General features: G+C 45.0%; 2 protein-coding genes and 2 pseudogenes across 2 annotated transcripts; all 4 read left to right on the top strand.

The window, feature by feature from the left end:
* Positions 1 to 11,833: 11,833 nt before the first annotated feature.
* On the top strand, positions 11,834 to 12,421 carry LOC136501527 (uncharacterized). Its single transcript, XM_066497052.1, has one exon. It carries the CDS (start codon positions 11,834 to 11,836, stop codon positions 12,419 to 12,421), a length of 588 nt encoding a protein of 195 aa, XP_066353149.1.
* LOC136499381 (uncharacterized) lies at positions 12,422 to 14,100 on the top strand (annotated as a pseudogene).
* Positions 14,101 to 56,453: 42,353 nt separating this feature from the next.
* LOC136501233 (uncharacterized) lies at positions 56,454 to 57,041 on the top strand. The gene has a single exon (XM_066496733.1). The coding sequence runs from the start codon at positions 56,454 to 56,456 to the stop codon at positions 57,039 to 57,041; it is 588 nt and encodes a 195-aa protein (XP_066352830.1).
* On the top strand, positions 57,042 to 58,720 carry LOC136499380 (L10-interacting MYB domain-containing protein-like; annotated as a pseudogene).
* Positions 58,721 to 72,089: the final 13,369 nt, after the last annotated feature.

The raw sequence follows: 72,089 nt of genomic DNA, 5'->3' as shown, positions 1-72,089 counted from the left end.
CGAGAGCTCGATGGACCTCGACAATATGATCTTCTTGATGGGATCAACCTTCATCTTTGGGTCATGGATCTACGAGGCAGGCGATGATGGAAGGCTCCAAAGCCGTCTCCTTGAAGATTCAGACCACCATGAAGACCTTTCTATGTCGGCGACTACGACAGATCAACTCGCCGAAAGATTCGCGCAGCTCGTGATGTCCGATCCAACTCAGATTTCACGGCTTTGCGCATCCGACTCAAACTCAGGCTTTGCATCCGAGATGGAGTCTTACCCGAGGTCTTTTGAGAAACCAGGTTCTTTTCCGGCAGGGTTCCAAAACATGGCCTCGGCCTATCAAAGATTCAACTCAAAAAACATTCAGAGTTCTCTTGAGAGTAGTCCGAGTTCTTTTCCGGTGGGGCTCCAGAGCGCGGCCTCGGCCTATCGAGAATACAACTCGGAGTACACTCAGAGTCCTTTCAAGAAGTCGGGCCCTTTTCCGTTCAGACTCCACAACATGGCAAAATCTTATCAGGCACGGCCTGAAGGATCCCTTGATCCGGTGCTTAGAATGCCACTGAAAGGAGCTCAGGAAGGTCTCATACTAACTATAACATCTCAAGACTGCATCATCCACTGGCCAGGTTTTGTTCCTAAGGATAGCGGTAACCGACTAGTCGGCACGACGACAACAACAATTCTACCCTACCAAGAAGGAGACTCGATCTGCGACCTTGAAGCCTCTACTAAAGTTATCAACAACTCTGATAGTGTGGAAACCGACGCCGATAACAGAATAATTCACACACAAGAAGCATTCATGGTTCGCCGTCCTCGATCACCATTGGTCCCCCCAGAAGCACCCGACATCAGGTCATCAGATGAATTTGAGTCCAACATATCACCCTTTACCCAGGGGCATGATGGCGAGACCGAGAATCAGAAGCAAGCCAGAGAAAGAAGAAACAAATTGAAACAAGGATGCCAACGCCGTGCTAGGCAGTGCAAGGAAGCTTGGATCAGATATGAGTCGGATCTGGACGAGTACAATAGAAGAAAATCAGAACAAGAAGTCAAAGAAAGATGCGCGGCGAATACACCCTACAATAGGATCCGAGAAGCACTAGATGAACTCGGAGCGACCTCACATCCTAGTGAAAAATAGGAACAGCTCTGAGACTTTCTTCAGTCAGCAGCCCTAAGGACGCACGATGGAAGGACCCGCTCAAGACTACCTGCCAGGTCAACATCTCATAGGCAGGAAGATCAAAATCAAAGGAAGTCCACTTTCGAGAGACTTGGACCAAGTGGAAGTCACAACAGAGAAAGTAGAAGGGACCACAGTCAAAACTACCGAGTCGAACAACCAAGAAAGATCAGAAGCAAAGCACCTATTTAGACAGCCCCGTAGAACTACTCTCACCAAAACAACAGTTGGCTAGAAGGAGGTGCTGAATCTGAGTACAGAGAAGCCAGAACGCACGATAGATTTCCCTGTTTTGAAAACCGACTTGCTTCAATACGACTACCTCACAAGTTCAAGCCGTCCAACCACTCTAAATATGATGGCAAGACCAAACCAAGGCAGTGGCTTAGGATTTACTCACAATCGATTGAACTAGCCAGAGGAGACGATGATATCAAGACCTTGTTTTTTCCAATGGCCCTCAAAACCATGCCCCTCCAATGGTTCGACAAATTGAATCCAGGGTCAATCAGAAATTGGGAGGACTTGCAAAGAGTTTTTTGTGAAAATTTCGTGGGTATCATTACGCACCCCATCACCCACGTAAAATTAAAAGGACTCAAGCAGAAAGGGGGCGAAAGTCTCAGAAATTACTATCGACGATTTGGCGAACTACGTGCTCAAGTACATGACATCACCGAACGAGAAGTAATCGAAGCTTTCTCTCACGGAATCATGGCTAGGTGGCAATTTTAGGACTTCTGCAAAGAAAACCTGAGAAATAATGAAGAATTCAGACGCACAGTAGAAAAGATGATTACTGCAGAGGAGAAGACACGAGAAAGGTTCCTGGATAGAAACAACCGAGACAACCCGGACAAGCAAAATCATCGAAACATCAGACATCAGGAAATGAAACGTGGTCCAGACAACACCGTAGTGGTGGCTGACAAATCAAGGAAGTTTTCCAAAACTAGAAGGTATGACGACATTGAAAACATGCATTGCATCTGGCACCCTAAAGGAAATCACACCATCGGAAATTGCTACACCTTCAATGATCGATACACGAGAAAGGATAGTAAGGGAAACACTAAAGAAGACAATCAGAAAAAAGATGAAGACAACCACGAAGACAAGGGATTCCAAAAATCCAGGGGGATAGTAGCAGTGATCTTCGCCGGGGCCCCAGATTCCAGAAGCAAACATCAAGAAAAGCTAGCTCTACGAACTATCATGGCAGCAGAACCGGCTACTCCAAGATATCTCAATTGGTCACAGTATCCAATCCAGTTTTCAAGAGAAGACCAATGGACTAGCGTAGGAAACGCAGGCCATTACCCACTGGTTCTAAATCCAACTATCGCCGGTATGACTGTCACAAAAGTACTAATCGATGGGGGAGCCGGACTCAACATCATTTTTTCAGAAACGCTAAGGAAGATGGGACTACAACTCGCCGGGATGATTACACCAACGAGCACCCCTTTTTATGGCATAGTACCCGGCAAGGCAGCCATGCCACTTGGACAAATCACTCTACCGATTACTTTTGGAACTCCCTCAAACTACCATATAGAGTTCATCAAGTTTGAAGTTGCAGACTTCGATTTATCATATCACACAATCCTTGGGCGCCCAGCACTAGCAAAATTCATGGCGATACCGCATTACCCGTACCTATTGCTTAAGATGCCAGGGCCTAACGGTGTCCTTTCCCTTCGAAGTGATTTGAAGCGCGCTTTTGACTGCGACGTTCCGGCAATCCAAATTGCAGCCAAAGCACAAGCCGCCAAAGGTAGAAAAGAAATAGCCACTATCGCCGCAGAAATGAGCCCAGAAGAACTAGAGATACCAGCTAAAAAGCCCAGCATCCTCGCAACACCAAAAGAAGCCGACGTCAAGCAAATCGACATGGGCACCGGTGATCCATCCAAAACGGCAACCATCAGCGCCCACCTCTCGGCAAAATAGGAACTCGTGCTCACCAACTTTCTTCAGGACAACAAAGATATCTTCGCTTGGAAGCTGGCCGACATGCCAGGTGTCACAAGAGAGTTGGCTGAGCATAGAATCGATATCAACAAAGGCTCCAAGCCTGTGAAGCAATAGCTACGACGATTCTCACCCAACAAGAAGGCAATAATTAAAAAAGAAATCACAAAGCTAATGGCAGCCGGATTCATTAGAGAAATCCTTCATCCAGATTGGCTAGCAAACCCAGTTCTAGTACAAAAAAAGAATATGGACGAGTGGTGCATGTGCGTCGACTACACAGATCTCAATAAACACTGCCCGAAAGATCCATTTGGGCTACCATGCATTGATCAGATAGTTGATTCAACAGCAGGATCTGCCCTATTATCCTTTTCTTGATTGCTATTCAGGATATCACCAGATCGCATTAAAGGAACAAGACCAGAGCAAGACATCTTTCATCACTCCGTTCGGTGCCTACTGCTACAAGACCATGTCATTTGGACTCAAGAATGCTGGTGTCACTTACCAAAGAGATTTCCAAACGTGCCTTGGTGAACAGATCGGCGAAAACATAGAGGCATACGTGGATGACGTAGTAGTAAAAACAAAGAACCTGGACACACTAATTGAAGACTTAAAGCAAACCTTCAAAAACCTAAAAAGGTGGAGGTGGAAATTGAACCCAAACAAGTGTGTATTCGGAGTTCCTTCAGGACAACTACTCGGATTCTTGGTCAGTCATCGTGGAATCGAAGCCAGCGCCAAGCAAATTTCAAGCCATAACAGAGATGGGCCCTCCTCGAAGTGTCAAAGATGTGCAGAAACTAACAGGCTGCATGGCGGCCCTCAATCGTTTCATATCAAGACTCGGCGAAAAAGGGTTACCTTTCTTTAAACTACTAAAGAAGACAGACAAGTTCGAGTGGACAGAAGAAGCCAATGAAGCTTTCAAAAGACTTAAGGCATACCTCACCTCCTCGCCCATTCTCACAACTCCAAAGAAATACGAAGACATGATGCTGTACATTGCGGCAACTTCTACTATGATAAGCACAACGATAGTCGTAGAAAGAGAAGAAGAAGGGCGCATATATAAAGTACAATCCCCGTATACTACATTAGCGAAGTACTGTCAGAATCAAAAATCAGGTACCCACATGTGCAAAAACTACTATACGCCCTCCTGATCACTTCACGCAAGCTTCGCCACTATTTTGAAAGCCACAAGATTACCGTGGTAACAGATTTCCCACTCAGAGACATCCTACACAATAGAGATGCAACAGGGCACATATCTAAGTGGGCAGTTGAACTTGGTGCTCTCAATATCGATTTCACCCCATGGAAGGTAATTAAATCTCAAGCCCTTGCCGATTTTGTTGCCGAGTGGACAGAAATTCAACAACCTATGTCAAATACCATCCTAGAACATTGGAAGATGTACTTTGATGGATCACTCAAGCTAGGCGGAGCCGGTGCAGGCGTTCTCTTCATTTCTCCAGACGGAAAACAACTCAACTATGTCCTTCAGATATTATGGCAAGCTACAAACAATGAAGCAGAATACGAAGCCCTCATCCATGGGCTTTGAGTGGCAATTACCCTAGGAATCAAACGATTACTCATATACGGCGATTCGGCAGTAGTCATCAACCAAGTCAACAAAGATTGGGACTGCACCAAAGAAAACATGGGTGCTTACTGTGCTGAAATACGAAAACTCGAAAAACATTTTCAAGGATTAGAAATTCTACATGTCCTACGCGATTCTAATATTGCAGCAGACGTCCTCGCCAAGCTCGGATCGGACAGGGCGAAGGTCCCACCTGGCGTATTCATAGAGGAGTTATTAGCTCCCTCTATCAAACAACCCGGTGAGATAACCCCTGAACTCCCAGCTAAAGGCACCCAGATTTTGGTAATCACCACCTCATGGACCCAGGTTTTTATTGATTATATCAAAGAGAATAAGTTACCAGCAGATAAAGAGGAGGCTACCCGAGTTGTTCGCAGAAGCAAGAACTACGTCCTAGTAGGGGACAAGCTCTATAGAAGAGCCGCATCATCAGGAGTACTCCTAAAATGTGTCTCATTTGAAAAAGGCAAAGAGATCTTAGATGAAATACACTCAGGTTGCTGTGGAAATCATGTCGCTTCAAGAACACTAGTCGGCAAAGCATTCCGCATTGGATTCTACTGGCCAACCGCTTTGAAAGACGCAGAAGAACTCGTCAGAAAATGCAAAGGTTGTCAAATGTTCGCAAGACAAGCTCATGTACCAGCTCACAATCTCATCTGCATCCCACCCGCTTGGCCTTTCTCCTGCTGGGGGCTGGATCAAGTAGGACCTCTCAAGAAAGCAAAGGGCGGTTTTGAGTACATCTTTGTAGCAATTGACAAGTTCACCAAGTGGATTGAATACAAACCACTCGCAAAATACAGCGCAGCCAAAGCAGTCGAGTTCATCCAAGACATTATGTACCGCTTCGACATGCCCAATCGAATCATCACAGATTTGGGTTCTCCATTCACAACTACAGAATTCCAAAGTTGGGCACATGATTGCGGCTTCGGCATAGATTACGCATCAGTCGCACATCCAGAGGCCAACGGATAGGTAGAAAGGGCTAATGGACTCATACTAGCCGGATTAAAACCAAGATTGTATGAAGAACTAGTGGACTATAGATCCAAATGGATTGAAGAATTACCCAAAGTAGTATGGGAGCTACGAACTCAAATAAGCAGAGCCACCGGATACTCACCTTTCTTCCTAGTTTACGGATTAGAAGCCATACTACCTGCCGACTTGATATGGACGTCACCAAGGATAGAACAATATGACGAAGGAGAAGCAGAACACACCTGAAGATTAGAACTCGACAGTACAGAAGAAGTCAGAGTAAACGCTACCCTTCAATCAGCCAGATACCTCCAAGGTTTAAGACGCCACTACAACAAGAATACCCAGCCTCGATCACTCCAAATCGGAGACCTAGTACTAAGAAGAATACAAAAAACTGACGGACGCCATAAACTACTCAGTCCATGGGAAGGTCCTTTTATTGTCACAAAAGTCACCGGACCAGGCACGTACAAGTTGATAACTGAAGATGGAAAAGAAGACAACAATACATGGCACATCAGCCAACTAAGAAGATTCTACGCATGAAAACAACTCAAGGAAGAATATATATACAAACCACAAGAGATCAATGTTCATGATCAATAAAGATGGTGTTCCTCGACAACATATGTCTTATTATGGCTTTCCCCGAGTTGTTTTCACTAAGCATACCGGCCGAGAGCAAAAGAGCTGAAAAGATATTTGAGCCCGCCGATGAGGGTAGCTAATAAGCTAACACCCGAACCAAAAAGGAAAATGGCCGAAACTATGCCCGAGCATACCGACCATGAACAAAAAAGTTGAAAAGATGCTTGAGCCTGCCGATGAGGGTAGCTGATAAGCCAACACCCGAACCGATCTTAAGATGTTTTTACAACCAGGGAAAGAGCCAGATGCTGGCCACATCTCGAGTTAAGCAAAAAAGCTAAAAAGAAGAAGCTGAAGATACTTGAGATCGCTGGTCCTAAGTCTTTCCAGTACTAACAAGAATAAAAAGTTTGTCAACACAACGATCTACATATATCGAGTTGTTTACACGAGTTCTTTCTGAATAAAAGAACCCGGATATATGCTCGGGGGCTGCAACAGGAGAGGTTTTCAGTTCTTTGAACAACTCAGATTCAAGACCCTCCAACTCTTTGTTCCAAATAGCAAGAGGCTCGGGGGCTACACTCAGTGAGTGCACTTTTTCTTCAAAAAAGCGCACATCACTCAGAAGACTTCTTCAAAACAGGAGTTTTCAAACAACATAAGATTCAAGACCCTCCAACTTTTTGTTCCAAATAGCAAGAGGCTCGGGGGCTACACTCAGTGAGTGCACTTTTTTCTTCGAAAAAGCGCATGTCACCAAGAAGACTTCTTCAAGACAGACCACTTTAAGGCCTCATGACAAAAAGAACCCGGACCGAGCTATATCCAAGTTCTTTTTGATAAAGAACCCGGGTATATGCTCGGGAGCCCTTCGACAAAGAATCAGAGCAATTTCAAGACAAGACCCTCCAGCTCCTTGTTCCAAATAGCAAGAGGCTCGGGGGCTACACCCAGATGGGAGTATTTTTTCTTCAAAAAAAAAGTACACACCACCCAAAGATCTCACGAAGCGCTACACGGTTTCGCTCAAGAAAGCACTCGGACGATGCTTGTTCCTACTCGGCAAGACCTGAAGGAACAAGACGATGCTTCCAGAGCTCAACCATGAAGTGCTCGGGGGCTTGTCGATGCGGGACCCACGGGATACCCCTCAAGGAAGGGAGAAGATCTAGTCTAACTAGGATTCTTTCCATGTAATCTTAGTAGTAGTAGTATTCTGTAATCCTACTAGGAACTCTCATTGTAAACCGACAAGGACGCTTGCCTCCTGACTATATAAAGGAGGGCGGGGTTCCTGGAGAGACACTGGACAATTAATCCAACGCAAAGGCTAACGTCGACTGGACGTAGGGCTATTACTCGATCACGGTCGAGGGCCCGAACCAGGATAAATCGACTGTCTCTTGCGTTTACCGTCGAGTTCCGCATACGCCGAAGCCCGAACAAACTGCCCCGGGTACCCCAATGGCAGGCTATCGGTGGTGAAACATCGACACAAACCTGCTCTTTGCCGAGTGTTTTTTTTGCCGAGTGTTTTTAACGCAGCACTCGGCAAATCACCTATTTGCCGAGTGTCCGAGGAAATACACTCGGCAAACATAAAAACACTCGGCAAATTTGAGGATTCCGGTAGTGAGTGATGGTTTATCGTCTTGGAATACAGCGCGCAGTGAGATCTCCTGCAAGGGAGAGAGCAAATACGATAAATCACATAGGAGTACTACCTAGTAACTTTTTTATACTCCCTTCGTCCTTGATTGATAATCATATTTTAAATAAGAAAAAAAATCAACTCATACAAACTTTAACGAACAGCTGTTACATGGAGTTTAAACCTAGGCGCCGGAGGTGCTACTCAGGACTCAGGAGTCATAACCACTAGGCTATGAACTATTTCGTAATTAGCAAATAACAATATATAGTAAGAGAAACTTACGGTTAAAAACTATTTTATTAGATTTTTAATGATGAAAATACGCTTATTAGTTCAGAAGAGTGAGGATGGATAGGTTAGTACTCCGTACCGCGGGTACGAGCTTAGTGCCATCCTCGGACGGCAAGAGCGGGGTGTACTCGTGAGCGCGCCACTTGCCGACGGTGCCGCTGCCATCGTGGAGCTCCTGCGTCTTCTTAAGACCGATGTAGCCTTGTTGTCCCGGCAGGAGCTGCGACGGCTATGGACGCATCCCTGCCATGCCTTTCTCCTTCCCGCACCCCTGCCGCGTCTTCCTGTCTTTGGAGTCGGGGTTGAATCTGACGATCGAGCATGGTGTCTCCGTTGAGATGATGTCGCCGTGTTCCGGCGGTGGGAATGGGAATCCGCACCACTGCACGCGATGTACCAAGTCGCAGGATTCACCGTACGACATGCTGCATGCAGTACAGCACGAAGTAGGTCAAGTAGGACCCTACCCTAGAGTGGAAATTATGTTTTTGTTTGAGGTCCTGCTCGACGGCGCTCTTGAACGAATAAATCCGCCGCTGGATTTTCTCGCGGTGGTCTCCTCCTCCTCCTCCTACATGGTTGGAGCCCGGCTGAAGCTGTGCAGCTGGAGCACAGCAAGGGACAGCAGCGTCTCCCCGTGGCCATCCCACTGGGACCGGAGCGGCGGCGGCGTTGACTTGGGGCATATAGGCATCTGTACAGCTACTGCAAGGGCGGTCATCTTCGGGAGCCGGAGCCGGAGCCTCCACCAGAGCTTCTCATCGGGCGCCGTCAAACTCAAGGGGTCCACTTCCCAGAGGAGGCGCTAGCTGCTTGACGTCGCTTTTCCATGAATCGAACCGCCGTTGAGCATCCTCGCTCCTCATCCAGGTGCTGGATCTCCGTCGTACCTGCCGTAGCACAACAAGGGGCAGCGTGAGCGTGTCCGCACCCCGCTCCCACATGCACCGGGCCTGCGGCGTCGTTGTCGTTGATGATCCCAGAGAAGTCAATTTGAGGTGATTCTGGAGGGGGCAGCGAAAAATATCCAAAATCACCAAAGGTGCAAACGGAGCCAAGGGTTTCGAGGTCCATGGCTCTATTTGGTGGTATTTGAGCGGCTGTACATGCTGGAGCCTTGGGCAAATCTTGGGTGGAGTGGGGAATCGATGGGGGAAAGGAACAAAGTTCATCTCCATCTCCATCTCCATCTCCATGGGGAGGCATCTTATTGAGGCGTAGATAGCTAGCTTATGTGGATCAGCTGTGGAGGGAGCTTTGAACTACGAATTGTGCTCAAAGCTGGGAAGGGAAGGTTTGCTGTGGTGGAGGTGGAGAGGTAGACACCATGAGGCCGGATCCTCCTCACCTGACTTGGGGGGTGAGGTTCGGCGGGGCTCGCCACCGTAAGGCCTCCTTTGGAGACCCAATCCATGGGGGTTTCCCCGCCTTTTCCCTAGGCCAGGCCCCACGCGGATTTCGGCCACGGGGAGAAGCCCCCTTGCATTTGGAAGCCCATCACCTGGGAGAGGGCGACCCGAGCCCCGTACTTTCCACGGGGTGGCTCGTCCAGCACCCAGGGGTCCGGGCGGCTCTTCCCCGACCCGAGCGAGGGCGACAAAGAGGAAGCACCGCTGCCGCTGTCCTCCCGCCACCGCCACCGCCGTCGTCGCCCCCATCGCCGCCACCACCACCGAGCTCGCCGCCCCGCCCGCCGCCGCCGAGCTCGCACCCCGCCGGCTTCTTCCTTATCTCCGTCGCCGGCCTCGCGACTGCCACCACCACCGTCCGAGCTTAAAGATCTACTCCAGGTTAGCTCCAAGAACCCGTCCAAGTTCCTCACCTAGATCTAATTCGTATTGAAGTGTGCACGATGGATGCACTAGCCAGATCCAAAGCGCAATACCATTTAAATTGCATACTATTTCTGGATCATCGTTTCTACGTGCAATCTGCAGTTAATAACGAGTAGACGAGGCTAGGCTAGCTAGACTCAAAGTGGAGCTGGATCTGAATCTATTAAATTATCCTAGAAAAATCAAGGATCTGCCATTTTTTGCCATAATGTACTGGTTGACCAGTGAATGAATGTTGTTCTATTTATTGCTGTAATACCAAGAGATTTACCTATAGTTAAAATTAGATATTTGCTTGTCATCTTAGTTTGCTTCATCTACAATTCTCAGTTGACAGATTGTTTTCAGGGTGAAGACAAGAAGTGACCCAGCAAGTTCCACTTCCTTGCTTAGCAGCTTAGGTACTTTTGTTTGTCTCTGTTACTGATTCCTCTCCCTTGTTCATTTGAGCTGTGATTCCATGAATTTGCTGCTTTGGTTATATGTTTCAATTTTGGTAATATTTGGACGACATCTGTTAATATTTGTCAACAAAGCAGAGGATCTGGTAATATTTTGATGACATCTGTGAATTATGGTTTAAAGAAAAACATTGGCATAGACCTGCTGCTAGTTGCTAGAAAGCATAATGCACTCATACACCAGTCTTGAGTGTATAAAAAATATATTGTTTAGGATTGTATTTGTATTTTGATGTTGCACAAAGCAAAACAGTTAATTGTTAGATTATGTTTGGTGAGTTGCAAAGGCCTAGTAAGTATTTTTTTAAAGATAAATTGTGACATTCTTTAGTTGCCCAAAATATATCTTGATATCTAGCTAGATAGGTTTCTAAATAGTTGAGTGAGAGCTAAAATAGAAGACTGCATGCAGTTTTCTAATCCTACTAGGAGTATGTAGTAGATGCCGGATCCATCTCAATTAGCTATTTGCTGTGGAAGAGAGATGCATTTCCTGTTACATTTTGGAATTAGCAGTATTCTCTTTTTTTCTGTAAACTTCTGTATCGGAGGTGACAAACAAATATGAAAAATAAATCCTGGTTACTAACTTACTATACTTACTGAGTTGGACTAACCTAGCCAAGACCTTACATATTTGCCCCATTTAATTAACTGGAGTAAGATCAGCCTAGATCCTGAACCTTAGGAGTTGACTGAGTAATAGGTTCTTGCAAATCTCGTTTCGATCTACTTGAAAATTGTATTGCAGTTCAGAGAACTCTTCTGTTATGCTTGGCAGTTCAGGGAACTCTTCTTTTATGTATTGCAGTTCATAGAACTCTTCTTTTATGTTTGGCACATCAGTTATAATTCTTGTTTTAGTTATATTATATCCTATTTAATAATATTATCCCTATATCATAGATAATGGGTTCTTGGGAGGAGGATGTTAGGCAGTTCATGTTTGATATAATTCCAACATTGACTCATAGATTCATCAAGCTTCCAAATCCAAACCAAACACATGCCAAGATTTTATCAAACCCTCGGTTCATGCCGTTCTTCCAGGTTAGTCATATAGGTTGCTTGCCCTTGTATCATTCCAAACACACTATTCCAACAATCTTAAGTTCCTTTTTACGTGCAGAACTGCATTGCGCCATCGATGGGACACATATCCCTATTACTATCAATGAAGATAAGGCCCCTCCTTTTAGAAACAGAAAAGGGACATTGTCCTAGAATGTTATGTTCGCTTGTGACTTTGATCTCAAATTCACTTTCATCTCTTGTGGGTGGGAAGGATCTGCGTCTGATGTAGGAGTCCTATGTTCTGCTCTTACGAAGGGGTTTCATGTACCACCAGGGAAATTCTACCTTGTAGATGGCGGATATGCTAACACTCCATCATTCATAGCACCGTACCGAGGAGTTAGGTACCACCTTGGTGAGTTTAGAAGGCGTGGATCATCGCAGAGAAATGAGTATGCAAACTATAAGGAGTTGTTTAATCATCGTCATGCACAACTTCGGAATCATATTGAAAGGGCATTTGGGGTGTTGAAAAAACGGTTTCCAATTCTGAAAGTGGGAACACACTATCCAATTGAGACTCAGATCAAGATTCCTGCAGTAGCAGCGGTATTTCACAATATAATTAGAGGGCACAATGGGCAAGATAGTTGGCTAGATCAACAACCACAATATATCAATCCAACCACTTTTGTTGATATGCCGGAGGGGGATAACAGTTATCCAAGTGAGATAGAATCGAGTGATGGCAACACATTGCGAGATCAAATCGCGCAAGGCATGTGGGCTGCCTATAATAATTAGATGGTAATTTGGAGCATTGTTCATCATTTTCAGCATTTTACCTTACATTTATATTTCTAGACTTTTAGATTATATTTATCTTTCACCATTTTTAAGCATTGTTAACATCCCAGGGTACAAGGGCTGCATGGAGCTACACGTATGAGAAAGGGTTGGTGGACATAATGAAAGAGCATGTCAATGTCCCAATGTACAAGGCACAAAATGGCTGGACATCAGATGGTTGGAGAAATATCGCTAAACAGTTCAATGAAACCTTCCCTTTAGCTCATTTTAGAATACAACAAATGCAAGAGAAGGATAAGGAGTTGAAAGGAAACTATAGGACAGTTAGAGATGCCAGAAAAGAGAGTGGTGTTGGTTGGAATGAGACATTAAGCATGATAATTGCCGAACCAAAGAAATGGGAAGACCTAATTGAGGTTAGTCACTTTCTGTCTATTATATAGTACTGTGTTTTCACTATTTTAAGAAGCTAACCAAAATGTTGCTTTGTTGCATTTAATAGAAGAATCCCAAAGTCAGTAAGTTCCAAAAGAAGCCACTTCCTCTTTATGAACACCTGGCATCATTGTATGCAGGTAATTTTCCTTTGTTTGCTCAGTTCTGTAACAAGTTGTTTTAGACTGAAGTTTTGGTCCATTTTTAGACTGGTTGTTTCATGAGCTAGTTGCATTGTAAATCTTCTGAGCCAGCCGTATTGTAAATCTTTTCAGCACAATTTTGTCTAAAAGAACAACTATGCTTATTTGGTGGTCTGAGTTCAGGGAACCACAATTTTGTCTATCATGATGGCCTTACCATTTGTTTGCTATGTTTCTTAAATGAACATGTGCCTATGGTCCTGAATAACTTTGATTAATACCTAAGAGTGAATTTCTGGTGTGTATTAATAGGAAGTATAGCCACTGGAGATTTGAATTTTACATCAACCGAGCCTCCTAACATGACGGCACGACCTTCAATTGAAAGAAGTCACTCTGAGCAAAGTACACAGAACACGGCTGCTGGCTTGCTCTGATTCTGTTGGCATCAATTTTGGTATAAATCCTTTTTCTCAAATTGAGAGCCCAGAAGTGCAATCTGTACCATCCTATCTTAATCTAGAGGAGCAAGGAAGTGGTAGTGGAAAAAAACGCAAGCAAAGTCAAGTGGCAGCTAAACTCGGCGAATTCATAGATATTAGAAAGTTCCAGATGGAGAAAAATGAGGAAAAACTAGATGAGAAGAAGAAAAAATAAGATGAATATTCTGTAGAAAAGTGCATTGCTATTGTGGAAAGCATGGAAGACCTAACTAATGTGCAGAAGGCAGATGCTAATGAACTCTTTCAATCTGAGATGAATCGATAAATATTTATGATGACCAAAAATCCAACTGTTCAACTAATTTGGCTAAAGAAAAAAAATTCACAGGTATGTTTGCTTGTCTTAGTTTTCTCCTCTTCTTCTAGCATTACATCATGTTTACTGAACCTGTATACTAAGATTTAACTTGAAAGGAGCTAAGACAGTTTCATAGTTAGAAGATGACCTGGTGTAGTGTTAGAAAATGACTAGGTGTTCCACTTCTACAGAGTTCCAATTTTTTTTGTAAAGAGTCTAAGATCTAAATATGTTTCTGTCTTTGTATGTGTATCCTAAACATTGAGGTATGCTGTTATGGTGCAGGGAAATTAGAGATGGAGTCAGCCAACACCAAAAAAGGAGGACAATACTGGGTCAACATTGTATTCATAGCTCATTTATTTTGATGAACATGTTAATTACGTATTGTGATGGCACATGATGTATCTCCTTAATAAACTTGTTAGTTTGTCTGATGCTCTGTTTGAGTTGGCTTCAGAAGTAATACTATGTTGAAACCTATTTGAGTTGGCTTCAGGAGGACAATACTGCATTGTGCTGATGCTCTCATTATTCAGCCCCGTTCGCTTCGCTGAAAAGCCAAAGCTGAAAGTACTTTTTGCTGATTTGTTGTGAGAGAAAAACATTATTCCTTCGCTGAAACTATACGGCTCGTAAGAGAAGCGAATAGGGCCAAAAACCGAAGAACGTCATGTTGAAACCTATGTTCAGAGCGAAATTTTGTATGGAGTACTGAGTTTTTGGCTACTTATTTAAGTGCTAATGATGCGCCTAGCTCAAACAGTTAGGTGACCCAGCGGCACTCCTCAGGTCCTGGGTTCGACTCCCCGTGGGAGCGAATTTCAGGCTAAGGTTAAAAAATCCCCTCGTCCATCCCCATAACCAAAGCACTGGGGGGCACCGGTCCAATTCTCACTTGGGCGACGGAAAGCCACCGTGTAAGGGTGGGGGCGGGGGTTCGGAGGTTTTCTCGGCCGGATGAGAAGGTCCTTCTTCTTATTTGTAATGCTGCGGGGCAGTCTTAACCCCCGGTCGAGTTTTTTTTTATACAGAGCATGTAATTATTTTCTAAATTAACTGATTTTTATCTTTCTTACGTTCTTTGAATTTTTCATTTTTTCTTGATTTTGGCATTTTTCTATGTGTATTTTTTTAAGTCCATGGCGATGCATTATTAGCCTTCTATCACCAGATAGTAGAAACACACTGTATATCGATGCTTTATCCCCTCTGTCTTTTGGTTGCACAATATAATATCTTCCCTGGGATCAAATAGCAGCAACGTGGTGATCTCCCCTGCCCTGCTTCCAAACAGCACCAGGGGACAGGGTTCACCTCCCCTGGCGTGGAGTGGGATGTGACTAGGGATGAAAATGGTCGGAAATGGTCGAAAAATCTCTCAACCGTTTTCTACTTCTACATTTGAATACGAAAACAAAAACGAAAGCGGTAAAGGCGGACCCGAAAACGAACACGAACTTACGGAATATCAAAAATTTCGAAAACGAACTAATTCGAGCGAAATTATGTCGTACACGGTCGGTATACGAAAAATCAATACGGAATATTGACCCGTAGGACCAAGTGCATAACAATTAACAAGTACATAATAATTAACAAGTCCTACAACTTTCTTAAAAAGTATCTCCATTCGACACGATGTAAGGAAGATATGATTTTTTCAAGGCAACAAGCGCTTGTACGTGATTAATATATCACTAACTTTGTTTAAGTTTTTTGAACATCTTCAAGACATCAAATGAAAAAACTAAGGACTAAAAAGTTATAGATCTCGTCGAGAGCTACAATTTTCATATAAAAATCATCTTCATTCGAGATCGTATGAAAAAGATATAATTTTTCTAAAGTTGGACTTGTAGTGGGCCAAATTTGGTTTAAACCGAATTTCAAAACCGAATTTCGAATTCGGAATATTCCGAATTAAAAGTAGAAAACGGTCGAAAAAATATCTAAACCGTTTTCGTTCCGATTTCGAATTTGGTGGTCCGAATTTCGAACCGAATTCGAATTTATCCGGAAATACGAATTCGATCGGATTAAATATAGAAAACGATGCGGTTCGGTACGCGATATTTCCGTACCGTTTTCATCCTTAGATGTGACTGTCCACAAAAATCCCCCTAGGCGCTGCTGTTCCCTGGGTTGAGCTGCCCCGTGCTCCCAAAGAAGCCTAATTGCGTGCCAACGTCGGCGCCACTGCCACAAGATAAGTTTCTTCTTCTTCTTCTCTTATACAAAATTAAACAGAAATACTCTAAGGGCTCCTTTGGATAGGGCATCCCCGCGGGGATCCCGGACTCATCCGCGGGTGGCGAGAGGCCCGTATCGCTGCTCACCGTCGTGATCCACGGCACCATTTGGAAACCTCGTGGGTCAAAATAAGCCCGTGCCTTTTCCACCCCAACCCCGTCAATCCGCGCGGCTCAGAATAAACGCCTCCGAAGTCGTGTTGTTTCTTCCCGGTCGGTCGTCGCTCCCTCCTCGCTCGCTACTCCCGTCCCGTGTCGCGTCGCCCAGGAAAGCATGGCGGCTAGGGTTTGAGCGCCGCCATCTCCATCCCTTGAGCCAGCCGTCGTCGCCCCATGCCCTCGTCCTGTCGCCGCCGCCGCAACTCTGGATCCTGCTCCGACTTTGATCCGGGCGCACTTCCTGGATCGTTTCTAGTCTCGTCGCGCCGTCGCCGCCGCCATCTCCGTCTGCACCTGCTACGTCCCCGACCAACCGTGTCATGCGTGGTCTCCTAGGCGCAGGTTGGACGCCTCATCCTGATTATCTTTGTGTGTTTCTTCTTAGATCTGCTCGTCTTTAGTCTTCACTTCTTAGAATCAAATCGAATGGATGAACTGGGTCGTGGTTCTTGGGCATGGCTGCTACTTTCAATTGAATCGCATTCTAGCTTTTTCTGCCTCATGAGTTCGAGAAATTAATGCTGCTACCTGTGATCTAGTTTTAGTTTTCGGTTCAGAGAGAAAAATATAAAGTACTAATCACGTACTTATTTTTCAGGTAGAGAAATTCATACTGCTAGCTGTGATCGCTTGAAATTAATACCTCTACCTGTGATCTCGTGTGGCAGAGATCACAGGAAATTATTTTTTTCTCGAGCAGGCTTCACAAGAAATTAATTTGGATCAGTACTTCATTAATACTGTACTGCTAATGGTAATCACGTTTTCTGCCTCACAAGAAATAGTTTCTGATTTGGTACTGCTACCTGAGATCAAGAAATTAGTACTGCTGAAATTAGTATTCAGTAGAGTTGCTACCCGAGAGTAAACACACAAGCTTTAATACTGTAGTACATACCATTGCTCATATGCTCACTCATGTCCCTGTTGTGTAGGTTGTGAGGGATTCGTAAGCTTGTTGCTGCAAGTCAGTTGTTCAGTAGCTCTGATGACAATGGAACTGTAACTTGCCTACTATGTGCTGTAGCTGAGATTTTCAGAGACTTTATGTAGTTTTAATATATAGTTGCTGAATTATAGTTCACTCTTCATGGATTTTAGGGTTCTCATTTTGGTCATGTGGGTAGTGTGCTGACATATGTTTAAGAAAAAAAGTATACTTTGTTTGGTCAGGACTAATCTGAAGCGCAATTTCAGGCTCTGTTTAATTTACTCTTGTCTCGGGATTTCAGTATTTTCTTTGAATATAGAAATTATTGGATTTGTTTACGCTGATCCATCTTGTATTGTTACTGAATCTTAACTGTCCATTGCAGAAAATTCAGTTCGTGACATTTCCATTCACTGTCCAGAAATTATTGGATTTGTTGACGCTGTTCTTTGAATATAGAAGGCACAGGAGCCCTGGTTCTACAGCTCCTATAGGACGCCGTCGTCGAGGCGCGGACAGTGGGGTGTAGGCGGAGGGGCAGACGAAGGGCAGGAAGAGGGAGCCCACGCCGGGGGCAGTCGAGCTGGAGAAGTCGATGGCGGCGGAGGGGACGCAATCTGCTGTGCTCACATGCTCAACGTTCGATCAACATCGGACAGAGGAGGAAAAATGAGCGACGTGGCCCAATGAGGTGCCCCAGCTTGGCTCAGGATTCGAAAGGAAAAGATAGGATTTGAGGAACTTGCCGTCTCAAATTCTACATTTTTCTTATTCCTATCCTTTGCCTATATATCCTATGTCCAAAAGGAGCCCTGAATATGCAGTTGACCTTTTTTATATGATATGACACATAAATGTATACTAGAGAGTATATCCGTGGTAGTGATTTTGAGGATCAGAGCTGCATTTTTGAATTCTTTTTTTTTACTGAGTTCTTAGAATTTTTTTAGTTGGATGGGATTTTAATCCCCGTGGCTCCCAAACGGTCGTCGGGGATTTCCTCCCGGCGGGGGAGAGGGTGGCATGTACAGGTGAGAAAACCCCCTGGGGATTCAAACCCACGTGCATTTATCTCCCTAGCATCCAATAGGGGCATCCCCGCGGGGATCCCGGACTCATCCGCGGGTGGCGAGAGGCCCGTGTCGCTGCTCACCGTCGTGTTCCACGGCACCATTTGGAAACCTCGTGGGTCAAAATAAGCCCGTGCCTTTTCCACCCCAACCCCGTCAATCCGCGCGGCTCAGAATAAACGCCTCCGAAGTCGTGTTGTTTCTTCCCGGTCGGTCGTCGCTCCCTCCTCGCTCGCTACTCCCGTCCCGTGTCGCGTCGCCCAGGAAAGCATGGCGGCTAGGGTTTGAGCGCCGCCATCTCCATCCCTTGAGCCAGCCGTCGTCGCCCCATGCCCTCGTCCTGTCGCCGCCGCCGCAACTCTGGATCCTGCTCCGACTTCCGGGCGGATCCTGCTCCGACTTTGATCCGGGCGCACTTCCTGGATCGTTTCTAGTCTCGTCGCGCCGTCGCCGCCGCCATCTCCGTCTGCACCTGCTACGTCCCCGACCAACCGTGTCGTGCGTGGTCTCCTAGGCGCAGGTTGGACGCCTCGTCCTGATTATCTTTGTGTGTTTCTTCTTAGATCTGCTCGTCTTTAGTCTTCACTTCTTAGAATCAAATCGAATGGATGAACTGGGTCGTGGTTCTTGGGCATGGCTGCTACTTTCAATTGAATCGCATTCTAGCTTTTTCTGCCTCACGAGTTCGAGAAATTAATGCTGCTACCTGTGATCTAGTTTTAGTTTTCGGTTCAGAGAGAAAAATATAAAGTACTAATCACGTACTTATTTTTCAGGTAGAGAAATTCATACTGCTAGCTGTGATCGCTTGAAATTAATACCTCTACCTGTGATCTCGTGTGGCAGAGATCACAGGAAATTATTTTTTTCTCGAGCAGGCTTCACAAGAAATTAATTTGGATCAGTACTTCATTAATACTGTACTGCTAATGGTAATCACGTTTTCTGCCTCACAAGAAATAGTTTCTGATTTGGTACTGCTACCTGAGATCAAGAAATTAGTACTGCTGAAATTAGTATTCAGTCGAGTTGCTACCCGAGAGTAAACACACAAGCTTTAATACTGTAGTACATACCATTGCTCATATGCTCACTCATGTCCCTGTTGTGTAGGTTGTGAGGGATTCGTAAGCTTGTTGCTGCAAGTCAGTTGTTCAGTAGCTCTGATGACAATGGAACTGTAACTTGCCTACTATGTGCTGTAGCTGAGATTTTCAGAGACTTTATGTAGTTTTAATATATAGTTGCTGAATTATAGTTCACTCTTCATGGATTTTAGGGTTCTCATTTTGGTCATGTGGGTAGTGTGCTGACATATGTTTAAGAAAAAAAGTATACTTTGTTTGGTCAGGACTAATCTGAAGCGCAATTTCAGGCTCTGTTTAATTTACTCTTGTCTCGGGATTTCAGTATTTTCTTTGAATATAGAAATTATTGGATTTGTTTACGCTGATCCATCTTGTATTGTTACTGAATCTTAACTGTCCATTGCAGAAAATTCAGTTCGTGACATTTCCATTCACTGTCCAGAAATTATTGGATTTGTTGACGCTGTTCTTTGAATATAGAAGGCACAGGAGCCCTGGTTCTACAGCTCCTATAGGACGCCGTCGTCGAGGCGCGGACAGTGGGGTGTAGGCGGAGGGGCAGACGAAGGGCAGGAAGAGGGAGCCCACGCCGGGGGCAGTCGAGCTGGAGAAGTCGACGGCGGCGGAGGGGACGCAATCTGCTGTGCTCACATGCTCAACGTTCGATCAACATCGGACAGAGGAGGAAAAATGAGCGACGTGGCCCAATGAGGTGCCCCAGCTTGGCTCAGGATTCGAAAGGAAAAGATAGGATTTGAGGAACTTGCCGTCTCAAATTCTACATTTTTCCTATTCCTATCCTTTGCCTATATATCCTATGTCCCAAAGGAGCCCTGAATATGCAGTTGACCTTTTTTATATGATATGACACATAAATGTATACTAGAGAGTATATCCGTGGTAGTGATTTTGAGGATCAGAGCTTCATTTTTGAATTCTTTGTTTTTTACTGAGTTCTTAGATTTTTTTTAGTTGGATGGGATTTTATTCCCCGTGGCTCCCAAACGGTCGTCGGGGATTTCCTCCCGGCGGGGGAGAGGGTGGCATGTACAGGGGAGAAAACCCCCTGGGGATTCAAACCCACGTGCATTTATCTCCCTAGCATCCAATAGGGGCATCCCCGCGGGGATCCCGGACTCATCCGCGGGTGGCGAGAGGCCCGTGTCGCTGCTCACCGTCGTGATCCACGACACCATTTGGAAACCTTGTGGGTCAAAATAAGCCCGTGCCTTTTCCACCCCAACCCCGTCAATCCGCGCGGCTCAGAATAAACGCCTCCGAAGTCGTGTTGTTTCTTCCCGGTCGGTCGTCGCTCCCTCCTCGCTCGCTACTCCCGTCCCATGTCGCGTCGCCCAGGAAAGCATGGCGGCTAGGGTTTGAGCGCCGCCATCTCCATCCCTTGAGCCAGCCGTCGTCGCCCCATGCCCTCGTCCTGTCGCCGCCGCCGCAACTTTGGATCCTGCTCCGACTTCCGGGCGGATCCTGCTCCGACTTTGATCCGGGCGCACTTCCTGGATCGTTTCTAGTCTCGTCGCGCCGTCGCCGCCGCCATCTCCGTCTGCACCTGCTACGTCCCCGATCAACCGTGTCGTGCGTGGTCTCCTAGGCGCAGGTTGGACGCCTCATCCTGATTATCTTTGTGTGTTTCTTCTTAGATCTGCTCGTCTTTAGTCTTCACTTCTTAGAATCAAATCGAATGGATGAACTGGGTCGTGGTTCTTGGGCATGGCTGCTACTTTCAATTGAATCGCATTCTAGCTTTTTCTGCCTCACGAGTTCGAGAAATTAATGCTGCTACCTGTGATCTAGTTTTAGTTTTCGGTTCAGAGAGAAAAATATAAAGTACTAATCACGTACTTATTTTTCAGGTAGAGAAATTCATACTGCTAGCTGTGATCGCTTGAAATTAATACCTCTACCTGTGATCTCGTGTGGCAGAGATCACAGGAAATTATTTTTTTCTCGAGCAGGCTTCACAAGAAATTAATTTGGATCAGTACTTCATTAATACTGTACTGCTAATGGTAATCACGTTTTCTGCCTCACAAGAAATAGTTTCTGATTTGGTACTGCTACCTGAGATCAAGAAATTAGTACTGCTGAAATTAGTATTCAGTCGAGTTGCTACCCGAGAGTAAACACACAAGCTTTAATACTGTAGTACATACCATTGCTCATATGCTCACTCATGTCCCTGTTGTGTAGGTTGTGAGGGATTCGTAAGCTTGTTGCTGCAAGTCAGTTGTTCAGTAGCTCTGATGACAATGGAACTGTAACTTGCCTACTATGTGCTGTAGCTGAGATTTTCAGAGACTTTATGTAGTTTTAATATATAGTTGCTGAATTATAGTTCACTCTTCATGGATTTTAGGGTTCTCATTTTGGTCATGTGGGTAGTGTGCTGACATATGTTTAAGAAAAAAAGTATACTTTGTTTGGTCAGGACTAATCTGAAGCGCAATTTCAGGCTCTGTTTAATTTACTCTTGTCTCGGGATTTCAGTATTTTCTTTGAATATAGAAATTATTGGATTTGTTTACGCTGATCCATCTTGTATTGTTACTGAATCTTAACTGTCCATTGCAGAAAATTCAGTTCGTGACATTTCCATTCACTGTCCAGAAATTATTGGATTTGTTGACGCTGTTCTTTGAATATAGAAGGCACAGGAGCCCTGGTTCTACAGCTCCTATAGGACGCCGTCGTCGAGGCGCGGACAGTGGGGTGTAGGCGGAGGGGCAGACGAAGGGCAGGAAGAGGGAGCCCACGCCGGGGGCAGTCGAGCTGGAGAAGTCGACGGCGGCGGAGGGGACGCAATCTGCTGTGCTCACATGCTCAACGTTCGATCAACATCGGACAGAGGAGGAAAAATGAGCGACGTGGCCCAATGAGGTGCCCCAGCTTGGCTCAGGATTCGAAAGGAAAAGATAGGATTTGAGGAACTTGCCGTCTCAAATTCTACATTTTTCCTATTCCTATCCTTTGCCTATATATCCTATGTCCAAAAGGAGCCCTGAATATGCAGTTGACCTTTTTTATATGATATGACTCATAAATGTATACTAGAGAGTATATCCGTGGTAGTGATTTTGAGGATCAGAGCTGCATTTTTTAATTCTTTTTTTTTACTGAGTTCTTAGAATTTTTTTAGTTGGATGGGATTTTAATCCCCGTGGCTCCCAAACGGTCATCGGGGATTTCCTCCCGGCGGGGGAGAGGGTGGCATGTACAGGTGAGAAAACCCCCTGGGGATTCAAACCCACGTGCATTTATCTCCCTAGCATCCAATAGGGGCATCCCCGCGGGGATCCCGGACTCATCCGCGGGTGGCGAGAGGCCCGTGTCGCTGCTCACCGTCGTGATCCACGACACCATTTGGAAACCTCGTGGGTCAAAATAAGCCCGTGCCTTTTCCACCCCAACCTCGTCAATCCGCGCGGCTCAGAATAAACGCCTCCGAAGTCGTGTTGTTTCTTCCCGGTCGGTCGTCGCTCCCTCCTCGCTCGCTACTCCCGTCCCGTGTCGCGTCGCCCAGGAAAGCATGGCGGCTAGGGTTTGAGCGCCGCCATCTCCATCCCTTGAGCCAGCCGTCGTCGCCCCATGCCCTCGTCCTGTCGCCGCCGCCGCAACTCTGGATCCTGCTCCGACTTCCGGGCGGATCCTGCTCCGACTTTGATCCGGGCGCACTTCCTGGATCGTTTCTAGTCTCGTCGCGCCGTCGCCGCCGCCATCTCCGTCTGCACCTGCTACGTCCCCGACCAACCGTGTCGTGCGTGGTCTCCTAGGCGCAGGTTGGACGCCTCATCCTGATTATCTTTGTGTGTTTCTTCTTAGATCTGCTCGTCTTTAGTCTTCACTTCTTAGAATCAAATCGAATGGATGAACTGGGTCGTGGTTCTTGGGCATGGCTGCTACTTTCAATTGAATCGCATTCTAGCTTTTTCTGCCTCACGAGTTCGAGAAATTAATGCTGCTACCTGTGATCTAGTTTTAGTTTTCGGGTCAGAGAGAAAAATATAAAGTACTAATCACGTACTTATTTTTCAGGTAGAGAAATTCATACTGCTAGCTGTGATCGCTTGAAATTAATACCTCTACCTGTGATCTCGTGTGGCAGAGATCACAGGAAATTATTTTTTTCTCGAGCAGGCTTCACAAGAAATTAATTTGGATCAGTACTTCATTAATACTGTACTGCTAATGGTAATCACGTTTTCTGCCTCACAAGAAATAGTTTCTGATTTGGTACTGCTACCTGAGATCAAGAAATTAGTACTGCTGAAATTAGTATTCAGTCGAGTTGCTACCCGAGAGTAAACACACAAGCTTTAATACTGTAGTACATACCATTGCTCATATGCTCACTCATGTCCCTGTTGTGTAGGTTGTGAGGGATTCGTAAGCTTGTTGCTGCAAGTCAGTTGTTCAGTAGCTCTGATGACAATGGAACTGTAACTTGCCTACTATGTGCTGTAGCTTAGATTTTCAGAGACTTTATGTAGTTTTAATATATAGTTGCTGAATTATAGTTCACTCTTCATGGATTTTAGGGTTCTCATTTTGGTCATGTGGGTAGTGTGCTGACATATGTTTAAGAAAAAAAGTATACTTTGTTTGGTCAGGACTAATCTGAAGCGCAATTTCAGGCTCTGTTTAATTTACTCTTGTCTCGGGATTTCAGTATTTTCTTTGAATATAGAAATTATTGGATTTGTTTACGCTGATCCATCTTGTATTGTTACTGAATCTTAACTGTCCATTGCAGAAAATTCAGTTCGTGACATTTCCATTCACTGTCCAGAAATTATTGGATTTGTTGACGCTGTTCTTTGAATATAGAAGGCACAGGAGCCCTGGTTCTACAGCTCCTATAGGACGCCGTCGTCGAGGCGCGGACAGTGGGGTGTAGGCGGAGGGGCAGACGAAGGGCAGGAAGAGGGAGCCCACGCCGGGGGCAGTCGAGCTGGAGAAGTCGACGGCGGCGGAGGGGACGCAATCTGCTGTGCTCACATGCTCAACGTTCGATCAACATCGGACAGAGGAGGAAAAATGAGCGACGTGGCCCAATGAGGTGCCCCAGCTTGGCTCAGGATTCGAAAGGAAAAGATAGGATTTGAGGAACTTGCCGTCTCAAATTCTACATTTTTCCTATTCCTATCCTTTGCCTATATATCCTATGTCCCAAAGGAGCCCTGAATATGCAGTTGACCTTTTTTATATGATATGACACATAAATGTATACTAGAGAGTATATCCGTGGTAGTGATTTTGAGGATCAGAGCTTCATTTTTGAATTCTTTGTTTTTTACTGAGTTCTTAGATTTTTTTTAGTTGGATGGGATTTTATTCCCCGTGGCTCCCAAACGGTCGTCGGGGATTTCCTCCCGGCGGGGGAGAGGGTGGCATGTACAGGGGAGAAAACCCCCTGGGGATTCAAACCCACGTGCATTTATCTCCCTAGCATCCAATAGGGGCATCCCCGCGGGGATCCCGGACTCATCCGCGGGTGGCGAGAGGCCCGTGTCGCTGCTCACCGTCGTGATCCACGACACCATTTGGAAACCTTGTGGGTCAAAATAAGCCCGTGCCTTTTCCACCCCAACCCCGTCAATCCGCGCGGCTCAGAATAAACGCCTCCGAAGTCGTGTTGTTTCTTCCCGGTCGGTCGTCGCTCCCTCCTCGCTCGCTACTCCCGTCCCATGTCGCGTCGCCCAGGAAAGCATGGCGGCTAGGGTTTGAGCGCCGCCATCTCCATCCCTTGAGCCAGCCGTCGTCGCCCCATGCCCTCGTCCTGTCGCCGCCGCCGCAACTTTGGATCCTGCTCCGACTTCCGGGCGGATCCTGCTCCGACTTTGATCCGGGCGCACTTCCTGGATCGTTTCTAGTCTCGTCGCGCCGTCGCCGCCGCCATCTCCGTCTGCACCTGCTACGTCCCCGATCAACCGTGTCGTGCGTGGTCTCCTAGGCGCAGGTTGGACGCCTCATCCTGATTATCTTTGTGTGTTTCTTCTTAGATCTGCTCGTCTTTAGTCTTCACTTCTTAGAATCAAATCGAATGGATGAACTGGGTCGTGGTTCTTGGGCATGGCTGCTACTTTCAATTGAATCGCATTCTAGCTTTTTCTGCCTCACGAGTTCGAGAAATTAATGCTGCTACCTGTGATCTAGTTTTAGTTTTCGGTTCAGAGAGAAAAATATAAAGTACTAAACACGTACTTATTTTTCAGGTAGAGAAATTCATACTGCTAGCTGTGATCGCTTGAAATTAATACCTCTACCTGTGATCTCGTGTGGCAGAGATCACAGGAAATTATTTTTTTCTCGAGCAGGCTTCACAAGAAATTAATTTGGATCAGTACTTCATTAATACTGTACTGCTAATGGTAATCACGTTTTCTGCCTCACAAGAAATAGTTTCTGATTTGGTACTGCTACCTGAGATCAAGAAATTAGTACTGCTGAAATTAGTATTCAGTCGAGTTGCTACCCGAGAGTAAACACACAAGCTTTAATACTGTAGTACATACCATTGCTCATATGCTCACTCATGTCCCTGTTGTGTAGGTTGTGAGGGATTCGTAAGCTTGTTGCTGCAAGTCAGTTGTTCAGTAGCTCTGATGACAATGGAACTGTAACTTGCCTACTATGTGCTGTAGCTTAGATTTTCAGAGACTTTATGTAGTTTTAATATATAGTTGCTGAATTATAGTTCACTCTTCATGGATTTTAGGGTTCTCATTTTGGTCATGTGGGTAGTGTGCTGACATATGTTTAAGAAAAAAAGTATACTTTGTATGGTCAGGACTAATCTGAAGCGCAATTTCAGGCTCTGTTTAATTTACTCTTGTCTCGGGATTTCAGTATTTTCTTTGAATATAGAAATTATTGGATTTGTTTACGCTGATCCATCTTGTATTGTTACTGAATCTTAACTGTCCATTGCAGAAAATTCAGTTCGTGACATTTCCATTCACTGTCCAGAAATTATTGGATTTGTTGACGCTGTTCTTTGAATATAGAAGGCACAGGAGCCCTGGTTCTACAGCTCCTATAGGACGCCGTCGTCGAGGCGCGGACAGTGGGGTGTAGGCGGAGGGGCAGACGAAGGGCAGGAAGAGGGAGCCCACGCCGGGGGCAGTCGAGCTGGAGAAGTCGATGGCGGCGGAGGGGACGCAATCTGCTGTGCTCACATGCTCAACGTTCGATCAACATCGGACAGAGGAGGAAAAATGAGCGACGTGGCCCAATGAGGTGCCCCAGCTTGGCTCAGGATTCGAAAGGAAAAGATAGGATTTGAGGAACTTGCCGTCTCAAATTCTACATTTTTCCTATTCCTATCCTTTGCCTATATATCCTATGTCCCAAAGGAGCCCTGAATATGCAGTTGACCTTTTTTATATGATATGACACATAAATGTATACTAGAGAGTATATCCGTGGTAGTGATTTTGAGGATCAGAGCTTCATTTTTGAATTCTTTGTTTTTTACTGAGTTCTTAGATTTTTTTTAGTTGGATGGGATTTTATTCCCCGTGGCTCCCAAACGGTCGTCGGGGATTTCCTCCCGGCGGGGGAGAGGGTGGCATGTACAGGGGAGAAAACCCCCTGGGGATTCAAACCCACGTGCATTTATCTCCCTAGCATCCAATAGGGGCATCCCCGCGGGGATCCCGGACTCATCCGCGGGTGGCGAGAGGCCCGTGTCGCTGCTCACCGTCGTGATCCACGACACCATTTGGAAACCTTGTGGGTCAAAATAAGCCCGTGCCTTTTCCACCCCAACCCCGTCAATCCGCGCGGCTCAGAATAAACGCCTCCGAAGTCGTGTTGTTTCTTCCCGGTCGGTCGTCGCTCCCTCCTCGCTCGCTACTCCCGTCCCATGTCGCGTCGCCCAGGAAAGCATGGCGGCTAGGGTTTGAGCGCCGCCATCTCCATCCCTTGAGCCAGCCGTCGTCGCCCCATGCCCTCGTCCTGTCGCCGCCGCCGCAACTTTGGATCCTGCTCCGACTTCCGGGCGGATCCTGCTCCGACTTTGATCCGGGCGCACTTCCTGGATCGTTTCTAGTCTCGTCGCGCCGTCGCCGCCGCCATCTCCGTCTGCACCTGCTACGTCCCCGATCAACCGTGTCGTGCGTGGTCTCCTAGGCGCAGGTTGGACGCCTCATCCTGATTATCTTTGTGTGTTTCTTCTTAGATCTGCTCGTCTTTAGTCTTCACTTCTTAGAATCAAATCGAATGGATGAACTGGGTCGTGGTTCTTGGGCATGGCTGCTACTTTCAATTGAATCGCATTCTAGCTTTTTCTGCCTCACGAGTTCGAGAAATTAATGCTGCTACCTGTGATCTAGTTTTAGTTTTCGGTTCAGAGAGAAAAATATAAAGTACTAAACACGTACTTATTTTTCAGGTAGAGAAATTCATACTGCTAGCTGTGATCGCTTGAAATTAATACCTCTACCTGTGATCTCGTGTGGCAGAGATCACAGGAAATTATTTTTTTCTCGAGCAGGCTTCACAAGAAATTAATTTGGATCAGTACTTCATTAATACTGTACTGCTAATGGTAATCACGTTTTCTGCCTCACAAGAAATAGTTTCTGATTTGGTACTGCTACCTGAGATCAAGAAATTAGTACTGCTGAAATTAGTATTCAGTCGAGTTGCTACCCGAGAGTAAACACACAAGCTTTAATACTGTAGTACATACCATTGCTCATATGCTCACTCATGTCCCTGTTGTGTAGGTTGTGAGGGATTCGTAAGCTTGTTGCTGCAAGTCAGTTGTTCAGTAGCTCTGATGACAATGGAACTGTAACTTGCCTACTATGTGCTGTAGCTTAGATTTTCAGAGACTTTATGTAGTTTTAATATATAGTTGCTGAATTATAGTTCACTCTTCATGGATTTTAGGGTTCTCATTTTGGTCATGTGGGTAGTGTGCTGACATATGTTTAAGAAAAAAAGTATACTTTGTTTGGTCAGGACTAATCTGAAGCGCAATTTCAGGCTCTGTTTAATTTACTCTTGTCTCGGGATTTCAGTATTTTCTTTGAATATAGAAATTATTGGATTTGTTTACGCTGATCCATCTTGTATTGTTACTGAATCTTAACTGTCCATTGCAGAAAATTCAGTTCGTGACATTTCCATTCACTGTCCAGAAATTATTGGATTTGTTGACGCTGTTCTTTGAATATAGAAGGCACAGGAGCCCTGGTTCTACAGCTCCTATAGGACGCCGTCGTCGAGGCGCGGACAGTGGGGTGTAGGCGGAGGGGCAGACGAAGGGCAGGAAGAGGGAGCCCACGCCGGGGGCAGTCGAGCTGGAGAAGTCGACGGCGGCGGAGGGGACGCAATCTGCTGTGCTCACATGCTCAACGTTCGATCAACATCGGACAGAGGAGGAAAAATGAGCGACGTGGCCCAATGAGGTGCCCCAGCTTGGCTCAGGATTCGAAAGGAAAAGATAGGATTTGAGGAACTTGCCGTCTCAAATTCTACATTTTTCCTATTCCTATCCTTTGCCTATATATCCTATGTCCCAAAGGAGCCCTGAATATGCAGTTGACCTTTTTTATATGATATGACACATAAATGTATACTAGAGAGTATATCCGTGGTAGTGATTTTGATGATCAGAGCTGCATTTTTGAATTTTTTTTTACTGAGTTCTTAGAATTTTTTTAGTTGGATGGGATTTTAATCCCCGTGGCTCCCAAACGGTCGTCAGGGATTTCCTCCCGGCAGGGTAGAGGGTGGCATGTACAGGGGAGAAAACCCCCTGGGGATTCAAACCCACGTGCATTTATCTCCCTAGCATCCAATAGGGGCATCCCCGCGGGGATCCCGGACTCATCCGCGGGTGGCGAGAGGCCCGTGTCGCTGCTCACCGTCGTGATCCACGGCACCATTTGGAAACCTTGTGGGTCAAAATAAGCCCGTGCCTTTTCCACCCCAACCCCGTCAATCCACGCGGCTCAGAATAAACGCCTCCGAAGTCGTGTTGTTTCTTCCCGGTCGGTCGTCGCTCCCTCCTCGCTCGCTACTCCCGTCCCGTGTCGCGTCGCCCAGGAAAGCATGGCGGCTAGGGTTTGAGCGCCGCCATCTCCATCCCTTGAGCCAGCCGTCGTCGCCCCATGCCCTCGTCCTGTCGCCGCCGCCGCAACTTTGGATCCTGCTCCGACTTCCGAGCGGATCCTGCTCCGACTTTGATCCGGGCGCACTTCCTGGATCGTTTCTAGTCTCGTCGCGCTGTCGCCGCCGCCATCTCCGTCTGCACCTGCTACGTCCCCGACCAACCGTGTCGTGCGTGGTCTCCTAGGCGCAGGTTGGACGCCTCATCCTGATTATCTTTGTGTGTTTCTTCTTAGATCTGCTCGTCTTTAGTCTTCACTTCTTAGAATCAAATCGAATGGATGAACTGGGTCGTGGTTCTTGGGCATGGCTGCTACTTTCAATTGAATCGCATTCTAGCTTTTTCTGCCTCAAGAGTTCGAGAAATTAATGCTGCTACCTGTGATCTAGTTTTAGTTTTCGGTTCAGAGAGAAAAATATAAAGTACTAATCACGTACTTATTTTTCAGGTAGAGAAATTCATACTGCTAGCTGTGATCGCTTGAAATTAATACCTCTACCTGTGATCTCGTGTGGCAGAGATCACAGGAAATTATTTTTTTCTCGAGCAGGCTTCACAAGAAATTAATTTGGATCAGTACTTCATTAATACTGTACTGCTAATGGTAATCACGTTTTCTGCCTCACAAGAAATAGTTTCTGATTTGGTACTGCTACCTGAGATCAAGAAATTAGTACTGCTGAAATTAGTATTCAGTCGAGTTGCTACCCGAGAGTAAACACACAAGCTTTAATACTGTAGTACATACCATTGCTCATATGCTCACTCATGTCCCTGTTGTGTAGGTTGTGAGGGATTAGTAAGCTTGTTGCTGCAAGTCAGTTGTTCAGTAGCTCTGATGACAATGGAACTGTAACTTGCCTACTATGTGCTGTAGCTTAGATTTTCAGAGACTTTAAGTAGTTTTAATATATAGTTGCTGAATTATAGTTCACTCTTCATGGATTTTAGGGTTCTCATTTTGGTCATGTGGGTAGTGTGCTGACATATGTTTAAGAAAAAAAGTATACTTTGTTTGGTCAGGACTAATCTGAAGCGCAATTTCAGGCTCTGTTTAATTTACTCTTGTCTCGGGATTTCAGTATTTTCTTTGAATATAGAAATTATTGGATTTGTTTACGCTGATCCATCTTGTATTGTTACTGAATCTTAACTGTCCATTGCAGAAAATTCAGTTCGTGACATTTCCATTCACTGTCCAGAAATTATTGGATTTGTTGACGCTGTTCTTTGAATATAGAAGGCACAGGAGCCCTGGTTCTACAGCTCCTAAAGGACGCCGTCGTCGAGGCGCGGACAGTGGGGTGTAGGCGGAGGGGCAGACGAAGGGCAGGAAGAGGGAGCCCACGCCGGGGGCAGTCGAGCTGGAGAAGTCGACGGCGGCGGAGGGGACGCAATCTGCTGTGCTCACATGCTCAACGTTCGATCAACATCGGACAGATGAGGAAAAATGAGCGACGTGGCCCAATGAGGTGCCCCAGCTTGGCTCAGGATTCGAAAGGAAAAGATAGGATTTGAGGAACTTGCCGTCTCAAATTCTACATTTTTCCTATTCCCATCCTTTGCCTATATCCTATGTCCCAAAGGAGCCCTGAATATGCAGTTGACCTTTTTTATATGATATGACACATAAATGTATACTAGAGAGTATATCCGTGGTAGTGATTTTGAGGATCAGAGCTGCATTTTTGAATTCTTTGTTTTTTACTGAGTTCTTAGAATTTTTTTAGTTGGATGGGATTTTAATCCCCGTGGCTCCCAAACGGTCGTCGGGGATTTCCTCCCGGCGGGGGAGAGGGTGGCATGTACAGGGGAGAAAACCCCCTGGGGATTCAAACCCACGTGCATTTATTTCCCTAGCATCCAAAGGAGCCCAAAAGGCTGGGTGGAGAACCCGGGGAAATGAAAACTAGCAGGTGGAGCGAACCCGGAGAAGACCTATCCGCTAGCATTATATTGCCGCTGGGTGGAGCCAACCCGGGGAAGGCGTCACAGTCAGCCGGGGCCAGTCATGCTCAAACCACCTAGAAAAACGTTTTTAATTGATTTAGCACCAAGGTATTTACATGTTTCGCGAGTAGTGCTTTTTTTCCCTTCTCTAGCACCGGCCCCCCCTCTTCTATATAACATCTGGGTAGTCTAACATCTCGTATTAATTCAACAGCCGATCTTTATCTTTTCTTTTTCCGGATACTCTTCATGGATTTTAGGGTTATCATTTTGGTCATGTGGGTAGTGTGCTGACATATGTTTAAGAAAAAAAGTATACTTTGTTTGGTCAGCACTAATCTGAAGCGCAATTTCAGGCTCTGTTTAATTTACTCTTGTCTTGGGATTTCAGTATTTTCTTTGAATATAGAAATTATTGGATTTGTTTACGTTGATCCATCTTGTATTGTTACTGAATCTTAACTGTCCATCGCAGAAAATTCAGTTCGTGACATTTCCATTCACTGTCCAGAAATTATTGGATTTGTTGACGCTGTTCTTTGAATATAGAAGGCACAGGAGCCCTGGTTCTACAGCTCCTATAGGACGCTGTCGTCGAGGCGCGGACAGTGGGGTGTAGGCGGAGGGGCAGACGAAGGGCAGGAAGAGGGAGCCCACGCCGGGGGCAGTCGAGCTGGAGAAGTCGACGGCGGCGGAGGGGACGCAATCTGCTGTGCTCACATGCTCAACGTTCGATCAACATTGGACAGAGGAGGAAAAATGAGCGACGTGGCCCAATGAGGTGCCCCAGCTTGGCTCAGGATTCGAAAGGAAAAGATAGGATTTGAGGAACTTGCCGTCTCAAATTCTACATTTTTCCTATTCCTATCCTTTGCCTATATCCTATGTCCCAAAGGAGCCCTGAATATGCAGTTGACCTTTTTTATATGATATGACACATAAATGTATACTAGAGAGTATATCCGTGGTAGTGATTTTGAGGATCAGAGCTGCATTTTTGAATTCTTTGTTTTTTTACTGAGTTCTTAGAATTTTTTTAGTTGGATGGGATTTTAATCCCCGTGGCTCCCAAACGGTCATCGGGGATTTCCTCCCGGCGGGGGAGAGGGTGGCATGTACAGGGGAGAAAACCCCCTGGGGATTCAAACCCACGTGCATTTATCTCCCTAGCATCCAAAGGAGCCCTAAAGGCTGGGTGGAGAACCCGGGGAAATGAAAACTAGCAGGTGGAGCGAACCCGGAGAAGACCTATCCGCTAGCATTATATTGCCGCCGGGTGGAGCCAACCCGGGGAAGGCGTCACAGTCAGCCGGGGCCAGTCATGCTCAAACCACCTAGAAAAACGTTTTTAATTGATTTAGCACCAAGGTATTTACATGTTTCGTGAGTAGTGCTTTTTTTTCCCTTCTCTAGCACCGGGCCCCCCTCTTCTATATAACATCTGGGTAGTGTAACATCTCGTATTAATTCAACAGCCGATCTTTATCTTTTCTTTTTCCGGATATTACACATTATAGACATAGACACTTATACAAACACAGACTCGAGTGAAAAAAATAATTGAAAACAATTTGACTTGCCTATAGGCTGCTGCTAATTTATTATGTAGTCCGGTTGATACATGTTCTAATAGGACTTAGTACATGATTCAGTACGGCTTTAAATTTACTCTTGGAGCACGATACTATTCCTAAACCTATTATATCTAATATTCTATCTTTAGTTGTAACTGTAACTATATATACTTCTAACAACTCACACACATGAACATACGCACGTTCTACCTCTATGAGCACCTCTGAAAGACCGAGCTAGCAGATCTCGAGATTGACGAAGTCAGCATAGACGTCGTTGTCAACGGACACACACTATGTGCCAAGTTCCCTAATCACAGACATACCTCAATTCATCACAAACGGGCATTTCGTGTGTCCGCATGTAAGCGTTTGTGATGTGGTCGGTGATACTGCCCCCTAGTAATGGCTTGGGATGGGCCGTTAATCCCCATCGTTAATTGTCTCATGCTCGGGTTTGCACTATGGGGCCTATAATGAAATAAGTTGTCTCATTGTCGACGACACGTCACATGTTACCAATTATATATGCTCATCTTCAGTGGTGATCTTGTCATGTGACCGATTATATATGCACATACTGACAATGCTCCATTGGCGCTTCTATGTAGTCCGGATGATCAACGCCAACTAATTATAATATATAACGAGAGCTTCTTACTAGCAAAGAAGCACCAAAATGACTACATAAAGATTCAAACAATTTCAAACTAGGAAACATAATATAGAGCATGATTTTAGAAAAATCTACAACTAGTTTCATAATTTTGCGAGGCAAAAACAAATTTTCTATGAATTTTCTAAAATTAAACTAGATTTTAGGATTTTTAATTGCATTATTTTTTCATGTATATTTATTATTTAGATAAATTTGTAAAATTTATTTCTATGAATTTGGATGTTTTTTAAATTAATAGTTTAATTTACCTCCCTAAATTTTCAATCTAGGCCAATTTACCCCCACTGATGTAGTGCTACATCAGCAAAACCGCCATCAAAATCACCCAAGCTGCACAAATTTTAAAAGTTAAGAGAACATAAAGGTTTATAGTTTACGGAGAAAAAATAATTAAGAGAGGTAAGTTAGACTTCTTCCTTCCCCTGTTTACATGACGTTGGCCCGGCCTCTATTTAGTTTTTGGGCTAGCTAAACGTGTGAACCAAAAAGGCTGAGCATCCCAAACTTGGGCCTGGCCCGTTAGGAATCTGCCCAAAATTTCCTAGTAGCCGGTCGCCCAACTGCCCAACAGGCCTACACCGACGCCCGTACTCCCATGCCTATTTTTTTTCTCTATATTCACAAATTGATGTCCACTGAAGTTTGAGGGCACAATACATTGTTTACTCTTCAAGAAAGGTATCAGGAGTTCATCTTCATCTGTGCCATTCAAGTATTTGCCTTTATATAATTTATATGATTCGGAACAGATATAGCACACTGCACACGAGTGTGAATTTTTAATTACCATTTAGTTTGTCATCTATCTTCACCTCATCTAGAGTAAAATGCATCCTAGTCCTTAATTTTTATCGATTCTCAGTTGGCTTTAACTAAAAAATTGACTATCTGGACAATTGGATCTTGGAACTAAAAAATGACCATCTAGGTCCTCAATCTACCGACACGTTTGACTAAAGGTCAAAAACCTGTTACGCCACAGCCACCTGCGCCTACGTGGCCGTGCTGATTAAAGTTGCTAAAAAACTCCCTCTCCATCTCTCTTCCCTTACAACCCCCCTCTTGCAGTCCACCTCATGCTTGCTCCGTGGCCGTTGAGCGTGTGCCTCGCAAGCCCGATGGGCGGCGCAGGCGAGCATGTGAGCGTAGCCACGAGGCGGGCATGGGACCAACGAGAGGCAAAGGAGTGGACGTGGAGGAGATGGGGAGGGTATTTTTCTCTAGAAGTTTCACATTGCCCCATCCGTACTGGCACAACCACGTAGGCAAATAAAAAGTGATATGGTGAGATTTAGACCTCTATTCAGACACGACATTAGTTGAAGGACCTAAATAGTTACTTTTTTAGTTGTAAGACCTAGGTGAGAATCCATAGTAGAATGACGACCTAGATTGTTACTTTTTTAGTTTAAGGACCCATACAAGAATCTATGAAAACATTAAAAATTCATGGTGCATTTTACTCCCTCATCTATATTTTTTCGGATGAGTCCACCACTCTCAACATATAGCCATATACTTTACTCCATGTATGCGAGATAGTACTAATTAAGTGGCACATGCTTCTTCTCCTTCACCAAACTTTTTTTCATCCAATCTTCTGACATACGTACAACCAGGGATGAAAACGGTACGGATATTTTCCGACCGTATTCGAGACCGAATTCGTTTAGAGAGGTTCAGATCTGTTCGTATCCGAGTCCGGATATTCAACATCCGATATCATATCCGTATCCGAATACTCAAATCGCATATTTGTGATGTCGATACCCAATGGTATCCTATCCGACATAGTTGATATTATCCGTATTCAAATCCGAATCCAAACAAAAATATGAAAACAAATGTAATATCGATGATATCCGTCCGTATCCGATCCGTTTTCATCCCTACGTACAACGTATTGCGTGGGAGCTGAGTGCATGGGCCCCTTGATTCGAAATGATTTTCTGACCCGTGGTACGTTCTCTATCAATTTAGCGAGAACACGAGCCAGAGCAAAATATATCTTTGATTCGTCGACCTCCATCGTACATTCGTACTCATAGCAATTTGAAGCAATTGTACTCGTAGCTTACACCAAATACTATGTGTTCTCTGATGTCTCTAAGGGCCTGTTTGATTCCTTTAGTCCGTGGGCTAAAGTTTAGTCTCTGGACTAAAGTTTAGTCCGGACCCTGTTTGGTTACAGGGACTAAAATCCATTAATGCAGTTGTATAAAGACAATATTACCCCTGTTGAGATGAAGATATTACAGCTGCTGGGGACCGGTGGGATGGGGAGTAACGAGGGGCAGGAGTGTCTCCAGAACACTTTAGTCCAGTTTAGTCACCCTCTCATGGACTAGAGGACTAAACCCTTTAGTCCAATATTTAGTCAATGTGTTTGACATTTTAGGGACTAAAAGTGAGCATTTTAGTCTATATTTTAGTTTAGTCCATGTAACCAAACAGGCACTAAATTTAATTTACCCTTCGGTAGTGGTATATATGACCATCTGAAAGCTTGTGTGACAGTTCGCTACTTTGGCCTTCTTGTCGTGCGTAATCGTAGGTTTGGTCAATGCATAGGTGATGGTTTTGTAAGAAAGGAAGAGAACCATGGGTTGGAAATTGGCATCAAGTGTCAACTGCATTGAGCCCACGGTTAGGCCGGTGATTTAGATTGGTTTGGCCTTAAAAGGAAGTTACGTTTGGTGTGGATTGGTTCTTATGCGCGGAAGAATAGATTAGTGTGAATTAATTATATTATACATACTAACTAAATACGGATTGCGGTGAATTCAGTTATAATTATTCTACATGCTAATTATATGTGGTAAATAAATACGGATTGCGGTGGATTCGGTTCAAAATATTCTACATGCTAATTGTACATATACGAAGTCATATACTTCCTATATGTGAACTAGTAAAGGGCACATGCCCTTTCACCAAATTTTACAAATTCAGATATGTACATATATATGTGCACACTTATCCTACTCCTATAAGCATCTCCTAAATACTGAACTGGACCAAGAGATCGTTTGAGATCTAAAAAAACACAAACGCGCCGTTAGCTCTAGATGTAAAACGACAGGCGCGTTGTCGAGAACCGGAGATTGATGAAATCACCATAAACACATCACTGTTGACCGGTACATCGTCTACCACTTAAAGAATTGCACCATTAAATCTTATAATAAATCCAAAAAACAGAAACTTGCCCATACAAGCAGTTTGATTGTCTCGTGCCTGGCTTGTCTGGTTCAGGCAGCAACATCAGGTGTATAATTTATTAGGTCAAAAGTTCGATGTGCTACCTAGATAGATGTGCATAGAAGCATAGGTCAGAGTGTAAACCAAACAACCCAAAGGACCTATTTGGTTCATACCTCGGAATTTGGTTCAAGTTTGGTTGTCTGTGGCCAGATCTTGTTTTTTTTTTTATAATCTGGCCAGAGCATATTGTCTGGTCCAGGCAGCTTTCTCAGGATTGGAACCAAACAGCCCCCATATTGCGTGGGAGAGACTCCTGATTCATCATTTGTCCATCAATTTAGCGTGAACGCGAGCCCTCCGGGAAAAAAAAAACTTTGATTCACAAACCTCCATCGACATCGTACTCCTAGCAATTCGAAGCAGTCGTACTCATAGCTTACGGCACGAGATTCCTAGCCGGTACGACGTGCCCATGGATCTTGCGGTGGTGCGCATGTGAATGAATAGTGAAAAGGCATTTTCTACGTTAAAAAAAGAACATAGTACACTAGTAGAGAACAGACCTTTAATCCTCGGTGAAAATGGGCTCTAGTCCTGGAATTTTTTTGCCCCCGGGACTAGAAATATCTTTAGTAGATCCCTGCCCAACGGCTACTGCGCCAGACAGAGGTGGCAGGGACCTTTAGTCCCGGTTGGAGCCACCAACCGGGACTAAAGATATACTTTTACTCCCGGTTGGTGGCTCCAACCGGGAGTAAAGGTCTACTCCCGGGCCGTGGCTGCGCCCGGGGTTGGAAAGTTACCTTTAGTCCCGGTTGGAGCCACCAACCGGGACTAAATGTCCTCCCTTTATATATTGGCCGTCTCCTTCTTCCTCCCCGAGCCCGAGCTCAGCACATTTTGAAGCTCACTGCACTAGTGTTCTTGCTTCCTCCCTCCCTCCATTGTTCCTCCATCCATTTTCGATTCCTCCATCGATTTCTTCGATTCCTCCGTCGATTCTTCAGTTGTAAAGGTTATCAATCTCATACTCTCATTTTTCACCATTGTCTTATGTCATTTTGTTCACTATATATATATATATGGTTCTTTATTGTGGTTTTTTTTCATTTGTAAGCAATTTGAGCTCAAAATCACTTCAAGCTTGCATATTTACATGAAAGAAGGTTAAAGTATATATAAATAAATATAAACTTAGAAAATAGTTCGAAAATTATAGAAAATCAGTACTAGTTGAACTTGCGGACTGTGTTCATCTCGGCGAGCATGTTCTCTGCCGAGCGGTAACGGACGTCAAGGAGGAGCTTTGATTCTACGAGGGAGAGCGACAACGGTCGTGGAAGACCGTGTTCCCTTCCTCGTAGAATCGGAGCTCTTCCTTGATCAAGTACGGTGCCGTCCGGTGGAGAAATGCTCGCCGAGATGATCACGTAAGCAAGGTCAACTAGTACGGATGGTTATTTATTCACATGTCCCGATATCATCGCAGTAGTCTGTCAATCACCGTACCTAAACGTAGTATATATAAATATAAACTTAGAAAATAGTTAGAAAATTATATAAAATCCATACTAGTTGAACTTGCGGACCGTGTTCATCTCGGCGAGCATGTTCTCTACCGAGCGGTAACAGATATCAAGGAGGAGCTTTGAGTCTATGAGGGAGAGCGACAACGGTCGTGGAAGACCGTGTTCCCTTCCTCGTAGAATCGGAGCTCTTCCTTGACCAAGTACGGTGCCGTCCGGTGGAGAAATGCTCGCCGAGATGATCACGTAAGCAAGGTCAACTAGTACGGATGGTTATTTATTAAAACATGTTTTTGAGCTATAATGTATTAAAAAATGAGTATAGAGATCTAGATAATTTTATTTGTTTATAAAAGGAGAAATTTATAGTGTATTAAAAAATGAGTATAGAGAGTAGATGGCAACTGCTTCCGGGTCCTCGGCCTCTCATGGGTTTCCAAAGCGACTTAGGCCGGGCCTCCCTCTCATTCCATGCGGCAAGTGTCGTGATGAGACGAAGATTGTGATGGAGTACCGAGTGAAGAAGGAGGGTCCCAACAAGGATCGTATCTTCTACCAGTGTCCGGATCGCAATGTGAGTTATTTTATCGTATTTAATGATTATGGTTAGTTTATACCTATTTTCATGATGGTTGTGATTAAAGTTCTAATTTTTTGTTTTAATTTCAGTGGGATGGCAGTGGACGATGTTCAGGCTTCTACTGGGAGGAAGAGTATGTTGAACTCGTGCAAAAATATCTTGCACAACAGGCAGATACGGCGGCTAATGAGGCAGTGATCCAGCCGAAGAAGCCCAAAGATGTTGCACAATCGGGGAATCTGTCTGTTTTAGTTGAGATTGGTCGTAAAATCCTAGTGCTACTGAAATGTATTTTAGCTTTAGTTCTTTTAGTGGTAGTTGGGATTGTTTACATTGTAGCGATGCTTTCATAAATTTGTATCTTTTGTGGGGGCACGCATGTTGTATAAATAATTAATTATGATCTAGGTTTTAATATGGTATTTATGTCATGTAATGCAGATGAGCCGTCATTGGATGTATAATGCTGATCGCCGCTCCCAAGAGTTCATTGACGGCGTGCATTCTTTGTTACATGCGGCCGAGGCAAACAAACACGACGGTTTCATGTGCTGCCCATGTGCCATATGTAAGAATACGGTGGAATATCCTTGCTCAAGGACTCTTCATTCACACTTGTTCAAGTCGGGTTTCATGCCAAACTATATTTGTTGGATAAAGCACGGAGAAACCGGTGTTGTAATGGAAGAAGGTGAAGAAGAACAATGGGACGACAATGATATTATTCCCGATGGTGCATGCTTCAATGATACTGCAATGGGAGAAGCTGAAGAAGAGGTAGCCGCAGAAGATGAGCCGGCTGATGATCTTTCTCAGGTCATTCGTGACGCACAAAGAGAATGTGAAAGTGAAAAGGAGAAGATCAAGTTCGAGCGGATGCTAGAAGATCACAAAAAATTGTTGTACCCAACTTGTGATGCAGGGCAGAAAAAGTTGGGAATCACACTAGAATTGCTGCAATGGAAGGCAAAGAATGGTGTATCTGACAAGGGATTTGGAGAGTTACTAAAAATTCAAAAGAAGATGCTTCCGAAGGACAATGAATTGCCCGTCACTACCTACGAAGCAAAACAAGTTGTCTATCCTATGGGGCTAGAAATAGAGAAGATACATGCATGTCCTAATGACTGCATCCTATACCGTGGCAAAGAGTACGAGAAATTGGATGCATGCCCGGTATGCCATGCGTCGCGGTATAAGATCAGGCGAGATGACCCTGGTGATGTTGAGGGCGAACGTCCGCGAAAGAAAATCCCTGCCAAGGTTATGTGGTATGCTCCTATAATACCACGCTTAAAACGTCTGTTCAGAAACAAAGAACATGCAAAATTGTTGCGATGGCACAAAGAAGACCGTAAGGTAGACAATATGTTGAGACACCCTGCTGATGGGTCCCAGTGGAGAGCAATCGACAGAGAATTCCCGGAGTTTGCAAATGACGCAAGAAACTTAAGGTTTGCTTTAAGTACAGATGGTATCAATCCTTTTGGAGAGCAGAACAGTAGTCATAGCACTTGGCCTATTGCTCTAAGTATCTACAACATTCCTCCTTGGTTATGCATGAAGCGAAAGTTCATTATGATGCCTGTGCTCATCCAAGGCCCGAAGCAACCTGGCGATGACATCGATGTGTACCTGAGACCACTTATTGACGAACTTCTCATTTTGTGGAATAAAGAAGGTGTACGTGTGTGGGATGAGTACAAACAGGAACACTTTGATCTGCGAGCATTGTTGTTCGTAACAATCAATGATTGGCCTGCTCTAAGTAATCTTTCAGGACAGTCAAATAAGGGATATAATGCATGCACACACTGCTTCGGTGATATTAGAGGTGTATTCTTGAAAAAATGTCGAAAGGTCGTGTACCTTGGCCATCGTCGATTTCTTCCTGCAAATCACCCCGTAAGAAAGAAAGGCAAGCATTTTAAAGGGAAGGCAGACCACCTGACCAAGCCTCGCAACCGAACCGGTGAGGATGTACTCGATATGGTCAATGATGTGAAAGTCGTCTTTGGAAAAGGACATGGAAGCCAACCTGTTCCGAACGACGCTAACGGTCACGCACCCATGTGGAAGAAGAAGTCCATATTTTGGGACCTACCCTATTGGCAAGTCCTAGAGGTCCGCAGCTCGATCGACGTGATGCACCTAATGAAGAATCTTTGTGTGAACCTGCTAGGCTTTATGGGTGTGTATGGAAAGCCTAAGGACACATTTGAAGCACGACATGACCTGTGTTGTTTGAGAGAAAGAGACAACCTGCATCCAGAGAAGACAGATGATGGACGCCATTACTTATGTCCTGCTAGCTACACTCTAAGCAAAGAAGAGAAGGAAATCATGTTTGAATGCTTAAACAACATCATGGTACCATCTGGATTCTCCTCGAATATAAAGGGTATTATAAATGTTGCAGAGAAGAAATTCTGTAACTTAAAGTCCCATGACTGTCACGTTCTCATGACACAATTACTTCCAGTTGCATTAAGAGGAATTCTACCTCCAAATGTATGTCTAGCCACCGTGAAGCTATGTGCATTCCTCAATGCAATTTCTCAGAAGGCAATTGGTCCAACTAATCTAGCTAAACTACAGAATGATGTGGTTCAATGTCTTGTCAGCTTTGAGTTGGTGTTCCCTCCTTCCTTCTTTGATATTATGACACACCTCCTAGTTCACCTAGTCAAGGAGATTTTCACTCTCGGTCCTGTGTTCCTACACAACATGTTCCCCTTAGAGAGATTCATGGGAGTCCTGAAGAAATATGTTCACAACCGTGCTCGCCCAGAAGGAAGCATCGCCAAGGGCTATGGAACAGAAGAGGTCATTGAGTTCTGTGTCGACTTTATTCCCGACCTTGACTCGATTGGTGTTCCTGAATCGAGACATGAAGGGAGACTAAGCGGAAAGGGGACACTAGGGAGGAAAACATATATTGGTACGGATGATGATTATTTCAATAAAGCGCACTACACAGTTCTACAGAACTCTTCTTTGGTAGATCCGTATATTGAGACACACAAGGATCTCTTACGATCCGAGTTTCTAGGGAAGACTGAAGCTTGGATTACGCGTAAGCACATGGAAACTTTCGGCGGTTGGTTGCGAAAAAAATGTCAAGGTGATGAGAGCATCCATGAGCAACTGTATTTATTGGCTATGCAACCATCATGGCATATCGTCACATACAAATGGTATGAGATAAATGGGAACATATTCTACACAGTAGCCTAAGATAAAAGGAGTACCAACCAAAACAGTGGTGTCCGCATAGATGCCACAGACCCGAATGGGAATAAGCAGACATATTATGGACGCATAGATGAAATATGGGAACTAGAATATGCACCTACTTTGAAGATCCCATTGTTCAAGTGCCAATGGGTCAAGGTGACCAGAGGCGGGGTAACAGTAGATAACGAGTATGGAATGACAACAGTAGACCTTAGTAATATTGGGTATAAAGACGAACCATTCGTCCTTGCCAAGGATGTGAATCAGGTGTTCTATGTCAATGATATGTCTACCAAACCAAAAAGTGGAAAAAACGATAATGACTCAACCAAAGAGTCAAAGCGCCACATAGTTCTTTTAGGGAAAAGAGTCATCGTGGGAATTGAGGACAAGTCGAACATGTCAAAGATTATGAAAAGGATGACCGAATTCTGCCATTCAAAGTGAACAAAGACCCTAGCATCTTGGTAAATGATGAGGACACTCCATGGTTACGACGCGATCATAACCAAGGGACATACGTAAAGAAGAAGTTCACTGCTGTGCCCACTTGATGATATAGTGATTTAATGTAGTGTGTGTTTGAGATATTATGTAATAATTGTGAATTCAGATGTTTATTATGTCATGTTTCAAATTAAATCAATGTTTGATTTGGTGGGATTTCTCTCTCAAAAAGGTAAATTAGGATATTGAGTGATGAAAAATTAAAATATTAACGTTAAAATGATGTGAAAACAAATTTCCTGTCCAAAACCAATAGTTTTAATAATTTTAATTAAACACTACATTTTTGCATTAACGAAATAATAAATATTAGTTACATTATGTTTTATAATTGTAACAAAAAATAAAAAAGTTAGGTTATAGATTTTTCCTATGTGCAATAAAGAAAAAGAAAATCCATATTTTTAACAAAATAATTTTATGCCTTTTATTTAATTTACTATGTATTTAACAAAAACTATTGCATTTCTATTGTATTTAACAAGACTATTGCTTAAAACAGGCGAGAAACGAAACTGCAGGCCACCTTTACTCCTGGGTGGGAAGCCCACCCGGGAGTAAAGGTGGGCTGCAGTTTCGTGGCCCGCCAAAAAAAACCTTTACTCCCGGTGTGTGTTACCAACCGGGTACTCCCGGTTGGTAAGACGCGCCGGGAGTAAATGTACCTTTACTCCCGGTTGGTAATACGCACCGGGGGTAAAGGACCTTTACTCCCGGTGGGGGGATGGCACCGGGAGTAAAGGGGTATGGCCTATATATACCAGGGCCATCTTCTTCCTTGCGTTCTTCGCCGATTCCTCTCCCCTGTGCCCACGCCACACCGAGGACGCCGCCGCCACCCCGCCCGACGTCGTGCGTCACCACCGCCTCGCGCGCGTCCGCGGTCCCCACGCTACCCCGCATGCCGACGACCTCGCTGCTGCTGCTCGCCCCGGCCCAACGCGCGCCAGCCGCTGCTTGGTAAGTTTTGGTAAGTTAATTTCGTCATTAGCGCCGACGACCTCGCTGCTGATGCGATCTTGAATGTGTTTCGTCATTAGCGCCGATGACCTCGCCAGCCGCTGCTTGGTGTTGTAAAAATGTGTACCGCGCGCCGACGACCTCGCTGCTCTGCTGCTGCTGATACGACCTCGCTGCTTGGATGTGTACTGTGTTGTAAAAATGTACTGTTTCGTCATTAGCGCGCGTAACCGACGCGTGTCATCCAGCGACACCAACAAAAACGGCAAATTAAGCGTACGACGATATAGTGGCTAGTCACCATTTATCTTTAAAAATAGTTACAGATATTACGATTGATGTTTCAAGTTACCACCATAAATCGATTTGTAAAGACGGTTGGTATATCACCCTGAAATCGATTTGTAGACATAGTTGGTAATAATGTGACCGGTCTCAAAAAGAAATACAGCGCAATGAAGTTCATAACCCTTTCAAGTTAGATTAAGAACTTTCTATTGAAGTTGTTGAGCTAGAAGACATGTACAACCTTTACTTCATGATATTTTCAATTAAAATAGTATATGGCCCCAAAATTATGCTTTAAATTTTTTAGTTTTTCAAATTCAATTTTAAAATGTACATTCAATTTTAATATGCATGTATATATACGTCGCGGAGCACCGCCGCCCTCGTTCACCCATGTGTGGCGAATTGCGTATTACCATGTAAGCAAAGATTTGACGTACTATATATTGGTTTTGTTTTTTGAAGCTAGATGGCCGACCCGAGAAATATGGATGAGGAGGAGTTGATGATGAATTTGATCAACACTGGCACTCAAGTTGCCGGCGATGATGGTGCTAAAAATAACATGCAAGAGGATGCAGATGACGAGAGTCAGTACTTAGCTCTTGAACAAAATGAGCAACAACATATTGGCCAAGTATATATTTTTTATTATTAGCTATATATATTATCATGTCTTATGTGTGCTCATGACATTAAAAATAATGTTTATGTTTTGTAGCCCTCTAGATCGACATCAACAACTACAACGAAGAGTAAAAATGTTCGAGGTCCCAAAAAGCCATTGGAGGGCCGCTTCATCATCTCGGAGTTCAATGTGGATACAGGAGAACCGGGGGGCCGAATAAAATGAAATTTGTGCACCACTGTGGTTACCTTGTACGGGACCGGCTCCCGATTAGTACCCGTGAATGGAAGAAGAAGACCAATGCTCCTCATATCAGTTTTGTCTCCGATCGTGACAAGACGTTAATTTGGAAAGATGTCTTGGTACATTTCACGCTCCAAACAGATGGTTATAATGATATAATTGATGGTGATGAATTGAAGGAGCGAGTTAGGGATTGGGCAATGAAGAAGATGGCCACCCAGTTTCAGACTTGGAAGAAACACCTATACACGACGTATGTCAAGAAGAACATAGCACCAGATTTTACTGTCCCAGGCCCGATCTCAAAGCAGAGGCCCTATTGGGATGAGTTTGTATAGTACAAGACTTCGGAAGAGGGTGTGAGTTGGGTGATAAAGAACCAACGTAATGCCCAACAGAAGACATACCACCATAACTTGGGATCAGGTGGCTACCCGACTGCCATTAAGAAGTGGAACAAAATGGAAGCAGACCTTCTTGCCAAGGGTATCAGACCAGAATCACTCGAGTGGGGAGAACATGCAAAGAATTGGTTTTTCGCTCATGGGGGAACACTAGACCAGGAGATAGGGAAGTGCGTTTATGGCGCAAGACTGCAAGAAGCAGCAGAAAGATTGTTTTATGCTCAGAGAGCTACTGCTAGAGGTGCGTTCAGGCCCAACAGAGAGAAGGATGAGCTGACATACGCCATCGGGACTATTGAACATGGTGGCCGAACTAGAGGCAAAGGAAGTGTCTCGTGGGAGCATGGATTCCCTCAGGACAGACCTTCCTACAGAAGCCGCCAGAGAAAGAAGGAAGAAGAGGCACAGCGGCTCCAGAGGTTGGAGGAAGCGGTGCGTGAAGCACAGGAGCTGGAAAAAAACCTTGAAGCGAGAATGCAGGAGAAAATCAGAAGGCAAGTGCAAATAGCAGTGAGTGCAAGCAAGCAGGCATCAGAGCCAGGAATCAACATTAGCCAATCTGTTCAGTTGAAAAGCAGCTGCGCTTCCACGAAGATACCAAATCAAGGGGACACAGGACTGCGCTTCCCTGTGGATGACGTCACTGAACCTTGTACAACGTGTGAGCTACATATTCCGAAGGGGAATTCCACAATCAAGGTGGCTATCGGTCTTGTTAATCCTATCGACCGAACCAAGACACCAAGGATTCATGGGAATATAATCCAAGAAGGATATGCTACCATCTTGGTAGATAAAGCTGAAAAAGGTTTTAGTGATTTGCCTCTTGACATTCCTGGAGGTGATGGCGAGAAGACTCTAGGAGAAGCGGAGAAGACATTCATTCTATGGCGCAAGCGCTACATTATCATTCCAGGGATGTCGGCTCCACCTCCTCCTGAACTACCTCACCATAGGTACGTGCGGATGAAAACACTACATCATTAATTTGTATTGGCTTAAATAATTAACAATCTGCTGATAATAATATGTCATTCCTTTTTTTATAGCAGATCCTCCCCCAACCTAAATGCAATTGTTCAATCGCTAGATCATCATAGTGCTCTGTACGATGACATTGTGTTGGAAGGCGAGGCTGCATCCACACCATCTCCAAGGAGGTCTCCAACGCCGCAGCCGCCACCTCCAAGGAGGTCTCCAACGCCGCTGCCAACACCTCCAAGGAGGTCTCCAACGCCTCCCCCGCCCCCGCCTACCAAGAAGCCTAGCAAGAGGCCAGCCCCTCAAACGAAGAACCAGTCCCCGCCTGCAAAGAAAGCCACTGTGAAACCAAGGGCTATTCCCAAAATAATATCTGAAGAGAAGGAAGAAGGAACTGATGCATATAAAAAAGATATGTCTAGATTCTATGACAAACTTAAAAAGAATCAAGAAGCAAGGAGAAACCCAGAGAAACCGTACTTCTTCGTAGCTCCAGATAATCTAAGAAAAAGGGTGGCTTCTTACCAGCAACAACAGCGGGAATCTCGTAAGCCGTCCAAATCAATGTTATTGGACTATGACCGCACTCTCACCAAGTCAATTGAGGCGGCACAGAAAAAGAAGTGGGCAGGGAAAGGAGTTGCCCAACTCGAACAACAAGCGCACCAATCAGTCCCCCCGCTCGTTGTTGGTAATGAATATGGTTCGAATTTAGGATTAATGCATCAGGCAAACATACCTCCGGATGTCGATTTGGATCACCTCGGTGAATTTATTGATGAGACTAGTCTCGACCTTTACCAGATGTTTGGTGATGGAAACATTGAGAGTGCGGCGGAGGTTGATATTTGGAAGAAAAAATTTGTACTAGGCCAGAGTCTATACAACCCTCAAGCCTTATCTGATCTAGGGACGCAAATGTACCTGCTAAACAAGTGGTACATTTAGGCGTCTACCGGTGGAGACTTCTGCGTTGGTGTCAGAATTAGAGATGAACATTGGTTCCGTGGCGATGATGTTATGTATGTTGACTTTGCAGAATTTCATCAACTATGCCACCTGACCTCTCTGGACAAAGTTATCATTAGCTGCTATTGCCTTGTAAGTAATAATTCTTTCGATCTATTATTAAACTCATCATATGTGTGTATATGCATATAAATTATCCTAACAAGTACTATATATATGTAGATTTACAATGACAGAGCTCAGAAAGGAAGGCTGCAATGAAATTGGTTTTGTTGATCCCCATATAATATTCAAAGAGCCAATTACTCCAAAGACTAATTGGAAGTCTGAGTCAGAGAGTAACCTCATGAACTTCTTAGTGAACCAACGCCACAAGAAGGATATACTCTTTCCCTATAACTTCAAGTGAGATTTAATAATATCGATCATCCTTAATGGCTCATATGTTGATTCTAGTTAATTAATGAGTGTTATGCGTTATATCCTATAAACACATGCAGCAATCACTGGATATTGATGGACATCGATCTGGTGAAAAGTCACTTGATAATCTATGACTCGATGAGAAAACCACAACAAGACTACCAAGATATGATAGATATTATCCAGATGTAATTTCAGGATCTCTAGCAACTATATATACACACAAACATGATGATTAACTATATCTGATGATGTGGCAAAATTTTTATTGGGCAGTGTTTGGAAAACCTTTATTGAGAAGCAACACATGGAAAAATGCAAAGCGCCACTGAATGTAATCCCTTTGAAAGTAAGTCCCCTGAATCGCATCATCTTTATTAATTAAACATATAGCTTTCACCGGATCACCAGATTGGATGACAAATCTTTTTCTCGTAAAGTGGTGTCTGAAGCAGGAACAGGGGAACAACTACTGTGGTTACTATGTTTGCAAGTTTATCAAAGTGGTCTCCCAAAGAACTCCTACAGAGAGACTCAAAGTACGTTAAAAATACACTATATATTCATTTAATTATTATTATTGATTGTGTTACTATGTCTTTATATAAATATATGTACATATATTAATTTATTTTCCTTTAATTCAAACCTGTAGACTCGATGGTTGGAGGAAAAGGTCATACGGCAAGACCAAATCAAAGCAATTCAAGAGTCTATAGCCGGATTTTTTAATGAGCAGGTCATCGATTCCAAGGGCGAGTTCTACTTCGACCCAACACTGACATGAAAGCCAAGCTAGAGGATGAGAGGAAACTTGTTATATCATAACAACTGTAATGCAATCTTTTTGTAATATATGCACATGAAATAATATAATGTAAAATACACATATGCATGCATGCATGTAAATATATATATGATGCATGCATGCATATATATATATATATATATATATATATATATATATATATATATATATATATATTATATATATATATATATATATATATATATATATATATATATATATATGCATATATATTTTCTATGCTTGAATTGTGTGATTTAATACGTTCATTGTGCTTGAACCGAAACATACTATACGCGCGTATAAATGTATAATTAGCAGCGTACAATACGACTTCGAAAACAAAAAAATGAAAAGAAAAGAAAAAAGAAAAAAACCTTTAGTCCCGGTTCGTATTACCAACCGGGACTAAAGGTGCCGGCCATCGTGGCATGTCAGGAGGCACCTTTAGTCCCGGTTGGTGTTACCCACCGGGACTAAAGGTCCTCCTTTAGTCCCGGTTCCTGACCCGGGACTAAAGGACCCTCCTTTAGTCCCGGATGCTTGCTCCCGGGTGGGGAACCGGGACTAGAGGGGGTTCCCCACCGGGAGTAAAGCTCGGTTCTCTACCAGTGGTAGTACGTATGTACATGTCGTGTGGGACGATATGTACGTATGTACATGTAATTGATAGCTACATCTTTGATATAAAAAAATATCTTCATTTAACACCTTTTAAGAAAAATATAATTCTCGTGAGACAACAAGCCCTGATGCACGACTAATATACTGCTGAAACTTTATATTATTTTCTCAAACATCTTAACAATATCAAATGTAAAAATTCAAAACTATAAAGTTATCCTATTGAGAGATACAACTTTGATATAAAAAGTATCTTCATTTGACACCGTACAAAAGATATATTATTTTTCTAATACGATAAGCGCTAGTAGCGATTATTATGCTGCTGAAATATTATATTATTTTTTGTGCATCTTAATGTTTTCAAATGAAAAAACTCAAAATTAAAAAGTTATAGATAGATCTACAATTTTCATATAAAAATCATCTTCATTCGACGTCGTATAGAAGAGTTATGAATTTTCTAAAGTTGAGTCTTGTCACGCCACTCCCGGTCGCGCGATAAGACAACCAGCCTGTTCGTCTATTGGTTTCAGCCAAGGCTTATCAGTCAGCCAACAGTGTTTTCATCTCACAACAAACCAGCACCAGCTGGGCTTATCAGTCCAGAAACCAACCAGCGAACAGGCCGAACACTGTCACGCCGACATCGGAAATGCCATCCAACGTGGCATATCTTGCCGCGTCAACGCATATGGCGCGACAACGTTATTTGGTCGTGCCAGCGGGACTGGCGTGACCAAAAGAGTTAGATCTACAATTTTTTTAGACACGGCTATTATTAAAATATTAAATATAAAAAACTCCTCGCCTAGATCCCCACCAGCAAAAAAAATGCCCCTTCAGCCTCCCCATCCTCCTGATCCTGTCTCCCAGCCTCTCCTTCCTCTGCCATGGTGGTGAATCCACGGGCCCTCTTTAAAAATCCTCAGAGGCGGCCGGGGAGAGGCCGAGGCTGGTGCTCCTTGGAAGGGAGAGGAAGTCCAACGGCGGCGAGCCCCGGTTACACAGCGTGCTTCGGCAGCCATGGGCCTGCGGCGGGTGCGGGTGTGGTTCCGCACCTTCGACATTGCTCATGGGGAAAAATTTGCAAAAATGACACTTAAAAGATTGACTCTTGATTACGATACACTCGAATGGATAATAAATGGATCATTTATTTCTATGATTACGGGTACAACGTTAAATCCGCAAACCACCAGTGTTTCGAGTCCATGTTTGCAAATCGCCCGGCGATGGGGCTGCCAAGGTGTACGACTCGGCATCCAGCTGCGCAGGGCCACGACACCACCAACTTCGAATCGGCCAGACGACGTGCCCATCCCTGTCCTCGACGAGGTCGCCGAGTGCCTCCCGCAGCCACCGACGCCGGTAGTGTCCAAGAGCACGTCATCCAACGACTCCGGCGAGGAGTCCCACGCGGCGGCGGTGTTCCCGACCTCCATGCTCCGCTCATTCCCGCCCTCCGCAGCTGCCGATGACACCTGCATGCAGCAAGACCAAGAAGCTGGTGCCGGTTCCAGCAATGCCGGCCCTAGAGACCGACGAGTCGAGCGTCGGCAGTAGCAACCAGCAACCGTCGCAGCGTGTTCGACTGCCCCCTCTCCTCCGCTGACAACTGCTTCGGTGGCGAGTTCCCGCCGCTCCACATCGACTTCGACCTGCTCGCCGACTTCCTGGAGACCTAGTACAACAAGAATACCCAGCCTCGATCACTCCAAATCGGAGACCTAGTACTAAGAAGAATACAAAAAACTGACGGACGCCATAAACTACTCAGTCCATGGGAAGGTCCTTTTATTGTCACAAAAGTCACCGGACCAGGCACGTACAAGTTGATAACTGAAGATGGAAAAGAAGACAACAATACATGGCACATCAGCCAACTAAGAAGATTCTACGCATGAAAACAACTCAAGGAAGAATATATATACAAACCACAAGAGATCAATGTTCATGATCAATAAAGATGGTGTTCCTCGACAACATATGTCTTATTATGGCTTTCCCCGAGTTGTTTTCACTAAGCATACCGGCCGAGAGCAAAAGAGCTGAAAAGATATTTGAGCCCGCCGATGAGGGTAGCTAATAAGCTAACACCCGAACCAAAAAGGAAAATGGCCGAAACTATGCCCGAGCATACCGACCATGAACAAAAAAGTTGAAAAGATGCTTGAGCCTGCCGATGAGGGTAGCTGATAAGCCAACACCCGAACCGATCTTAAGATGTTTTTACAACCAGGGAAAGAGCCAGATGCTGGCCACATCTCGAGTTAAGCAAAAAAGCTAAAAAGAAGAAGCTGAAGATACTTGAGATCGCTGGTCCTAAGTCTTTCCAGTACTAACAAGAATAAAAAGTTTGTCAACACAACGATCTACATATATCGAGTTGTTTACACGAGTTCTTTTTGAATAAAAGAACCCGGATATATGCTCGGGGGCTGCAACAGGAGAGGTTTTCAGTTCTTTGAACAACTCAGATTCAAGACCCTCCAACTCTTTGTTCCAAATAGCAAGAGGCTCGGGGGCTACACTCAGTGAGTGCACTTTTTCTTCAAAAAAGCGCACATCACTCAGAAGACTTCTTCAAAACAGGAGTTTTCAAACAACATAAGATTCAAGACCCTCCAACTTTTTGTTCCAAATAGCAAGAGGCTCGGGGGCTACACTCAGTGAGTGCACTTTTTTCTTCGAAAAAGCGCATGTCACCAAGAAGACTTCTTCAAGGCAGACCACTTTAAGGCCTCATGACAAAAAGAACCCGGACCGAGCTATATCCAAGTTCTTTTTGATAAAGAACCCGGGTATATGCTCGGGAGCCCTTCGACAAAGAATCAGAGCAATTTCAAGACAAGACCCTCCAGCTCCTTGTTCCAAATAGCAAGAGGCTCGGGGGCTACACCCAGATGGGAGTATTTTTTCTTCAAAAAAAGTACACACCACCCAAAGATCTCACGAAGCGCTACACGGTTTCGCTCAAGAAAGCACTCGGACGATGCTTGTTCCTACTCGGCAAGACCTGAAGGAACAAGACGATGCTTCCAGAGCTCAACCATGAAGTGCTCGGGGGCTTGTCGATGCGGGACCCACGGGATACCCCTCAAGCAAGGGAGAAGATCTAGTCTAACTAGGATTCTTTCCATGTAATCTTAGTAGTAGTAGTATTCTGTAATCCTACTAGGAACTCTCATTGTAAACCGACAAGGACGCTTGCCTCCTGACTATATAAAGGAGGGCGGGGTTCCTGGAGAGACACTGGACAATTAATCCAACGCAAAGGCTAACGTCGACTGGACGTAGGGCTATTACTCGATCACGGTCGAGGGCCCGAACCAGGATAAATCGACTGTCTCTTGCGTTTACCGTCGAGTTCCGCATACGCCGAAGCCCGAACAAACTGCCCCGGGTACCCCAATGGCAGGCTATCGGTGGTGAAACATCGACACAAACCTGCTCTTTGCCGAGTGTTTTTTTTGCCGAGTGTTTTTAACGCAGCACTCGGCAAATCACCTATTTGCCGAGTGTCCGAGGAAATACACTCGGCAAACATAAAAACACTCGGCAAATTTGAGGATTCCGGTAGTGAGTGATGGTTTATCGTCTTGGAATACAGCGCGTAGTGAGATCTCCTGCAAGGGAGAGAGCAAATACGATAAATCACATAGGAGTACTACCTAGTAACTTTTTTATACTCCCTTCGTCCTTGATTGATAATCATATTTTAAATAAGAAAAAAAATCAACTCATACAAACTTTAACGAACAGCTGTTACATGGAGTTTAAACCTAGGCGCCGGAGGTGCTACTCAGGACTCAGGAGTCATAACCACTAGGCTATGAACTATTTCGTAATTAGCAAATAACAATATATAGTAAGAGAAACTTACGGTTAAAAACTATTTTATTAGATTTTTAATGATGAAAATACGCTTATTAGTTCAGAAGAGTGAGGATGGATAGGTTAGTACTCCGTACCGCGGGTACGAGCTTAGTGCCATCCTCGGACGGCAAGAGCGGGGTGTACTCGTGAGCGCGCCACTTGCCGACGGTGCCGCTGCCATCGTGGAGCTCCTGCGTCTTCTTAAGACCGATGTAGCCTTGTTGTCCCGGCAGGAGCTGCGACGGCTATGGACGCATCCCTGCCATGCCTTTCTCCTTCCCGCACCCCTGCCGCGTCTTCCTGTCTTTGGAGTCGGGGTTGAATCTGACGATCGAGCATGGTGTCTCCGTTGAGATGATGTCGCCGTGTTCCGGCGGTGGGAATGGGAATCCGCACCACTGCACGCGATGTACCAAGTCGCAGGATTCACCGTACGACATGCTGCATGCAGTACAGCACGAAGTAGGTCAAGTAGGACCCTACCCTAGAGTGGAAATTATGTTTTTGTTTGAGGTCCTGCTCGACAGCGCTCTTGAACGAATAAATCTGCCGCTGGATTTTCTCGCGGTGGTCTCCTCCTCCTCCTCCTACATGGTTGGAGCCCGGCTGAAGCTATGCAGCTGGAGCACAGCAAGGGACAGCAGCGTCTCCCCGTGGCCATCCCACTGGGACCGGAGCGGCGGCGGCGTTGACTTGGGGCATATAGGCATCTGTACAGCTACTGCAAGGGCGGTCATCTTCGGGAGCCGGAGCCGGAGCCTCCACCAGAGCTTCTCATCGGGCGCCGTCAAACTCAAGGGGTCCACTTCCCAGAGGAGGCGCTAGCTGCTTGACGTCGCTTTTCCATGAATCGAACCGCCGTTGAGCATCCTCGCTCCTCATCCAGGTGCTGGATCTCCGTCGTACCTGCCGTAGCACAACAAGGGGCAGCGTGAGCGTGTCCGCACCCCGCTCCCACATGCACTGGGCCTGCGGCGTCGTTGTCGTTGATGATCCTAGAGAAGTCAATTTGAGGTGATTCTGGAGGGGGCAGCAAAAAATATCCAAAATCACCAAAGGTGCAAACGGAGCCAAGGGTTTCGAGGTCCATGGCTCTATTTGGTGGTATTTGAGCGGCTGTACATGCTGGAGCCTTGGGCAAATCTTGGGTGGAGTGGGGAATCGATGGGGGAAAGGAACAAAGTTCATCTCCATCTCCATCTCCATCTCCATCTCCATGGGGAGGCATCTTATTGAGGCGTAGATAGCTAGCTTATGTGGATCAGCTGTGGAGGGAGCTTTGAACTACGAATTGTGCTCAAAGCTAGGAAGGGAAGGTTTGCTGTGGTGGAGGTGGAGAGGTAGACACCATGAGGCCGGGTCCTCCTCACCTGACTTGGGGGGTGAGGTTCGGCGGGGCTCGCCACCGTAAGGCCTCCTTTGGAGACCCAATCCATGGGGGTTTCCCCGCCTTTTCCCTAGGCCAGGCCCCGCGCGGATTTCGGCCACGGGGAGAAGCCCCCTTGCATTTGGAAGCCCATCACCTGGGAGAGGGCGACCCAAGCCCCGTACTTTCCACGGGGCGGCTCGTCCAGCACCCAGGGGTCCGGGCGGCTCTTCCCCGACCCGAGCGAGGGCGACAAAGAGGAAGCACCGCTGCCGCTGTCCTCCCGCCACCGCCACCGCCGTCGTCGCCCCCATCGCCGCCACCACCACCGAGCTCGCCGCCCCGCCCGCCGCCGCCGAGCTCGCACCCCGCCGGCTTCTTCCTTATCTCCGTCGCCGGCCTCGCGACTGCCACCACCACCGTCCGAGCTTAAAGATCTACTCCAGGTTAGCTCCAAGAACCCGTCCAAGTTCCTCACCTAGATCTAATTCGTATTGAAGTGTGCACGATGGATGCACTAGCCAGATCCAAAGCGCAATACCATTTAAATTGCATACTATTTCTGGATCATCGTTTCTACGTGCAATCTGCAGTTAATAACGAGTAGACGAGGCTAGGCTAGCTAGACTCAAAGTGGAGCTGGATCTGAATCTATTAAATTATCCTAGAAAAATCAAGGATCTGCCATTTTTTGCCATAATGTACTGGTTGACCAGTGAATGAATGTTGTTCTATTTATTGCTGTAATACCAACAGATTTACCTATAGTTAAAATTAGATATTTGCTTGTCATCTTAGTTTGCTTCATCTACAATTCTCAGTTGACAGATTGTTTTCAGGGTGAAGACAAGAAGTGACCCAGCAAGTTCCACTTCCTTGCTTAGCAGCTTAGGTACTTTTGTTTGTCTCTGTTACTGATTCCTCTCCCTTGTTCATTTGAGCTGTGATTCCATGAATTTGCTGCTTTGGTTATATGTTTCAATTTTGGTAATATTTGGAGGACATCTGTTAATATTTGTCAACAAAGCAGAGGATCTGGTAATATTTTGATGACATCTGTGAATTATGGTTTAAAGAAAAACATTGGCATAGACCTGCTGCTAGTTGCTAGAAAGCATAATGCACTCATACACCAGTCTTGAGTGTATAAAAAATATATTGTTTAGGATTGTATTTGTATTTTGATGTTGCACAAAGCAAAACAGTTAATTGTTAGATTATGTTTGGTGAGTTGCAAAGGCCTAGTAAGTATTTTTTTAAAGATAAATTGTGACATTCTTTAGTTGCCCAAAATATATCTTGATATCTAGCTAGATAGGTTTCTAAATAGTTGAGTGAGAGCTAAAATAGAAGACTGCATGCAGTTTTCTAATCCTACTAGGAGTATGTAGTAGATGCCGGATCCATCTCAATTAGCTATTTGCTGTGGAAGAGAGATGCATTTCCTGTTACATTTTGGAATTAGCAGTATTCTCTTTTTTTCTGTAAACTTCTGTATCGGAGGTGACAAACAAATATGAAAAATAAATCCTGGTTACTAACTTACTATACTTACTGAGTTGGACTAACCTAGCCAAGACCTTACATATTTGCCCCATTTAATTAACTGGAGTAAGATCAGCCTAGATCCTGAACCTTAGGAGTTGACTGAGTAATAGGTTCTTGCAAATCTCGTTTCGATCTACTTGAAAATTGTATTGCAGTTCAGAGAACTCTTCTGTTATGCTTGGCAGTTCAGGGAACTCTTCTTTTATGTATTGCAGTTCATAGAACTCTTCTTTTATGTTTGGCACATCAGTTATAATTCTTGTTTTAGTTATATTATATCCTATTTAATAATATTATCCCTATATCATAGATAATGGGTTCTTGGGAGGAGGATGTTAGGCAGTTCATGTTTGATATAATTCCAACATTGACTCATAGATTCATCAAGCTTCCAAATCCAAACCAAACACATGCCAAGATTTTATCAAACCCTCGGTTCATGCCGTTCTTCCAGGTTAGTCATATAGGTTGCTTGCCCTTGTATCATTCCAAACACACTATTCCAACAATCTTAAGTTCCTTTTTACGTGCAGAACTGCATTGCGCCATCGATGGGACACATATCCCTATTACTATCAATGAAGATAAGGCCCCTCCTTTTAGAAACAGAAAAGGGACATTGTCCTAGAATGTTATGTTCGCTTGTGACTTTGATCTCAAATTCACTTTCATCTCTTGTGGGTGGGAAGGATCTGCGTCTGATGCAGGAGTCCTACGTTCTGCTCTTACGAAGGGGTTTCATGTACCACCAGGGAAATTCTACCTTGTAGATGGCGGATATGCTAACACTCCATCATTCATAGCACCGTACCGAGGAGTTAGGTACCACCTTGGTGAGTTTAGAAGGCGTGGATCATCGCAGAGAAATGAGTATGCAAACTATAAGGAGTTGTTTAATCATCGTCATGCACAACTTCGGAATCATATTGAAAGGGCATTTGGGGTGTTGAAAAAACGGTTTCCAATTCTGAAAGTGGGAACACACTATCCAATTGAGACTCAGATCAAGATTCCTGCAGTAGCAGCGGTATTTCACAATATAATTAGAGGGCACAATGGGCAAGATAGTTGGCTAGATCAACAACCACAATATATCAATCCAACCACTTTTGTTGATATGCCGGAGGGGGATAACAGTTATCCAAGTGAGATAGAATCGAGTGATGGCAACACATTGCGAGATCAAATCGCGCAAGGCATGTGGGCTGCCTATAATAATTAGATGGTAATTTGGAGCATTGTTCATCATTTTCAGCATTTTACCTTACATTTATATTTCTAGACTTTTAGATTATATTTATCTTTCACCATTTTTAAGCATTGTTAACATCCCAGGGTACAAGGGCTGCATGGAGCTACACGTATGAGAAAGGGTTGGTGGATATAATGAAAGAGCATGTCAATGTCCCAATGTACAAGGCACAAAATGGCTGGACATCAGATGGTTGGAGAAATATCGCTAAACAGTTCAATGAAACCTTCCCTTTAGCTCATTTTAGAATACAACAAATGCAAGAGAAGGATAAGGAGTTGAAAGGAAACTATAGGACAGTTAGAGATGCCAGAAAAGAGAGTGGTGTTGGTTGGAATGAGACATTAAGCATGATAATTGCCGAACCAAAGAAATGGGAAGACCTAATTGAGGTTAGTCACTTTCTGTCTATTATATAGTACTGTGTTTTCACTATTTTAAGAAGCTAACCAAAATGTTGCTTTGTTGCATTTAATAGAAGAATCCCAAAGTCAGTAAGTTCCAAAAGAAGCCACTTCCTCTTTATGAACACCTGGCATCATTGTATGCAGGTAATTTTCCTTTGTTTGCTCAGTTCTGTAACAAGTTGTTTTAGACTGAAGTTTTGGTCCATTTTTAGACTGGTTGTTTCATGAGCTAGTTGTATTGTAAATCTTCTGAGCCAGCCGTATTGTAAATCTTTTCAGCACAATTTTGTCTAAAAGAACAACTATGCTTATTTGGTGGTCTGAGTTCAGGGAACCACAATTTTGTCTATCATGATGGCCTTACCATTTGTTTGCTATGTTTCTTAAATGAACATGTGCCTATGGTCCTGAATAACTTTGATTAATACCTAAGAGTGAATTTCTGGTGTGTATTAATAGGAAGTATAGCCACTGGAGATTTGAATTTTACATCAACCGAGCCTCCTAACATGACGGCACGACCTTCAATTGAAAGAAGTCACTCTGAGCAAAGTACACAGAACACGGCTGCTGGCTTGCTCTGATTCTGTTGGCATCAATTTTGGTATAAATCCTTTTTCTCAAATTGAGAGCCCAGAAGTGCAATCTGTACCATCCTATCTTAATCTAGAGGAGCAAGGAAGTGGTAGTGGAAAAAAACGCAAGCAAAGTCAAGTGGCAGCTAAACTCGGCGAATTCATAGATATTAGAAAGTTCCAGATGGAGAAAAATTAGGAAAAACTAGATGAGAAGAAGAAAAAATAAGATGAATATTCTGTAGAAAAGTGCATTGCTATTGTGGAAAGCATGGAAGACCTAACTAATGTGCAGAAGGCAGATGCTAATGAACTCTTTCAATCTGAGATGAATCGATAAATATTTATGATGACCAAAAATCCAACTGTTCAACTAATTTGGCTAAAGAAAAAAGATTCACAGGTATGTTTGCTTGTCTTAGTTTTCTCCTCTTCTTCTAGCATTACATCATGTTTACTGAACCTGTATACTAAGATTTAACTTGAAAGGAGCTAAGACAGTTTCATAGTTAGAAGATGACCTGGTGTAGTGTTAGAAAATGACTAGGTGTTCCACTTCTACAGAGTTCCAATTTTTTTTGTAAAGAGTCTAAGATCTAAATATGTTTCTGTCTTTGTATGTGTATCCTAAACATTGAGGTATGCTGTTATGGTGCAGGGAAATTAGAGATGGAGTCAGCCAACACCAAAAAAGGAGGACAATACTGGGTCAACATTGTATTCATAGCTCATTTATTTTGATGAACATGTTAATTACGTATTGTGATGGCACATGATGTATCTCCTTAATAAACTTGTTAGTTTGTCTGATGCTCTGTTTGAGTTGGCTTCAGAAGTAATACTATGTTGAAACCTATTTGAGTTGGCTTCAGGAGGACAATACTGCATTGTGCTGATGCTCTCATTATTCAGCCCCGTTCGCTTCGCTAAAAAGCCAAAGCTGAAAGTACTTTTTGCTGATTTGTTGTGAGAGAAAAACATTATTCCTTCGCTGAAACTTTACGGCTCGTAAGAGAAGCGAATAGGGCCAAAAACCGAAGAACGTCATGTTGAAACCTATGTTCAGAGCGAAATTTTGTATGGAGTACTGAGTTTTTGGCTACTTATTTAAGTGCTAATGATGCGCCTAGCTCAAACAGTTAGGTGACCCAGCGGCACTCCTCAGGTCCTGGGTTCGACTCCCCGTGGGAGCGAATTTCAGGCTAAGGTTAAAAAATCCCCTCGTCCATCCCCATAACCAAAGCACTGGGGGGCACCGGTCCAATTCTCACTTGGGCGACGGAAAGCCACCGTGTAAGGGTGGGGGCGGGGGTTCGGAGGTTTTCTCGACCGGATGAGAAGGTCCTTCTTCTTATTTGTAATGCTGCGGGGGCAGTCTTAACCCCCTCTGTCTTTTGGTTGCACAATATAATATCTTCCCTAGGATCAAATAGCAGCAACGTGGTGATCTCCCCTGCCCTGCTTCCAAACAGCACCAGGGGACAGGGTTCACCTCCCCTGGCGTGGAGTGGGATGTGACTAGGGATGAAAACGGTCGGAAACGGTCGAAAAATCTCTCAACCGTTTTCTACTTCTACATTTGAATACGAAAACAAAAACGAAAGCGGTAAAGGCGGACCCGAAAACAAACACGAACTTACGGAATATCAAAAATTTCGAAAATGAACTAATTCGAGCGAAATTATGTCGTACACGGTCGGTATACGAAAAATCAATACGGAATATTGACCCGTAGGACCAAGTGCATAACAATTAACAAGTACATAATAATTAACAAGTCCTACAACTTTCTTAAAAAGTATCTCCATTCGACACGATGTAAGGAAGATATGATTTTTTCAAGGCAACAAGCGCTTGTACGTGATTAATATATCGCTAACTTTGTTTAAGTTTTTTGAACATCTTCAAGACATCAAATGAAAAAACTAAGGACTAAAAAGTTATAGATCTCGTCGAGAGCTACAATTTTCATATAAAAATCATCTTCATTCGAGATCGTATGAAAAAGATATAATTTTTCTAAAGTTGGACTTGTAGTGAGCCAAATTTGGTTTAAACCGAATTTCAAAACCGAATTTCGAATTCGGAATATTCCGAATTAAAAGTAGAAAACGGTCAAAAAAATATCTAAACCGTTTTCGTTCCGATTTCGAATTTGGTGGTCCGAATTTCGAACCGAATTCGAATTTATCCAGAAATACGAATTCGATCGGATTAAATATAGAAAACGATGCGGTTCGGTACGCGATATTTCCGTACCGTTTTCATCCTTAGATGTGACTGTCCACAAAAATCCCCCTAGGCGCTGCTGTTCCCTGGGTTGAGCTGCCCCGTGCTCCCAAAGAAGCCTAATTGCGTGCCAACGTCGGCGCCACTGCCACAAGATAAGTTTCTTCTTCTTCTTCTCTTATACAAAATTAAACAGAAATACTCTAAGGGCTCCTTTGGATAGGGCATCCCCGCGGGGATCCCGGACTCATCCGCGGGTGGCGAGAGGCCCGTATCGCTGCTCACCGTCGTGATCCACGGCACCATTTGGAAACCTCGTGGGTCAAAATAAGCCCGTGCCTTTTCCACCCCAACCCCGTCAATCCGCGCGGCTCAGAATAAACGCCTCCGAAGTCGTGTTGTTTCTTCCCGGTCGGTCGTCGCTCCCTCCTCGCTCGCTACTCCCGTCCCGTGTCGCGTCGCCCAGGAAAGCATGGCGGCTAGGGTTTGAGCGCCGCCATCTCCATCCCTTGAGCCAACCGTCGTCGCCCCATGCCCTCGTCCTGTCGCCGCCGCCGCAACTCTGGATCCTGCTCCGACTTTGATCCGGGCGCACTTCCTGGATCGTTTCTAGTCTCGTCGCGCCGTCGCCGCCGCCATCTCCGTCTGCACCTGCTACGTCCCCGACCAACCGTGTCGTGCGTGGTCTCCTAGGCGCAGGTTGGACGCCTCATCCTGATTATCTTTGTGTGTTTCTTCTTAGATCTGCTCGTCTTTAGTCTTCACTTCTTAGAATCAAATCGAATGGATCAACTGGGTCGTGGTTCTTGGGCATGGCTGCTACTTTCAATTGAATCGCATTCTAGCTTTTTCTGCCTCACGAGTTCGAGAAATTAATGCTGCTACCTGTGATCTAGTTTTAGTTTTCGGTTCAGAGAGAAAAATATAAAGTACTAATCACGTACTTATTTTTCAGGTAGAGAAATTCATACTGCTAGCTGTGATCGCTTGAAATTAATACCTCTACCTGTGATCTCGTGTGGCAGAGATCACAGGAAATTATTTTTTTCTCGAGCAGGCTTCACAAGAAATTAATTTGGATCAGTACTTCATTAATACTGTACTGCTAATGGTAATCACGTTTTCTGCCTCACAAGAAATAGTTTCTGATTTGGTACTGCTACCTGAGATCAAGAAATTAGTACTGCTGAAATTAGTATTCAGTAGAGTTGCTACCCGAGAGTAAACACACAAGCTTTAATACTGTAGTACATACCATTGCTCATATGCTCACTCATGTCCCTGTTGTGTAGGTTGTGAGGGATTCGTAAGCTTGTTGCTGCAAGTCAGTTGTTCAGTAGCTCTGATGACAATGGAACTGTAACTTGCCTACTATGTGCTGTAGCTGAGATTTTCAGAGACTTTATGTAGTTTTAATATATAGTTGCTGAATTATAGTTCACTCTTCATGGATTTTAGGGTTCTCATTTTGGTCATGTGGGTAGTGTGCTGACATATGTTTAAGAAAAAAAGTATACTTTGTTTGGTCAGGACTAATCTGAAGCGCAATTTCAGGCTCTGTTTAATTTACTCTTGTCTCGGGATTTCAGTATTTTCTTTGAATATAGAAATTATTGGATTTGTTTACGCTGATCCATCTTGTATTGTTACTGAATCTTAACTGTCCATTGCAGAAAATTCAGTTCGTGACATTTCCATTCACTGTCCAGAAATTATTGGATTTGTTGACGCTGTTCTTTGAATATAGAAGGCACAGGAGCCCTGGTTCTACAGCTCCTATAGGACGCCGTCGTCGAGGCGCGGACAGTGGGGTGTAGGCGGAGGGGCAGACGAAGGGCAGGAAGAGGGAGCCCACGCCAGGGGCAGTCGAGCTGGAGAAGTCGACGGCGGCGGAGGGGACGCAATCTGCTGTGCTCACATGCTCAACGTTCGATCAACATCGGACGGAGGAGGAAAAATGAGCGACGTGGCCCAATGAGGTGCCCCAGCTTGGCTCAGGATTCGAAAGGAAAAGATAGGATTTGAGGAACTTGCCGTCTCAAATTCTACATTTTTCCTATTCCTATCCTTTGCCTATATATCCTATGTCCCAAAGGAGCCCTGAATATGCAGTTGACCTTTTTTATATGATATGACACATAAATGTATACTAGAGAGTATATCCGTGGTAGTGATTTTGAGGATCAGAGCTTCATTTTTGAATTCTTTGTTTTTTACTGAGTTCTTAGATTTTTTTTAGTTGGATGGGATTTTATTCCCCGTGGCTCCCAAACGGTCGTCGGGGATTTCCTCCCGGCGGGGGAGAGGGTGGCATGTACAGGGGAGAAAACCCCCTGGGGATTCAAACCCACGTGCATTTATCTCCCTAGCATCCAATAGGGGCATCCCCGCGGGGATCCCGGACTCATCCGCGGGTGGCGAGAGGCCCGTGTCGCTGCTCACCGTCGTGATCCACGGCACCATTTGGAAACCTCGTGGGTCAAAATAAGCCCGTGCCTTTTCCACCCCAACCCCGTCAATCCGCGCGGCTCAGAATAAACGCCTCCGAAGTCGTGTTGTTTCTTCCCGGTCGGTCGTCGCTCCCTCCTCGCTCGCTACTCCCGTCCCGTGTCGCGTCGCCCAGGAAAGCATGGCGGCTAGGGTTTGAGCGCCGCCATCTCCATCCCTTGAGCCAGCCGTCGTCGCCCCATGCCCTCGTCCTGTCGCCGCCGCCGCAACTCTGGATCCTGCTCCGACTTTGATCCGGGCGCACTTCCTGGATCGTTTCTAGTCTCGTCGCGCCGTCGCCGCCGCCATCTCCGTCTGCACCTGCTACGTCCCCGACCAACCGTGTCGTGCGTGGTCTCCTAGGCGCAGGTTGGACGCCTCATCCTGATTATCTTTGTGTGTTTCTTCTTAGATCTGCTCGTCTTTAGTCTTCACTTCTTAGAATCAAATCGAATGGATCAACTGGGTCGTGGTTCTTGGGCATGGCTGCTACTTTCAATTGAATCGCATTCTAGCTTTTTCTGCCTCACGAGTTCGAGAAATTAATGCTGCTACCTGTGATCTAGTTTTAGTTTTCGGTTCAGAGAGAAGAATATAAAGTACTAATCACGTACTTATTTTTCAGGTAGAGAAATTCATACTGCTAGCTGTGATCGCTTGAAATTAATACCTCTACCTGTGATCTCGTGTGGCAGAGATCACAGGAAATTATTTTTTTCTCGAGCAGGCTTCACAAGAAATTAATTTGGATCAGTACTTCATTAATACTGTACTGCTAATGGTAATCACGTTTTCTGCCTCACAAGAAATAGTTTCTGATTTGGTACTGCTACCTGAGATCAAGAAATTAGTACTGCTGAAATTAGTATTCAGTCGAGTTGCTACCCGAGAGTAAACACACAAGCTTTAATACTGTAGTACATACCATTGCTCATATGCTCACTCATGTCCCTGTTGTGTAGGTTGTGAGGGATTCGTAAGCTTGTTGCTGCAAGTCAGTTGTTCAGTAGCTCTGATGACAATGGAACTGTAACTTGCCTACTATGTGCTGTAGCTGAGATTTTCAGAGACTTTATGTAGTTTTAATATATAGTTGCTGAATTATAGTTCACTCTTCATGGATTTTAGGGTTCTCATTTTGGTCATGTGGGTAGTGTGCTGACGTATGTTTAAGAAAAAAAGTATACTTTGTTTGGTCAGGACTAATCTGAAGCGCAATTTCAGGCTCTGTTTAATTTACTCTTGTCTCGGCATTTCAGTATTTTCTTTGAATATAGAAATTATTGGATTTGTTTACGCTGATCCATCTTGTATTGTTACTGAATCTTAACTGTCCATTGCAGAAAATTCAGTTCGTGACATTTCCATTCACTGTCCAGAAATTATTGGATTTGTTGACGCTGTTCTTTGAATATAGAAGGCACAGGAGCCCTGGTTCTACAGCTCCTATAGGACGCCGTCGTCGAGGCGCGGACAGTGGGGTGTAGGCGGAGGGGCAGACGAAGGGCAGGAAGAGGGAGCCCACGCCAGGGGCAGTCGAGCTGGAGAAGTCGACGGCGGCGGAGGGGACGCAATCTGCTGTGCTCACATGCTCAACGTTCGATCAACATCGGACGGAGGAGGAAAAATGAGCGACGTGGCCCAATGAGGTGCCCCAGCTTGGCTCAGGATTCGAAAGGAAAAGATAGGATTTGAGGAACTTGCCGTCTCAAATTCTACATTTTTCCTATTCCTATCCTTTGCCTATATATCCTATGTCCCAAAGGAGCCCTGAATATGCAGTTGACCTTTTTTATATGATATGACACATAAATGTATACTAGAGAGTATATCCGTGGTAGTGATTTTGAGGATCAGAGCTTCATTTTTGAATTCTTTGTTTTTTACTGAGTTCTTAGATTTTTTTTAGTTGGATGGGATTTTATTCCCCGTGGCTCCCAAACGGTCGTCGGGGATTTCCTCCCGGCGGGGGAGAGGGTGGCATGTACAGGGGAGAAAACCCCCTGGGGATTCAAACCCACGTGCATTTATCTCCCTAGCATCCAATAGGGGCATCCCCGCGGGGATCCCGGACTCATCCGCGGGTGGCGAGAGGCCCGTGTCGCTGCTCACCGTCGTGATCCACGGCACCATTTGGAAACCTCGTGGGTCAAAATAAGCCCGTGCCTTTTCCACCCCAACCCCGTCAATCCGCGCGGCTCAGAATAAACGCCTCCGAAGTCGTGTTGTTTCTTCCCGGTCGGTCGTCGCTCCCTCCTCGCTCGCTACTCCCGTCCCGTGTCGCGTCGCCCAGGAAAGCATGGCGGCTAGGGTTTGAGCGCCGCCATCTCCATCCCTTGAGCCAGCCGTCGTCGCCCCATGCCCTCGTCCTGTCGCCGCCGCCGCAACTCTGGATCCTGCTCCGACTTTGATCCGGGCGCACTTCCTGGATCGTTTCTAGTCTCGTCGCGCCGTCGCCGCCGCCATCTCCGTCTGCACCTGCTACGTCCCCGACCAACCGTGTCGTGCGTGGTCTCCTAGGCGCAGGTTGGACGCCTCATCCTGATTATCTTTGTGTGTTTCTTCTTAGATCTGCTCGTCTTTAGTCTTCACTTCTTAGAATCAAATCGAATGGATCAACTGGGTCGTGGTTCTTGGGCATGGCTGCTACTTTCAATTGAATCGCATTCTAGCTTTTTCTGCCTCACGAGTTCGAGAAATTAATGCTGCTACCTGTGATCTAGTTTTAGTTTTCGGTTCAGAGAGAAAAATATAAAGTACTAATCACGTACTTATTTTTTAGGTAGAGAAATTCATACTGCTAGCTGTGATCGCTTGAAATTAATACCTCTACCTGTGATCTCGTGTGGCAGAGATCACAGGAAATTATTTTTTTCTCGAGCAGGCTTCACAAGAAATTAATTTGGATCAGTACTTCATTAATACTGTACTGCTAATGGTAATCACGTTTTCTGCCTCACAAGAAATAGTTTCTGATTTGGTACTGCTACCTGAGATCAAGAAATTAGTACTGCTGAAATTAGTATTCAGTCGAGTTGCTACCCGAGAGTAAACACACAAGCTTTAATACTGTAGTACATACCATTGCTCATATGCTCATTCATGTCCCTGTTGTGTAGGTTGTGAGGGATTCGTAAGCTTGTTGCTGCAAGTCAGTTGTTCAGTAGCTCTGATGACAATGGAACTGTAACTTGCCTACTATGTGCTGTAGCTGAGATTTTCAGAGACTTTATGTAGTTTTAATATATAGTTGCTGAATTATAGTTCACTCTTCATGGATTTTAGGGTTCTCATTTTGGTCATGTGGGTAGTGTGCTGACATATGTTTAAGAAAAAAAGTATACTTTGTTTGGTCAGGACTAATCTGAAGCGCAATTTCAGGCTCTGTTTAATTTACTCTTGTCTCGGCATTTCAGTATTTTCTTTGAATATAGAAATTATTGGATTTGTTTACGCTGATCCATCTTGTATTGTTACTGAATCTTAACTGTCCATTGCAGAAAATTCAGTTCGTGACATTTCCATTCACTGTCCAGAAATTATTGGATTTGTTGACGCTGTTCTTTGAATATAGAAGGTACAGGAGCCCTGGTTCTACAGCTCCTATAGGATGCCGTCGTCGAGGCGCGGACAGTGGGGTGTAGGCGGAGGGGCAGACGAAGGGCAGGAAGAGGGAGCCCACGCCGGGGGTAGTCGAGCTGGAGAAGTCGACGGCGGCGGAGGGGACGCAATCTGCCGTGCTCACATGCTCAACGTTCGATCAACATCGGACAGAGGAGGAAAAATGAGCGACGTGGCCCAATGAGGTGCCCCAGCTTGGCTCAGGATTCGAAAGGAAAAGATAGGATTTGAGGAACTTGCCGTCTCAAATTCTACATTTTTCCTATTCCTATCCTTTGCCTATATCCTATGTCCCAAAGGAGCCCTGAATATGCAGTTGACCTTTTTTATATGATATGACACATAAATGTATACTAGAGAGTATATCCGTGGTAGTGATTTTGAGGATCAGAGCTGCATTTTTGAATTCTTTTTTTTTACTGAGTTCTTAGAATTTTTTTAGTTGGATGGGATTTTAATCCCCGTGGCTCCCAAACGGTCGTCGGGGATTTCCTCCCGGCGGGGGAGAGGGTGGCATGTACAGGTGAGAAAACCCCCTGGGGATTCAAACCCACGTGCATTTATCTCCCTAGCATCCAATAGGGGCATCCCCGCGGGGATCCCGGACTCATCCGCGGGTGGCGAGAGGCCCGTGTCGCTGCTCACCGTCGTGATCCACGGCACCATTTGGAAACCTCGTGGGTCAAAATAAGCCCGTGCCTTTTCCACCCCAACCTCGTCAATCCGCGCGGCTCAGAATAAACGCCTCCGAAGTCGTGTTGTTTCTTCCCGGTCGGTCGTCGCTCCCTCCTCGCTCGCTACTCCCGTCCCGTGTCGCGTCGCCCAGGAAAGCATGGCGGCTAGGGTTTGAGCGCCGCCATCTCCATCCCTTGAGCCAGCCGTCGTCGCCCCATGCCCTCGTCCTGTCGCCGCCGCCGCCGCAACTCTGGATCCTGCTCCGACTTCCGGGCGGATCCTGCTCCGACTTTGATCCGGGCGCACTTCCTGGATCGTTTCTAGTCTCGTCGCGCCGTCGCCGCCGCCATCTCCGTCTGCACCTGCTACGTCCCCGACCAACCGTGTCGTGCGTGGTCTCCTAGGCGCAGGTTGGACGCCTCATCCTGATTATCTTTGTGTGTTTCTTCTTAGATCTGCTCGTCTTTAGTCTTCACTTCTTAGAATCAAATCGAATGGATGAACTGGGTCGTGGTTCTTGGGCATGGCTGCTACTTTCAATTGAATCGCATTCTAGCTTTTTCTGCCTCATGAGTTCGAGAAATTAATGCTGCTACCTGTGATCTAGTTTTAGTTTTCGGGTCAGAGAGAAAAATATAAAGTACTAATCACGTACTTATTTTTCAGGTAGAGAAATTCATACTGCTAGCTGTGATCGCTTGAAATTAATACCTCTACCTGTGATCTCGTGTGGCAGAGATCACAGGAAATTATTTTTTTCTCGAGCAGGCTTCACAAGAAATTAATTTGGATCAGTACTTCATTAATACTGTACTGCTAATGGTAATCACGTTTTCTGCCTCACAAGAAATAGTTTCTGATTTGGTACTGCTACCTGAGATCAAGAAATTAGTACTGCTGAAATTAGTATTCAGTCGAGTTGCTACCCGAGAGTAAACACACAAGCTTTAATACTGTAGTACATACCATTGCTCATATGCTCACTCATGTCCCTGTTGTGTAGGTTGTGAGGGATTCGTAAGCTTGTTGCTGCAAGTCAGTTGTTCAGTAGCTCTGATGACAATGGAACTGTAACTTGCCTACTATGTGCTGTAGCTTAGATTTTCAGAGACTTTATGTAGTTTTAATATATAGTTGCTGAATTATAGTTCACTCTTCATGGATTTTAGGGTTCTCATTTTGGTCATGTGGGTAGTGTGCTGACATATGTTTAAGAAAAAAAGTATACTTTGTTTGGTCAGGACTAATCTGAAGCGCAATTTCAGGCTCTGTTTAATTTACTCTTGTCTCGGGATTTCAGTATTTTCTTTGAATATAGAAATTATTGGATTTGTTTACGCTGATCCATCTTGTATTGTTACTGAATCTTAACTGTCCATTGCAGAAAATTCAGTTCGTGACATTTCCATTCACTGTCCAGAAATTATTGGATTTGTTGACGCTGTTCTTTGAATATAGAAGGCACAGGAGCCCTGGTTCTACAGTTCCTATAGGACGCCGTCGTCGAGGCGCGGACAGTGGGGTGTAGGCGGAGGGGCAGACGAAGGGCAGGAAGAGGGAGCCCACGCCGGGGGCAGTCGAGCTGGAGAAGTCGACGGCGGCGGAGGGGACGCAATCTGCTGTGCTCACATGCTCAACGTTCGATCAACATCGGACAGAGGAGGAAAAATGAGCGACGTGGCCCAATGAGGTGCCCCAGCTTGGCTCAGGATTCGAAAGGAAAAGATAGGATTTGAGGAACTTGCCGTCTCAAATTCTACATTTTTCCTATTCCTATCCTTTGCCTATATATCCTATGTCCAAAAGGAGCCCTGAATATGCAGTTGACCTTTTTTAAATGATATGACACATAAATGTATACTAGAGAGTATATCCGTGGTAGTGATTTTGAGGATCAGAGCTGCATTTTTGAATTCTTTTTTTTTACGGAGTTCTTAGAATTTTTTTAGTTGGATGGGATTTTAATCCCCGTGGCTCCCAAACGGTCGTCGGGGATTTCCTCCCGGCGGGGGAGAGGGTGGCATGTACAGGTGAGAAAACCCCCTGGGGATTCAAACCCACGTGCATTTATCTCCCTAGCATCCAATAGGGGCATCCCCGCGGGGATCCCGGACTCATCCGCGGGTGGCGAGAGGCCCGTGTCGCTGCTCACCGTCGTGATCCACGGCACCATTTGGAAACCTCGTGGGTCAAAATAAGCCCGTGCCTTTTCCACCCCAACCTCGTCAATCCGCGCGGCTCAGAATAAACGCCTCCGAAGTCGTGTTGTTTCTTCCCGGTCGGTCGTCGCTCCCTCCTCGCTCGCTACTCCCGTCCCGTGTCGCGTCGCCCAGGAAAGCATGGCGGCTAGGGTTTGAGCGCCGCCATCTCCATCCCTTGAGCCAGCCGTCGTCGCCCCATGCCCTCGTCCTGTCGCCGCCGCCGCCGCAACTCTGGATCCTGCTCCGACTTCCGGGCGGATCCTGCTCCGACTTTGATCCGGGCGCACTTCCTGGATCGTTTCTAGTCTCGTCGCGCCGTCGCCGCCGCCATCTCCGTCTGCACCTGCTACGTCCCCGACCAACCGTGTCGTGCGTGGTCTCCTAGGCGCAGGTTGGACGCCTCATCCTGATTATCTTTGTGTGTTTCTTCTTAGATCTGCTCGTCTTTAGTCTTCACTTCTTAGAATCAAATCGAATGGATGAACTGGGTCGTGGTTCTTGGGCATGGCTGCTACTTTCAATTGAATCGCATTCTAGCTTTTTCTGCCTCACGAGTTCGAGAAATTAATGCTGCTACCTGTGATCTAGTTTTAGTTTTCGGGTCAGAGAGAAAAATATAAAGTACTAATCACGTACTTATTTTTCAGGTAGAGAAATTCATACTGCTAGCTGTGATCGCTTGAAATTAATACCTCTACCTGTGATCTCGTGTGGCAGAGATCACAGGAAATTATTTTTTTCTCGAGCAGGCTTCACAAGAAATTAATTTGGATCAGTACTTCATTAATACTGTACTGCTAATGGTAATCACGTTTTCTGCCTCACAAGAAATAGTTTCTGATTTGGTACTGCTACCTGAGATCAAGAAATTAGTACTGCTGAAATTAGTATTCAGTCGAGTTGCTACCCGAGAGTAAACACACAAGCTTTAATACTGTAGTACATACCATTGCTCATATGCTCACTCATGTCCCTGTTGTGTAGGTTGTGAGGGATTCGTAAGCTTGTTGCTGCAAGTCAGTTGTTCAGTAGCTCTGATGACAATGGAACTGTAACTTGCCTACTATGTGCTGTAGCTTAGATTTTCAGAGACTTTATGTAGTTTTAATATATAGTTGCTGAATTATAGTTCACTCTTCATGGATTTTAGGGTTCTCATTTTGGTCATGTGGGTAGTGTGCTGACATATGTTTAAGAAAAAAAGTATACTTTGTTTGGTCAGGACTAATCTGAAGCGCAATTTCAGGCTCTGTTTAATTTACTCTTGTCTCGGGATTTCAGTATTTTCTTTGAATATAGAAATTATTGGATTTGTTTACGCTGATCCATCTTGTATTGTTACTGAATCTTAACTGTCCATTGCAGAAAATTCAGTTCGTGACATTTCCATTCACTGTCCAGAAATTATTGGATTTGTTGACGCTGTTCTTTGAATATAGAAGGCACAGGAGCCCTGGTTCTACAGTTCCTATAGGACGCCGTCGTCGAGGCGCGGACAGTGGGGTGTAGGCGGAGGGGCAGACGAAGGGCAGGAAGAGGGAGCCCACGCCGGGGGCAGTCGAGCTGGAGAAGTCGACGGCGGCGGAGGGGACGCAATCTGCTGTGCTCACATGCTCAACGTTCGATCAACATCGGACAGAGGAGGAAAAATGAGCGACGTGGCCCAATGAGGTGCCCCAGCTTGGCTCAGGATTCGAAAGGAAAAGATAGGATTTGAGGAACTTGCCGTCTCAAATTCTACATTTTTCCTATTCCTATCCTTTGCCTATATATCCTATGTCCAAAAGGAGCCCTGAATATGCAGTTGACCTTTTTTAAATGATATGACACATAAATGTATACTAGAGAGTATATCCGTGGTAGTGATTTTGAGGATCAGAGCTGCATTTTTGAATTCTTTTTTTTTTACGGAGTTCTTAGAATTTTTTTAGTTGGATGGGATTTTAATCCCCGTGGCTCCCAAACGGTCGTCGGGGATTTCCTCCCGGCGGGGGAGAGGGTGGCATGTACAGGTGAGAAAACCCCCTGGGGATTCAAACCCACGTGCATTTATCTCCCTAGCATCCAATAGGGGCATCCCCGCGGGGATCCCGGACTCATCCGCGGGTGGCGAGAGGCCCGTGTCGCTGCTCACCGTCGTGATCCACGGCACCATTTGGAAACCTCGTGGGTCAAAATAAGCCCGTGCCTTTTCCACCCCAACCTCGTCAATCCGCGCGGCTCAGAATAAACGCCTCCGAAGTCGTGTTGTTTCTTCCCGGTCGGTCGTCGCTCCCTCCTCGCTCGCTACTCCCGTCCCGTGTCGCGTCGCCCAGGAAAGCATGGCGGCTAGGGTTTGAGCGCCGCCATCTCCATCCCTTGAGCCAGCCGTCGTCGCCCCATGCCCTCGTCCTGTCGCCGCCGCCGCAACTCTGGATCCTGCTCCGACTTCCGGGCGGATCCTGCTCCGACTTTGATCCGGGCGCACTTCCTGGATCGTTTCTAGTCTCGTCGCGCCGTCGCCGCCGCCATCTCCGTCTGCACCTGCTACGTCCCCGACCAACCGTGTCGTGCGTGGTCTCCTAGGCGCAGGTTGGACGCCTCATCCTGATTATCTTTGTGTGTTTCTTCTTAGATCTGCTCGTCTTTAGTCTTCACTTCTTAGAATCAAATCGAATGGACGAACTGGGTCGTGGTTCTTGGGCATGGCTGCTACTTTCAATTGAATCGCATTCTAGCTTTTTCTGCCTCACGAGTTCGAGAAATTAATGCTGCTACCTGTGATCTAGTTTTAGTTTTCGGGTCAGAGAGAAAAATATAAAGTACTAATCACGTACTTATTTT

This window comes from Miscanthus floridulus, chromosome 13, assembly GCF_019320115.1.
Source record: "Miscanthus floridulus cultivar M001 chromosome 13, ASM1932011v1, whole genome shotgun sequence".
In the NCBI taxonomy this organism is placed as follows: Eukaryota; Viridiplantae; Streptophyta; class Magnoliopsida; order Poales; family Poaceae; genus Miscanthus; species Miscanthus floridulus.
This window is presented reverse-complemented; position numbering and strand designations above follow the sequence as displayed.

Coding starts and splice junctions, on each gene's coding strand:
- LOC136501527 (XM_066497052.1), top strand. CDS start 11,834: ATGTTCGCTTGTGACTTTGATCTCAAATTCACTTTCATCTCTTGTGGG.
- LOC136501233 (XM_066496733.1), top strand. CDS start 56,454: ATGTTCGCTTGTGACTTTGATCTCAAATTCACTTTCATCTCTTGTGGG.